The sequence below is a fragment of the Megalobrama amblycephala genome, linkage group LG22 (genome assembly GCF_018812025.1).
Source record: "Megalobrama amblycephala isolate DHTTF-2021 linkage group LG22, ASM1881202v1, whole genome shotgun sequence".
Taxonomy (NCBI): domain Eukaryota; kingdom Metazoa; phylum Chordata; class Actinopteri; order Cypriniformes; family Xenocyprididae; genus Megalobrama; species Megalobrama amblycephala.
The window spans coordinates 1828228-1900316 of NC_063065.1; the positions used below are offsets into that span (position 1 = coordinate 1828228).

At 37.3% G+C, this 72089-nt stretch overlaps 4 protein-coding genes and 1 long non-coding RNA gene across 6 annotated transcripts in view; 2 read left to right on the forward strand and 3 right to left on the reverse strand.

Annotated features, from left to right (window-relative positions):
- LOC125258076 overlaps window positions 1–2916 on the forward strand; it is a 6137-nt gene extending 3221 nt beyond the window's left edge. The window contains exons 5-7 of the mRNA XM_048174898.1: window positions 505–926; window positions 1072–1280; window positions 2549–2916. Coding sequence (XP_048030855.1) covers window positions 505–926; window positions 1072–1280; window positions 2549–2746 — 829 coding nt within the window. The 3' untranslated portion in view covers window positions 2747–2916. The remainder of the gene's footprint in view (window positions 1–504; window positions 927–1071; window positions 1281–2548) is intronic.
- Window positions 2917–28317: 25401 nt separating this feature from the next.
- Window positions 28318–31425, reverse strand: LOC125258086. The gene is made up of 2 exons (XR_007182524.1): window positions 30753–31425; window positions 28318–30172 (listed from the first exon to the last, which is right to left on the reverse strand). It is a non-coding gene; the product is annotated as an uncharacterized LOC125258086 (long non-coding RNA).
- Window positions 31426–48787: 17362 nt separating this feature from the next.
- Window positions 48788–56368, reverse strand: LOC125258079. Its single transcript, XM_048174907.1, has 7 exons — window positions 56229–56368; window positions 54556–54627; window positions 53401–53594; window positions 51980–52134; window positions 50411–50832; window positions 50057–50265; window positions 48788–49235 (listed from the first exon to the last, which is right to left on the reverse strand). The coding sequence occupies exons 2-7, from the start codon at window positions 54569–54571 to the stop codon at window positions 49074–49076; spliced, it is 1158 nt and encodes a 385-aa protein (XP_048030864.1). The 5' UTR covers window positions 54572–54627; window positions 56229–56368; the 3' UTR covers window positions 48788–49073.
- A 4984-nt stretch (window positions 56369–61352) lies between these two features.
- Window positions 61353–67016, reverse strand: LOC125258084 (protein FAM133B-like). Of its 2 annotated transcripts, XM_048174919.1 has the most exons (5): window positions 66482–67016; window positions 66230–66380; window positions 63250–63396; window positions 62158–62397; window positions 61353–62060 (listed from the first exon to the last, which is right to left on the reverse strand). In XM_048174919.1, the coding sequence occupies exons 1-5, from the start codon at window positions 66482–66484 to the stop codon at window positions 61759–61761; spliced, it is 843 nt and encodes a 280-aa protein (XP_048030876.1). In that variant the 5' UTR covers window positions 66485–67016; the 3' UTR covers window positions 61353–61758. The 2 variants fall into 2 exon arrangements, with proteins under 2 accessions (XP_048030876.1, XP_048030877.1); XM_048174920.1 differs by lacking the exon at window positions 66482–67016 and having other exon boundaries at window positions 66230–66469.
- On the forward strand, window positions 66743–68877 carry LOC125258544. The gene is made up of 5 exons (XM_048175530.1): window positions 66743–66871; window positions 67395–67502; window positions 68053–68260; window positions 68588–68737; window positions 68830–68877. The coding sequence occupies exons 1-5, from the start codon at window positions 66780–66782 to the stop codon at window positions 68875–68877; spliced, it is 606 nt and encodes a 201-aa protein (XP_048031487.1). The 5' UTR covers window positions 66743–66779.
- The last annotated feature ends 3212 nt before the right edge of the window (window positions 68878–72089 follow it).

The window sequence follows — 72089 nt, forward strand, 5'->3', positions numbered from 1 at the left end:
GAGAGTCCCATTGAGATTAAAAACCTCTTTTTCAAGGGAGTCCTGGCCAAGAGGCAACAACATTTACACAATTATAAACATACAAAGAAACATTAAAATAACACAGGTTATGAAAAACAGTTGCACATTATTGAGCCGTCAAAGATCAAGTTGCAAAGGCAGTGAATGGAAGGACAGAATGCTGTCAGATTTTATCAAAAAGATCTTCATTTGTGTTTCAAAGATGAATGAAAACCTTTGGACGACATGAGAGTGAGTAATCACATAATTTTCATTTTGGGGTGAACTAACTCCAAACTCACCGACAGACTGGGAAGAGAGGAGCTGCAACAATGAAGAAAAACAATGAGCATTCAAACATGAAAACCTGTTCTAGTAGAGCCCAAAACAATATCAAGACTTTGTAAAAGGGCAGAATAGGTCCTCTTAAAGAAAATTGTTCAGTGTCTGTGTTGTGTTTGTGAAATCCAGACTATATCACTGTACATGCACCCTATTTTTCAGGTATGATAAACAATCCCAAAATGTGAAAACATGCACCAGTGATGTGTATCAAGAACAGAACCAGACTGAAGAAAAACTAATGAAACAGACTGTCGAGATGAAGGCTCTGGAGGATTCTTTGGTCAAGCTTAAAGTGGAGCTGGAAAAAAATGACAGCGATATGGCAGAAATTGACAAAAAAAATGAAAAAAGCACCCAAGAGCTGCAGGATCTGATCAAAAAAAATGAAAAATACAGTCATTTTTTTTTATGGGCCTTGTTCGGTTTTGGTCGACCCTATAATGATGCTGCTATTTGTGCTAAACAAGCCGAACTGGACCGTCTTGTCCATGAAAAGGACAGTCTGCGAAACCAAAGGTGGAACATCAAAATCAAACAGACTGATCTTCAGCTGAAGTTGGCCAACTGCAAAATACAACAGGGTGAGAGTCTCTCTGTGCTTTTAAAATGATTATTACAAATGTTAATGCATCAGTGTGCACATCATGCTGTTTACATGTTCATCACAGCCTGAAGGCTCCCAATGATCTCTCATGAATCAGAATCTGTTGTATGTTGTTTGTTCAGGTGTAATTCCCAGTCCTGTCCACCTGAAGGAAGTCCAGAGATGTCTTGATCAAATCCGACAAATTCTGGTTGATCTTAAAAAGTTCTGGGAGAAAGTGGGTGTTACGCTGGGCACACTGAAAGACAAGACCTTTGCTGGGGATGTACTGATTGAAGAGCTGGAAGACCTGAAGGAGGAGTTTCTGAACTCCATTGAAGATGCAAAACAGGTTAGTTAGATGTTGAGTAAATGCTTCTGGTGAAAGTTGGGTCACACTTTAGATTAGGGTCCAATTCTCACTATTAAATGTTGCTTCAAACTCCTAATTACTGCTTATTAATATTTAGTAAGGTAGCTGAGTTTAGGTATTGGGTAGGATAAAGGGATGTAGAATAAAGGGTTAGTTCACCCAAAAATGAAATTTCTGTCATTAATCACTCACTCTCATGTCGTTCCACACCCATAAGAACTTATTGTTACGAAGGGGACTCACAGGCAGGGATCCAATTGCAGCGTTTTATTAGAAGTAAGAGTGGTCGTACAGGCAGGGTCAATCAGGAGCAAACAGGAACAGCAAGGGACAGGCAGAGTCGTAGTCAGGGTACAGGCAGTAGATAGAGGCAGGCAGATAACACTCACAGGTCGGTATACAAGGCAAAGGTCAGGACAGGCAGTAACGGGTCAATAAACAGGAAACAGGCAGGACTGGTAACAGACAGGCAAACAGGATATAACACTCGGAATTGTAACAGTGTTAAACAAGACTTCACGGTGAGGTGGTGTGTGTGAAAGTCCTTTATAGTCCTGGTAATGAGCTGCAGCTGGGTGTGGTGATTAGTGATAGTGATTGGTGGAGTGAGTGCAGGTGATAGGCAGAGAGGATTATGGCTAATGTAGTCCGGGAAGTGACAGGAACAGACGTGATCGTGACACTTATATTGACTTCAGAATATAAATTAGGATATTTTTGATGAAATCTGAGAGGTTTCTGATCTCCCATTAAACACAGCAATGTCAATCCAAATTTCAAGGTCCAGAAAGGGTCTAAAGACAATGTTATGAAGAGACAAGAATACTTTCTGTCCAAAAACAAAAATAATGACTTTATTCAACAATCTCTTGTCAGTCTCCTAAGAAACAAGAAATTGGAATAAATTGTTAAAATAAAATCGTTATTTTTGTTTTGTTTTTGCACAAAAAAATTATTCTCATTGCTTCAAAAAATTAAGGTTGAACCACTGCAGTCACATGACTGTTTTAGCAATGTATTTAGTACTTTTCTGGACCTTGAAAGTGGTTCAAAGAGCTCTCTGATTTCATCAAAAATATCATAATTTGTGTTCTGAAGATGAACAAAGGTCTTACGGGTGTGGAACGACATGAGGGTGAGTAATTAATGACAGAAAATTCATTTTTGTTTGAATTAACCATTTAAAGTCACCAAGAAATTTTTAGTGAATGTGTTGTGATTAACGCTGCATGTCTTCAATCTTTCAGTACTGGAAGAGATTTGGTGAATGCTGTCAGAGAGCACAGGGCATCTTCAGCGTTCAGTCTAAGGACGCATATAAATTCCTGGAGATCAACCCGTCTTCACTCTCAGAGGCTGAAAGGATTGAGCAGTACACGTCTATCATGAAAAAGCTGAATCAGATCAATCCTGATGGCTCGACCAGAGCCGCCATCACTGCATAACAGACAGAGATCTGATGCTTCTTTCACACTTTAAATACTCTTTATAAGGCATACACACATTAATGCACACAGCTTATATTGGCATTTCTGTAACGCTTTGTAATCTTTACAACTGTTCTTGCACATGTTCAATTACAGTTCAAAAGACATTAAAGACATTAAATATTTCATTGTAGCTTAATCATTCCACAAGTCTTTTTCTAATGTTTCAGTCTACACACCACAAGCACTCATTTATGATAATCATCTTCCTCTTAATATTTTATCAAGCACCAAACTTCATTCAAGCCATTTCTACCAGAAAGACTCGGGAAGCAAAGAAACATTTGAATACAATTTATTCAACAGTTTGAATGTAAATATCAAAGATAAATGATAAAGTTCTTTGGCGTAGGCCCCGTCCATTGTACAATCCGGAGGGTAGCAGATGTTTGCAGATCCTGCCTTACGATGAAGTTCTATGTTCTTGTTATAAACATAGCCTTGGTAATCATAGATTAAACACAAAAGAATACCAGTGATGTGAATAGTGATTTGATGCTAATGGTCAGAAAGACACATTAGTCTGCGATACTAAAAGACTGCATATGTGGACCATGGTCCATAGAGTTAGCGGTTCGCTTGACCCTGAGTGAGTGTAGGGAAATCATAACGAGTGATATTAAATCGTATGAAAACACCACCACCAGTAGTTTGCATTAGTAACATACTAGTATTAAATTATGACAAATAAATGGCATACATTATTAATAAACATGGACTGATAAAGATATGGGGTGAGAGGCTATGTTAATCTGATTTACACAGAAAGACCACAAAGGTCCTGTACCTTGAAAAGTCAATATAGGCCAATTTGAGAAGACCTTGGAGTTACATAAAACAGACTTACCTGGTGGTCATGACAGGTTTTAATTATATGAAGAGCTAAAACAGGTCTTTGTGTAGAACCACGATATGCCATTTGATGCAAAAATGAAAACCATTTAATGTGAGGTAATAAGCCATTTGATGTGATGGCAATGACATGCCCTGTGAAGCTGAGAGTTATGGTGGCCATGATATGTGATAACAAATATAAACAATTAAGGTCCCACTTTATATTAAGTGGCCTTAACTACTATGTACTTACATTTAAATTAATAATTTGATACAATGCACTTATTGTGTACATACATGTTTTTACATTGTACTTATATTTTAAAAACACCTGCATGTAATTACATATGTAATTAATTTCTGTAATTATATTTATAATTACACTGTTGACCCATCCCTTACACCTTACCCCTACCCTTAAACCTACCCATACCACCAAACCTGTCCCTAACCTCACCCGTATCCCACCTCAAAAGCAGCAAAAGTGTTTTGCAATTCAATATGAACCCAATAAGTACATTGTACTTATTTTTTGATGTAAGTATATAGTAGTTAAGGCCACTTAATATAAAGTGGGACCACAATTAATGTTATGGCAACAATATTCCATGTAAAAAAAAAAAAAAGTTATGATGGCCATCAAATGTGAATGCAACGAGAGGCCATTTAATGCAAAGCAATGATAGGCAATTTTATGAGATGTCAACATGATAACAACGATATACCTATAATACTAAGAGTCAAAGGCAATAATAGGCAATTTAGTGTGATAGTGTGATATATTCTATGTAATGCAAAAGTCATGGGGCCATTCCGAGCAAAGCAACAATACGCTATGTTACGCGAAAACCATGATTAGGCCGTTATAAGTAAAGACCACGAAAGGCCCATTATGAAAATCGAATAAAGGTCACAATAAGCCAATGATATAAAGGTACGCATGTGAAGACCGAAGCTGAAGATAAAGTAGAAAACAATGACACCACCACTAGTAGCTAGCAAGCAATAATTGATGTAATGTGATTTTTATGAGTGAATGAGCATTTGAGTCATTTTAAGTAAATAATGAAAAGGTATATATATTTTCTAAAGTAAAGGCTTATTCAATATGCTTAGGCGTGACTCCCGAACTAAGCAGAGAGAACTCTGTCTAACTATCAGAACCTGTTAAGAGAACCCCCAAAGAAATGAACCACTTCGGCATGACATAAGTACAAGAATGCTTAATGCATGGGGCCATTCCGAGCAAAGCAACAATACGCTATGTTACGCGAAAACCATGATTAGGCCGTTATAAGTAAAGACCACGAAAGGCCCATTATGAAAATCGAATAAAGGTCACAATAAGCCAATGATATAAAGGTACGCATGTGAAGACCGAAGCTGAAGATAAAGTAGAAAACAATGACACCACCACTAGTAGCTAGCAAGCAATAATTGATGTAATGTGATTTTTATGAGTGAATGAGCATTTGAGTCATTTTAAGTAAATAATGAAAAGGTATATATATTTTCTAAAGTAAAGGCTTATTCAATATGCTTAGGCGTGACTCCCGAACTAAGCAGAGAGAACTCTGTCTAACTATCAGAACCTGTTAAGAGAACCCCCAAAGAAATGAACCACTTCGGCATGACATAAGTACAAGAATGCTTAATGCATGGGCAGATAAAGATTGAGAAACCTTGTTGTATGATGCCCTTGCAAAAGGGAAGCGCTTTTACTTGACAATGCTGAACCTGGCTGAAGCTAGCAAACCTTTGCAAAAGTATAACACCATGAGCATCGTTGTTCAATACCTTAGTAAAGAGATAAGAGGTATTCAGGAGTGCCCTGCACAGAAGGGGCACAATGAGCACAAGTGAAATGCTTATGACCAGGCGGGTGCGGAGTGACTCTGATGTCTGATGTGTAGTAGGCAGCACAATATATCACTTTGGATATATTGTGATGTGCGCATCCACAAGTCATGGCGCAAGGATAGCATAATTTAAAACCGGAGTTGCACATGTTTAGGTTCTGTCAGTTTACACACTATTCTGTGTGCACACGTAAATGACGAATTGCTTCCACTTCTGCCACACCAGAAACGGTCACTGTAGTTATATCAGCTGGATCATGAAACAGTTGAACATCATAATCATCAACTGAGTAAAACTCACCCAGGTGCATACCTTGTTTAAATGAAATGTCCTGTCCAGTAGGATTCAAAATCTGAGCTTTGGTCAGTCCATTGTGAACCGTGGCCACCGTGTGAGCAACCACTAGGTCGGAAGAATCTGCCACATTGGGTTCCAGATAGCCAACAAAGTCACTCGCCACATGGGCTGCACTGGGTGAACACACTTTTACTGCCACAACTGACTCACTGAGGGGTGGTAAGTTCATAGCGGTGGCCAGCGACACGTTGCAGCACATCGGAATGAAATCTTTGCTGGTAAGAAGAGGAACTGAGATGTCCCACAGTTGTAGCTTAGCATGGCTGAGATCCATCAAAGCATGATTTTTTAACAGAAAATCCCAGCCCAGCAGCACAGTCTGTGTGGTTTCTCTTAGCACATGAAATACATGCTGCCACGACTCAGTACCCAGCTGAAATGTTACAGTGATGGTGCCCAGTGTATCTAGCATTTATCCATTCACAGCACGGGCTGACACATAGTCCTTTTTCAATGGACGATTACGAAGTGTTGGAACTGACATACGGTCTGCACTCATGAGAGATACACTGGAGCCGGAGTCGACTAACGTCCGAACCTTCACACCTTTAATCACCCCTCTCATATATGACACTAGCACATCCCAGACAGCATCCGCAATCACATTAATGTCTTTTGAAATTGAGTCACTATCATCAACATTGTCCATTTCAGGGCTCACAGGCAGCATAGCTGGTGTTTGGGCCGCAACATCAGCTAAAATCCGTTTCCCAGCCCATTGCGGCGCTCCGCTCCGCCAGGAGACACGAAACGCACACCCGCTTTCTGGAGTCATTCTCATTGCTGTTCCATCTGTGTGGACTGGGGCTAGGGCTGCGTTTAGCAGGGGACCGAGCAGAGTATGAGTATTTATAACTACAATCATCCATACCTGATGTGTGCTCATCATGCTGTTGGAACGTTTTTTTCTCAGGCGAACGACCCCTCCGCGCGGCAAAGACACGTGACTGGCATCCATGACCCCCGAAGACACACTGGCACATGCCACTAGGCTGAAAGCGATCTCCACTCCACTCATCCATTGCTCTAGGACTCGCTCTTGCTTTCAGTCTTTGGTTCTCGTCACCCAAGCGCATCAGTTCCATTCTCACGTCTCTCATTTCTTCCGTTAATCTATCCACTGCTCTGTATAGCCCTCCATTATCAGTCACAGAGTGAACAGCAGCCACTGCTCCTCCATCATGTTTACCGTAGGCAGCATTAACAGGCATGTAATCAGTCTTTATTGAGTCTCTGGCATTTTCGCACTGACCTGCGATTATCACTGCCTCCTCCAAATATGTTGCTCCTTGTTTATGACATTTAGCCCTGAGCACAGGATCCAGACCAACCAAGAAATGACGAAACTTTTCTTCTCTTTGGGCCTTGTCGCCATACTTGGGAAAAGCCTCGTCCAACTTTCGCGCGGGGCACGAGGGCGGGCTGATAAGCTGGCTCGGAAGCGACCCATAAACTGCCTCTGCCCGAAAGTCTCTTTCAGTCTTTCCTTCACAGTCTTATAGTCACCCTGAACAGTAGCAGGAAGACCGTCCCACAGAGGAAACGCCGCGCCGGCCAAACGTGTCGGCAGAATCCTCACCAGCCCATAATTAACTGACGCAGCGTCGTCTCCCTCTGTGATCGCTCTGACGGCAACCTTGAACTGCCGCGTCCAGCACAGAAAGCTCTGCTTCTCATCACCGGAGAATGGCGGCGTCAGCTCGATTTTCACGTGTCTGTTGATCTTGTCGTGGTCCCGTCTCGAATAAAAATCATTCTCGTCTTTAAACCACATGATGGCCGCGTCAATGTTGAACCCACGCATGCTAACTTAGCTAAGAACTTTTAACTGCAAACTAACTAGTTAAACACACGCCGTAACACTGAGCCACGTAAAGCAAATAAAACAAAACAAAACCGCTGCCACCAATGTGACCGAGCGTTCGTGCAGGGTTCGCCTAAAATACTTAGAAATAAGTATTAGCCGGTAAAAATTGGCAAACCCCAGAAACCTCTGTAGGGCCTTACAGGAATCTGGACTTGGCAAATCCACCACAGCCTTAACCTTGTCAGGGTCCATGTGTACTCCCTCAGACGAGACAATGTACCCTAGGAAAGAAACAGACTGTGCATGAAAATCGCATTTCTCCGCCTTGACAAAAAGCCCATTCTTTAGCAGTCGCTGAAACACTCGTCTGATGTGTTGAACATGTTTCTGGAGAGAAGAGGAAAAAATCAATATATCGTCCAGGTAGACATATATGAACTGATCAACCATGTCTCTCAAGACATCACTGACGAGTGCCTGGAAGACCGCCGGGGAGTTGGACAGCCCGAAGGGCATGACCAAGTATTCAAAGTGCCCCCTAGGGGTGTTAAAAGCAGTCTTCCATTCATCCCCCTTCCTGATGCTAACCAAATGATAAGCGTTCCGTAAATCCAATTTTGTGAAAATGGATGCTCCTTACAACCTCTCGAAGGCTGAAGACATCAACGGCAGAGGATAGGTATTCTTTACCGTGATGTTATTCAGTCCTCGGTAATCAATACAAGGTCGCAAGGAGCCATCCTTCTTTCCTACAAAAACAACCCCCGCCCCCGCTGGAGAAGAGGAAGAACGGATGAACCCCGCTGCTAGAGAATCAGAAATATATTTCTCCATGGCCTCCCTCTCAGGAACAGAAAGAGAGTACAGCTTGCCTTTAGGCGGAGACTTACCGGGCAGTAAATCTATAGCACAGTCATAGGGACAATGCGGAGGGAGAGAAGCAGCACGGGACTTACTGAACACAAGCTAATTACTTTATAATGATATGAAAATATGTAGGCTACTGTAGTGTACACTGTATAACATACTGTTTTGTTGTCTGTTTTAAATCCGTTTTTGAAGTGTCTCGCTCTGTGCAGCGCGCAGCCTCATGTCACGTGTCAAAACAAATTCTCAGAGGCACCAGTGTTTTTATTGCGCCTCTAGAGGCCGCTCTCATACTTTTCTCAGCCGCTCCAGCAACAGACGCAACCCGGAAAATGATATCAACCGCGGTTCCCTTTCGAAAGGGAACTTGTTCTGCGTTGAAATGCTATGGGGAACTTCACATGTGACCCGGTGTCTGAAAGCAAACTATCCAACAACTCCAATCCCTATTGGCCGGTGACAGCCTATGACGTAATATGGTGCGACCCGGAAGTATAAAGGAGCACCTGCAGAAACAGTCAGTGTCTTTGTCTTTCGGGTCTGTTCTGTCTGATCGCAACTATGTCGACTCCGGTAAGGGATTCTTTAATATGCCTTTCAAGAGAGTGAGTTCATCTGTGTCCCAGCTTTTGACACTTGATATACACATTTCTGGGCGTTTTCGATCTGAAGAGGAGTGCGCATAGACGGTGTTTGTGGGACTCGCTTTTCGGCGGGGTGCAGCTGCCGTGAGAGCGCGTTAAGAAAGGGGCCGCATGCGGACGGCTCGACGAGCGGTTCCTTTCTGTCCATGAACATGCAGCTCCCATAACTTTCCATTCCTTTCTGATCCCCATGTTTGAGATCAGGAGGGCATGGAAAAACCCCTAGCCGTTCAGATTTGTTTCTGAACCCAGACAGACGGGAGGAGGAAGAAGCAAGAGTGAGGTGGGTGATCGATTGTAAACACTGTTGCGTTTGTAATCAATTCCCCAACTATATAGGGCGTTTTTATATCTACCCTCTCCTCTTCTTCTTCTTTCACCTCCTATATTTATACATATGTATATATGTATATACATTTACATATGCATGTATATATTGTATAGACATATATCATGCTCAGATGCTTCTTATGGTCAGACTGATGGCTGAGCCAATAGTGATTATTTCTGTCGGCCTGCTTTTTCAGTTTGATAATGAGAGGATCTTATAAGTCAAGCCAAGTCAAGTCACCTTTATTTATATAGCGCTTTTTACAATGCAGATTGTATCAAAGCAGCTTTACATTGATAACTGGTACATAGTTTTTGCTGCACAGCAGCTCTTCAAGAATAGTGTCAATGCAGGCAGATCAAAGCACTGTTGAATAAATGTCAAGAATACTGTTGAATATCAAATGTCAAGTCAAATGTCAAGTGTCCCCAACTAAGCAAGCCAAAGGCGACAGCGGCAAGGAACCCAAACTCCAACAGGTGACATCAGGTGGCAAACAAGTGGCAAATAGGTGTTAAAATGGATTAAAAAAAAAACCTTAGGAGAAACCAGGCTTAGTCGGGGGGCCAGTTCTCCTCTGGCGAACAGTGCTTTGTTACGATTCAGGTTGCTATCATAAATCTGATAGGATCGCAACATTCAAAGTATTTATTTCAGTTCCATCCAGTTGAGGATCGTATTCATCACGCCGGTATGGACGGTTTGTTGAGGAACTGTGCTACTGGCTGTCGTGTTGATGATGTCTTTAAGTTTAAAAGAACCCTAGATTCCATTCTTTCATGTGAAAAATAAGGAGTCTTCGTCTTTGAGCCACAGGAGAGTCTATATTTTATGTGTTTAAAATAAGACCTTGTTTCCTGTTTAGTTTTCTGAGCGTGTATTCAGTAAAGAATAAGGAGTTTTTGGGCAAACTGAAGTTGATAGGCTGGCTAGAATATATAGTGTGCAGACCACAAAATGGCCGCCTCTTAGCCTGTTGTTAGAGCAGCTTCTCATCTGCTGTTTGCTAGAGTAGTTTGAGTTAGCACTCGTCACTTTTTAATTAATTAATATGTATGTTTAGGTCTTTAGGCTTAATTGGCCACCTGACATTGTTTGCTTGTGAGCTTCACTTTCTTACTCTTATCCATGAGATTTGGAGGTGAACCCCAGGACATTTTGCAATTGCATTGCCATTTTGCATATTACATTTCAAATTGAAATTTGCTATAGGCTACATATGCTTCCATAACATAAATAAAGGTGACTTGACTTGACTAAAGTACTTAAGTGTACTTCATTTCTACAAACCAAATCAATCTGTACCACAGTTTGAATTAACTCACTAGTACACAGCTTAAATACAGGTAGGTACTTCCTAATAACATTACTCACTAAAAAATGTTGGGTTAAAAATAACCCAACATGTAACCCAACTATGGGTTAACATAGCACCAGTTGGGTTAAAAAAATAACCCACAGTTGGAAAGTGCTATATTAACCCATAGTTGAGTTATTTACTAACTATGACTATTAACTTTTATTCATGACATAATTTTAATATATAAAATATACCTTGTTTTCTAGATTGTTTATTTGTATAAAATAATATGTTTTAACAAATATATTTTAAATTACAAATAAAATATTGTGGAGCCATTTAATGTAAATATAATTGTACATATTAAATATTAAAAACCTTCGCAACCATGTAAACTCAAAACATACATAAAATATGCACATATACAGAACACACAAATACAAAATGAACACTAAATGAAAAACTACGAGTACACATAAATTAATAACATTAAATCATTCAATAAATAAACATATCACACGTACAGCAGGCGCTTGAGGTCCGCAGTGAGGTCAGACACAGGTAGGAATAATGGAATAGGGCTTCGGTTCTATTTTGTGGGTCAACACTGTACATTGTATGCATTGATGTGTTGTAAACATACCTTAAGTAATAAAACCACAAATATGTTGGACCTAATGATGATGATCAAAGTTCTTAAGGAGGCAGCAGTGTTGAAGGAACCCCTCTTAATAGTCAACATTTGAAGTGGATCGAAAAAAAAAAAAAATGTATATATGTAACAGGATAAATATCATAGTTCAAGGGTTCTTTAAGTAAATCCTGCTGTAATGTGTTCACGCTTCCTATTGGTTGCGCTGGTGGCGCTATAGCCCCCTGAGTTCAAACAGTCTGCAGCAGAGCTAGAGAGAACTGCTGTGGGTGAGTCGTTTCTGCTGCAGCTCCATATTAATAGTTAAAAATATAAGTTTCATGTTGAATGTAAGACAATGTACGAAGGGGATTGCACACATTGAACACTAGTTGACTTATAGAGTGTGTTTTCTGTTCATATTTTTAAATCGTTGATAGTTTTATTTCCGTTTTTAATGAACTCTATCTTTCCATGTGCGTCATTCCATGTGCTGTGGTGAAATGTCTCGTATAGACGGAGCTGAAGCTACTGTACTCACTACTCTCTCTTTCCTCCACTGCTCTGTGCAGGATAAATAAATACTGAGATCATCCACATTCTGAGTTGCGTGTTATTGAAGGGTGAGACAAGACAGGCCAGAGAGAGAAAAAACAAGAAGGTCACATATATATAAAAAAACTTGGGAGTTCTCTTTGTCCTCAAGGCATCAAGTCATGTGGATCCTGGCTTGTCTCACTGCTCAGGTAATGCATTATATTAGGGCCAACCTTCAAAGAATAAATAAAGTTTAGTTGGCATGCACTGTGACAACATAAGCAATGTAAAATTATGTAAAAGTTACACTGAAGCAGTGTTGTACTGAATTAAAATATAGTCACTGCATTACACCTGCTGTTAAAGGGTTAGTTCACCCCCTTTAGTTCACCAATCATTAAAGGGGTAGGGGGATCTAATCCCAGATAGCAAGGTTACATTGATTCAATGTTGAAATTCCATCAGAATCATCATTTTGGTTGAGATTGAAAATTCAATGCTAAATAATATTGAATCAGTGTTGAAATTTCAATGCTTTTCAGTGTTGAAAAAGACAACATTGAATCAATGTTGATTTTTGGTCAGCTTCATCACTGGTGGAACTTAGACTATGTCAATCTATTTGTCCCTTCATTCAACACTTTATTCACAATCACATTAGCATTCATGCTCCTCATGACCCTTCCCTCTAGTCCCACAAAAAAAAAAAAAAAAAAAAAAAATAAAATAAAATAAAATAAAATAAAATAAAATAAATAAATAAAATCCTGCCAACTGAACTGTGTAGATAAACTCCAACCAGTTGGAAGTCAGTGAGATGAACCAGCTGGACTTTATTATTATAACGTTACACTCTTTCAACTTAAAAACTAAATTCACAACCACTAAAAACATCTCACCTGCACTTTAAGGATCCCGCGTCACACGTTTTTCTGACGTCACAACGCATGAGCGTCTTCAATATTAAATTTCTTAAACTTTCTCTAAAAACATTGTAAAAATATTTAGTGATAACTTTGATAGAACATTATCCCCTAACATACTTATGAAGTGTTTAGCGGGAAGCTTGCCATTGGCTGCTGGATGTGGACTCAAATGTTGCTTAGACTTCAAATGTTGATTAAAAGTGAAAACCCAACCTTTGTTTGACGTCAAGCTCCAACATTATTAAGCAACTCAAAAAACGGCTTAACTTAAACCAGATCGACTTTATTTCTGTAGTGTATAAAAGTTCTTGTTGAGAATGAAAAGAGGTTTAGATGTTGATGTTTTATTTAAAAGAATAGTTAGGCTTGTTGTCACCATTATGGAAATCAGTGTTTGCTTTAGTTGAGCAGTTTGACCTGACATTAAAATGTTAGTTTTTGTTTGGCTGTTATAACTGTGTTTCTTATGTAAAGAACAGCAAAAGTAATTGTGATCAGATGAATTTGACTACTTGTTGATGATAAATATATGATCATCATAGTGATCTGATCAGCTGGTCTCATCCAGAGTCTAATTTATGTTATTAATTTCTTATTTTTGATTGTGCTGATATTTTTTCAGCATGACAGTGTTCTAATCAAATAATCTGTATATTTAAAAAAAAAATGAATCTCAACAATGGTGACATGCTTCATGGCGCAATGCATTCTGGGAGCCATGGGTGAGTTTTGTATGGTGCACCCAGAATGCATTGCAGCATGAAGCACGTCACCATTGTTGAGAATCATACGCTGATTCTTGCTGTTTGAGTGTGTCTCAATGATGAAGGGATTTACAATTTCTGCGTGCATGTTTTTTGTTTTAAATAATTGATATTATCTGATTGAAAAACACTGCTAGATCTAACACTGTAGAATCACAGAGCTGTTATAACAAATAATGTGAAATTAACACCATAGATTAAATTGGGTAAAGTCAAACCACTATGTAATGATAAAAACATTATCATCAACAAATAGCTAACATTATCTGAGCAACTTTTCTTTTGCTGTACTACCATAATAAGCAGTTACCAGAGGTGTAAAGTACTTGAGTAAATTTAATTAGTTACTGTCCTTAAGTATCTTTTTGGCTACTTTGTAGTTGTACTGAGTATTAAAGATATTGGCAACTTTTACTCTCTACTTGCCTACATTTTTGAACAAGTAAATGTACTTTTTACTCCACTACATTTGTGAGGAGTAATGCAATTACAAATGACATTTTTCATGGCAGCTAACTTTTTCTGCAGCAGTTTGTTTCTGATATAAAGAAGTGCAAAATGCACAAGATATAGTACCTTCAATGCCCTTAGAGTAATGGCAAAGTAGCCTTTACTCACCCAAAACTTGTCATCAAGGCTACTTTACTTGAATGTGAGTGCATTAGCAGGTAGTTTCTGATCGCAGGTGTTTGATTTATTAGATGAGGAATTGACTGCAGCTGGTGATGAGGCTCAAACCAGCACATACAGTAGACTTTGACTATTTAATTTGACTGAACATTGTTTTATTTATCCGCTATATTGACAAGACCTTTTTGATGGATATTGGTTTATTTATGGCCTTTTTGTGCACTTGAGCTCAACTGAGACTTGAGAGTTTGTAGACGTTAAAAGGTTGTTGTGTCTACTTTGATTTATTGCGACATTGAGGTGTTCAGTTTTATTTTGATTTTAGAAAATAAACTTGATTTCTCATCTTACAAATCAATTGTTTTTTATTTCCACCGGCATGTCTCTCAGGTGTTGAGGACTAGTGCATCTCTGAGCCTACATTCAACATGAGTAAAATGCTTAAATACTGTTAAAATCAGATACTTTAAGACTTTTAGTCATTTTCGATGTAAGGTATCAGTACTTTTACTCAAGTATGGTTTTCAGATACTCTTTACACCTCTGGCAGTTACAACAACCAAAGAAAATCTAACATTAAAAAGTTAAGTCGAACTACCCAACTAATGCAAACACTGTTCTCCATAATGGTGACATCAAACCAAACTATTACTTTCAAATGACATCAGCATCTAAATCTCTTTTTATCTCAATAAGAACTTTTATACACACATGACAGAAATCAAATCAATCTGGTTTGTAATGTGAAGCTGGTAATGCTGTTTTTGGAGTTGTTTAATGACACTGGAGCTTGACATCAAAACAATTTTGTGTTTAGACATCAACCTGATTTTCATTTTCAATCAAAATTTGATGTCTATGGGTGATGTTGGAGTCCACATCCAGTGCAATAAATGTTATTGTTTATTATGGTAGTACAGCAAAAGGATTTTTTTTTTTTTAATTATACAGATTATTTGATTAAAACCCTGATGGTTGTTATGTTGTAGAAAATGTTGGAGCTTGACGTCAAACAAAGGTTGGGTTTTCACTTTTAATCAACATTTGAGTCCACATCCAGCGGCCAATGGCAAGCTTCCTGCTAAACACTTCATAAGAATGTTAAGGGATAATGTTGCACTTCTGTTATTCCAATTTAATGTACTCACATTGGGTCAACTTAATTTATTAAGGTTGATTCAACTTATTTACTATGGTTGGGCACAGCTTAATTTAATAGTGTCAGCCCAACTAATTTGCAATGTTTTGGAAAATAAATAAAAAGCAATAAATAAATAAATAAATAAATAATAAATTGTTTTCATATACTTTGATTTTTACAATTAATTCTTCTTGTTTAATTTTGTGATTTATATAACTTTTGTGATGTTCTGTGTTAGAAATCCAGATGTGATACTGGATTCATTCTAAATTGCCTAAAACATTGTAAAGCCTAAATTGATCATAAGTCCATTGGTGGCAATGGTTTTACAATCAACATAGGCCTACAATGCTTTTAGGAAATACAATCCAAAACACTACCATAGTGATTATTTTTTTATTAAAGTAGTTTGAAAATTTGTTAGCAGGTCCTCAACCCAAGCACAAGTGCAACACTTCACCACAATGGTAACCCTAAAACTATTAATTAATAGAAACTTCTAAATACCAACATAATCGGTAAACATTAAAAAGTCTTTCCATTTTCTCATCTTCCTAAAGACTGCTTAAAATAACACTTTATTTCAACATTTGCACTCCTAGTTCAGCCCCTTTGCAAAGCATGATGGGAAGTGAAAATCCTGTTTGATTGAGTCCTGGTTGGGTTTACTTGATTGAAACATGTTATTCCAATATGAAAATATCAAGTTAAGTCAAAGAGTAATCGTTTCAAGTCAATTTAACATGAATCAATCACATTTAAACCAGAAACCTGATACAATGGTGTTGAATCAAAATAAGTTTTTTAAATAAACTGAACAGCATCAAAAAACCTTTTTTTTTTAGTGTGGTGATACGCAAGACAAGAGGGCATAATGCTAAGAACAAGCGATGGGCTGTCATATTCAGTTGCTTGAGTACCAGATCAGTTCACTTGTGAGGTCCCTGTCAGCATGAAGGGTTATTTGATGTGTTTTACACAATTACTTACAAAGCACTGAATGGTTTGGCTCCCCAGTGCCTGAGCAAGCTCTTGGTGCATTATGGTCCTTCACGTCTATTGTGATCTTAGAATTTAGGCTAGTTGATGATGCCTAGAGTATCAAAATAAACTGCAGGCGGTAGATCCTTTTCCTATTAGGTCTTCCTAGCATTGTTCGGGAAGCAGACACACTCTGTCAGTTTAGGTCTGGACTAGGAACGCGTCTCTTTGGCCTGGCATACACAAAACACGTTATCAATTTATTCGAGTTTTCAAATCCGTTAAAGGATTGTTGGGCTGCATGGGTTGGGTCGACCGGAATGTACTCATTACATCAGAAGAAGAATGGCATCTACGCTAAAATTAATCTCTCTGTTTATCCTGGGGTTTACCGTAGTCAGCCGGATCCGGGCCGTGTCCAGGTGAGATCGAGGACCTGCGCCTTGACAGAGCACAGCCCTGAAGTATCAGCAGAGATCGAGTCGACTAGATCATCCATTGTGAAGGCCTCATCGACACGACAGCCAGTGGCACAGCTTCTCAACAAACCGTCCATACCGGCATGATGAATACGATCCTCAACTGGAAGGAACTGAAATAAATACTTTGATTGTTGCGATCCTATCAGACTTATGATAGCAATCTGAATCATAACAAAGCACTGTTCGCCAGAGGAGAACTGCCCCCCCCGACTAAGCCTGGTTTCTCCTAAGGTGTTTTTCTCCATTTTAACACCTGTTTGTCACCTGATGTTATTGTATCTTTTCGGAGATTATAATGGCACATGCAGGCAAGGATGACACACACACACTTAACGTGACTGCTCTATTTACTCACATGCATCAGAGACGTAACACCGGAACATTTCTGGAAACACATGTAACAATGTGCATTATGGGAAATGTAGTTAAATAAACAGCGTTAACAAAATACACAACAGATGTCACTTGTTGGAGTTTGGGTTCTTGCCGCTGTCGCCTTTGGCTTGCTTAGTTGGGGACACTTGACATTTGATATTCAACAGTGTTTTGATCTGCCTGCATTGCCACCATTGTATGCGAACTGAGCTGAGCTGGATGATGACATCACTATTTACTCCAGTGCTGATATAGATAAATTAACTAAATTAATAACTATTGATTCTTACATCAGAATGAATCAATACTGAATTTACTTAAGATGGACAATGACACCATTTTTCTTTAAGAGCTGCTGTGCAGCCAAAATTTATGTACCAGTTATCAATGTAAAGCTGCTTTGACACAAACATTGTAAAAAGTGCTATATAAATAAAGGTGACTTGACGATGATATGGGGTGATCTGTTTGTGTTTAATGTTCTGTTATGGCAGATTTGAAAGGGTTTCTGTTGTCTGAGTTTTGTGAGGTTATTGCTGTGCTGCAGAGCAGAGTCTGTGCTTCAGTCCAGCAGAAGACCAACAAACACTGATGTTATGCTGCATGTTGCTTACTTTAAAAGCAGTAACTGTGTAGTTGCTGATGCAGTGATAAGCTGTTTGCTAATTAGTTAACAAGTTAAAATGGTTGCTTTTAATGCTTTTCTTATGATTTATTTCTTAATTTTAAATGTTTTACAAACAATAAGTCACAAGAAAGGATGACACTGACAGAGTTACAATACAGATACCAAAACAAAACAAGGAAAAAAGAAAAGAGAGAAAAAAAAAAAAAATATATATATATATATATATATATATATATATACATATAATTTGTGACGAGAATGAGATAAATGTACACAAGCAGGCGTACAGACAAAGATATACAAGTAAACCTGTATATTTACATCCCAGAGCAAATCTTAAAGATTCCAGAGGTTTACAAACTAAACATCCAGAGAGTATGAATATTAACAAGGAAAGGTAGCCTGGATGCCAGCCGAACTTAGCCCCGCCCACAACATTTTGAGGTCGGGGAGTTCGGTCTGGACTTGATCCGTAGAGGAGTAATTATGCCGAACAGAAACTGTTCGGACCAATCACATTGTCAGGGCGATGATTGACAGATTATCACCAGAAACGTAATCAGCCACGTCATCAAAGAGCGCTTGGGGAGTTTGATTGACAAGCGATCTAACCAATCAGAACGCCGCATCCGCTATTTTGTCCGACAAAGCAGTCAGGAGTTAGAAGATTAACATCGGTGGAGTTAAACTTGAAAAACTGTGCATATTGACGTCTTTCCGCGTTTGAAACAACATTCATTCTCATGTTCATTCATGTTTATTTGATGCTATGGACTAGTAGGAAGAGATGATCGGTTAACGAGCCTCTTGAGCTGAGGCGCTACAGCAATCTGTCACGATCATGGTCACAACTAGGGCTGTAACGATATGCGATATGAAACCGAAATCGCGATACGCAGGTCCACGAACCTGTATCGCGATGTGAGAAGGCAGAATCGCGACACACCCCTTCCAACTCCCAGAGTTATCCTTCCTGTCCAGATCCAATGCTACCACATTTTTAAATTACTATAAAGGGGTGTAACGATTTATCGTAGATGGTGTGTCTCAATCAGCTCTCTAGTTCAGTAAGTGTTTCGGGCACACATTGAATCTTGTAAGCAGGTTTAAACGTTTCTCATGTCAGTCTCTTGCATGGTCGCGTGAGAAAAGTCGTGGCTTTCTTTCACCGCAGTGCACAGCAACAGCTGTGCTCACAGAAAAGCAAAAGACGCTTGCGATGCTTTGCTTTAAGAAGTTCTGTGGGGCCGTTCACATATTGCGTCTTTTCCGCGTGCAAGTCAGTTATTATATTCAAATGTAGCCGCACGGCAGGCGCGCTCATAATGGGATCAACGCGGTCGCGACGCGCATGCAATTCTCAACTTCTCAGAATGCCGCAAGCGCACCGCAGGTCGTGTGACAAGAATCAACCGATCAGCTATGGCCTTTTCGTAACAAAACATCAAAAGCTCAGCCGAACAGCTGATCATAGCTGTACATGGTGGTTTTTATATCTTATCTCCATCAATATATCTCGTAGTAAAACTAATGCAAGGGCTAGAAATCATTTATCCTTTGCAGAAACATCCTGATCCTCTTGGAGAGCTCAGTTCATGGTTGCATAGCAACGACCGACGCCACGGGAGCGCAAGCGCTTTGGAAAGAAGGAGAAGCGGTGCGGCCGCGCCTTCCACCTGTTTTTAGACGCGATATGTGAACGGCCCCTATTCATAATTCTAAGTTCATGTTAAATTTAACATTTTTTTTCAGTGACAGACAGCCCTATTCAACTGTTAATTTGAATACAGAAGGTTTTTATTAAAATGTATATATGTACAACAAGGAAAATTATTGAAATTTGTTCATGTTTTTTAATAAATCTTGTTTGAATTTCAGTTTCATTTTGTTCAAAATATCGTGATACGTATCGTATCGTGAACTCCGTATCGAGATACGTATCGTATCGTGACCTGAGCGTATCGTTACACCCCTAGTCACAACACATTAAAGAGCCACAAAACGGTTTTTATTGTTTGAATTTTTTTATTAACTACACAGTTTGAAAGCTGGGGCTCTGTCTAATATCATAAGTAACCTGTCCTGTCTTGTCTGCCGACGTGTTGTCAGTTTCCGCTTTGCTCCGCGATGTATTTTCCACTCTGTGTGGCGTGACAGCGCCACGGCTTGTCGGACAAAGCAACAGTAACTAAGGGGGGCGAGTCTTGCGAAAGGTCAATTAGTTTACAACAATGATGGCTGTTGAAGAACTGAGATGTGTAGATTCCGCCATCGCGTCCGTTATAGAAGATGTCGACAGCGCATTAATTTTAAAAGAGGAACAGAGGACCGCGATCAAGGCATTTGTCGATGGGAAAGATGTCTTTGCCGTCCTTCCTACGGGATTCGGCAAAAGTTTGATTTATCAGCTGGCCCCGATGGTCGCTAAGAAGAGTTCTGTTGACAACTATGCGTCGCTCAACATACGTCACTTACTCTGTAGCTCTGATTGGTTGTAGGTCTATCCAATTGAGGTCTTTCCTGGATCGGTTGAAATACGCCCCCATAATCAAAGCCCAATGGAGCCGTATCAGACTCATATTCGAACTAGAATTGAGTATGACCACGTCAGGCTAAAGGAAAGGGTTAATCAGACCGAATCCAGCTGAACATGTGCAAGAAAAGGCTTCCAGATTTTACTAAAAGCACTGTTAGGCCCCCATAAAGAGTATCTAATCTTCTCTAGTTTCATGAAAAACAGGGCATCTTTTATCCAACATGTGTGAGATGGTGGCTGAGGGCTCTTCCAATTTAATAAGATTGCACGTCTAACAAGCAATGTGAGAAAAGCGACAAAGTTAGAAAAGTGAGAGGACAGTGGAAGGCCAGCAGGCAACACCCCAAAAAGGCCTATGACAGGTGATGGTGGTATGTCTACAGATGTAATGGCTGAGAGAGAATTAAACACTGACCCCCAGAACGAAGAAAGAGCTGGACAGGTCCAAAACATGTGGGTTAATGTGGCTGGGCCTAAGTGACACCTATCACACTCCGGGTCAATGGTTGGATCAATTTGTGCTAGCTTACATTTTGACCAATGAACTCTATGAACAACTTTACATTGAATAAGGCAATGACGTGCACAAATGGACGAGGAGTGGACCCTGTCCAGCACTTCCTCCCATGTTTCCTGATCTATTTCAATATTAAGGTCTGAAGACCAACTGATACGCAAACTATCAACGGGGAAAGACTGTAAAGAAGCGAAAGTATTGATTAATTTAGAAATTGAGCCTTTAGAACAGACATCAAGACCTAATATGGTATCAATTGCAGATGGAGGCGGAGCATTGGGAAAGTTTGCAAAATTTTTATGAACAAAGTCACGTATTTGTAAAAACCTAAAAAAATGGCTTCTCTGAATGTTATACATAACACTCAGCTGTTCAAATGAGGCAAATGTGCCTTCGATGTAAAGATCAGCAACAGAGTGGACGCCTTGATTCCTCCAATACGCATATGCACCATCCAGGGTAGAAGGGAGAAACAATGGATTAAAATGTATCGGGGAAGACAGGGGCATAACTTGAAAAGAAACTGAGTCCAAATTTTGAGACAGTTTTTCACTATTATATTATCCGAATATTTCAAAGGAGAGAGTGTGATTGGAAAACATAAAAGACCGATCAATGTGGAGGATTTACAAGAGTCACTCTCAATGTTAAACCATGCTGGGGCGCTGTCAAAATTGTTTGACTTAATCCAGTATAGCATGGACCGTATATTCACTGCCCAATAATAAATCTGAAAATTAGGAAGGGAAAGACCACCCAAATGCCTTGGTTTCTGCAAGACACTTTTTCGAATCTTTGGAGTCTTGCCATTCCATATAAATTGAGAAACAGAGCTATCTAGTGTGACAAAAAAGGACTTTGGAATAAAAATAGGGATACATTGAAAAAGAAATAAAAATTTAGGGAGCATGTTCATCTTCACACAGTTAATTCTACCTACTAAAGACAAAGGGAGAAGAGACCAACGGTGAAAATCCTTTTTAAAACAGCTAAGCAATGGTGAAAAATTATGATGAAATAGATCTGCAAAACACTTTGTCACCTGTACGCCTAAATATTTGAAGCTATGTAAAGAGGCCTTGAATGGCATAGAAGATAGAGGAACTACAGATGCAGCATTATTAATGGGCATTAGTTCGCTTTTAGACAAATTAATCTTATAGCCAGAAATTAGACCAAATTCTGACAGCAAGGTAAGCACCGGAAGAATAGAGTTGACCGTGTCAGATACAAAGTCAAGTCAAGTCAAATGTATTTATATAGCGCTTTTTACAATTGGTAATTGTTTCAAAGCAGCTTTACATATTAGAAGCACAGAAAAAAGAGAAGTGGTTAAAAATAAGCTGTACAAGCAAGCGTGGTAATATGTAACATATACAAGATGGTGCTACATTAAGCCAATGTCGGCTGACTCCCAGGGGTGGAAAAAAAAACCCTAGGAGAAAAACCCAGCGTGCTAACACTGGGAAAAAAGTCCTAGGAGGGAAAAAACCCCTTAGAAGATATATATAATATATGTAAATGGATATAGAGATCAAAATCTGAATTATACAATTTTATTATAGAGATTAAAAATAGATTATATATAAATATATGTAAGCGGATACAGAGATTAAAAATCTGAATTATAGATGCAGCCAGAACTGGATCTGTAGGCCCATTGTCTCCTGGGCTACGTTGTAGTCAGGTCCAGACACAGGTTCTCCATCTGATCTGGATACGGCCTGGATCCAGCACCCGGCAAACCTCAGGATAAGCAGAGAGACAGATATTAGCGTAGATGCCATTCTTATTCTGATGTACAGGTATATCTAGTGTTATAGGAAATGTTCTCGGTTCCGGCCGTCCTAATTATTGCAGCGTAACAATCCTTTAACGGATTTGAAAAAATGTTTATGTATTGATAATGTGTTATGTGTATGCAAGAGCAAAGAGATGTGTTTTTAGTCTAGATTTAAACTGACAGAGTGTGTCTTGCTAGGAAGATTGTTCCAGAGTTTAGGTGCTAAATAGGAAAAGGATCTGCCGCCTTCAGTTGATTTTGATATTCTGGGTATTATCAACTGGCCTGAATTCTGAGATCGCAATAGACGTGAAGGACTATAATGCACCAAGAGCTCACTTAGATATTGGGGAGCTAAACCATTTAGAGCTTTATAAGTAAGTAGCAAGATTTTAAAATCTATACGATGTTTAATAGGGAGACAATGTAATGTTGACAGAACTGGGCTAATATGGTCATACTTTCTGGTTCTAGTAAGAACTCTAGCTGCCGCATTTTGGACCAACTGTAGTCTGTTTAAAAGCCGAGCAGAACAACCACCCAGTAGAGCGTTACAGTAATCTAGTTTTGAGGTCATGAATGCATGAACCAACTGTTCCGCATTTGTCATTGAGAGCATATGTCGTAATTTAGATATATTTTTTAGATGGAAGAAGGCGGTTTTACAGATACTAGAAACATGACTTTCAAATGAAAGATTGGTATCAAAGAGCACACAAACAACAAAAGGTCGTCCGCATAAAGGGACATTTTGTGCTCCACTTCCCCCCTGGAAATGCCTGACATTGGACTACCTCTGAGAGCAATGGCTAATGGTTCAATAGCCAAAGCAAACAGCAGCGGGGAGAGCGGGCAACCTTGCCTTGTCCCTCTACCAAGAGGAAAAAACTTTGAGTAATGATTGTTTGTGCGCACACAGGCTAGGGGAGAAGTGTACAGAAGTCTGATCCAAGATAGGAAGGAATCACAAATACCAAATCTCTTTAAAGTATAAAACAAATAATCCCACTCAACTCTATCGAACGCCTTTTCGGCATCCATAGAGATAACCATCTCTGGGATCTTTTTATGGGGAGTAGAGTACAGGATATTCAAGAGGCGTCTGACGTTATGGAATGAATGCCTATTTTTAATAAAACCAGTCTGGTCTGGTGAAATGATAGTTGATAAGAGCGGCTCCATACGACGTACTAGTATCTTAGCTAGCAGTTTCATGTCTGCGCACAGTAAAGAAATCGGGCGATAATTGCTACACTGAGAAGGGTCTTTGTATTTTTTCAAAATCAGGGAAATTAAGGTTTGGGGAAGAATACCAGATTTATAAGACTCGTTAAACATGTTTAATAAAAGGGGACAGTTTATCTGAGAACGTCTTATAGAATTCTATGGGGAACCCATCAGGGCCTGGGACATTTTCCGTTTTGCAGCAGACTCAATGAGGTCTTGATTTCATCTAAAGTAAGGGGATCATTCAGTTTAGAGGCTGATTCAGGGTCAATAGTACACTCTAAAAAAAATTGGTTCTTCAGCGGTTCTTTGCTGTGGTTAAGGTGCTATATCCCACGTAGAAGGCAACGTTCTCAGGACCTTACGCAACGTTCCCTAAAAGTTCTCAAAAGGTGGACCTTCAGGGAACATTCAGGACGTTCTGGGAATGTTTAGGGGACTATTACTATAGGGCGTTCTGTTAAGTTCCCAAATGTTCTCTTTGTAACGTTCTCGCGCAACCATAAAATAACCAAAATACAACGTCCCCCTAAACTCATATCGGGAACGTTATTAAATGACCAACAGAGGACCATGTGGCAACGTTCAGTTAATGTCCCAAATATCCTCATTGTAACATTCTTATGTGACCATAAAATAACCAAATTGGAACGTCCCCCTAAAGTCATATAAGGAACCTTGAACTGCAGCACTTTCACTACCAAAAGAGGATGTTTTATGTCCCAAATGTTCTGTAAAATTTCAGAATTTTCATCACTTTTAGAGAACTTTTAGGCAAAGTTGCACAAGGTCACGATAACGTCGCCTTCTACTTGTGTGTTTTATAGAAAATAATAAAGTTTGAAGTCACGGTTATAGAGGTGAGCATTTGCTTTAGATGGGCACTTTAGATTCTTGCTATTTTAACATCAGATTTTTTCTGCCTGCTTTAACTATGTTTTCAAAACATGTTTGTTATAGCAAAAAAAAAAAAAAAAAAGCAAGTGAAAGTCTGATTAGTTGAATTATATGATGGTGATACAATTATCATGAAGTGTTCTGATTCACCGATCATTACCATAGTTTTAACTATGAGTGTGTTATATGTTAGTTTTGCATTAACTAATGGTTCATTTTTTTTTATGATATAAAATATGTTCTGCTGCATGTTGCTTTATGTAAAGACAGTAACTGTGTAGTTGCTGATGTAGTGATACAGCAGTTACATTAGTTCATGCATGTGCTGTTGTCAGTTAAAAGACTTTGAAGAAAAAACAGTTTTTGTTTGAACAGCCACTTTTATTAGTCAATTTAGCTTTAACTTTCAATTAAATTTTTTGACAAGGGCAGCAGGGACATTCTGAGAACATTTACAAATAAAGTATGGTTCCCTAAACGTTCAGAGAACGTCTTGAATGTTCTGTGAAGGTCCACCAAATAACGTCCTCCAAACCTTAAAAGAACTCCACATTGTGACCGTCTCTGAACGTACTGGGAACGTACTAGACAACGTCCTTAACACCAGTGGGGACGTTCTTAAATGAGAACCACTGCTGGTGCTATATGGCACCTCTTGTTGTTCTACATAGCACCATATGACAAAGGTGCTATATAGCACTTAAAAAGGTTCCCCTATGACAGCGGTTCCCAAACTTTTTTTCCTGCGCACCCCCTTCTATGTCCCAACCGGGTTGGCGCACCCCCAAACCCCACTTCAAAAAACAAAACAAAAAAACGCAACAAAGCTTTGTTTTATCGCCATATAAAGACTCATGTTTAATCATGCACAAATAACCAGAACACGCATGACAATAACAACATCAACAAAGTTTCAATATAATGCAACAACGCTACGCACAAGCTTCCACTTTTAAGAGGACGAGTGACAGACACAGTCTCAGTAACAGAAAGCATGGTTATTTTCAGCCGTGTAAAAGAAACATTGCAGCAATAGGCTAGGCCTATTAAATGACCGTGGAACTAGCATTATCATCATCATAACACAACGGTTATGGAAATTAGTACGACAGTACATTGAATTAAATTGCAATGAAGTTACAAACGATCCACAACATTAAAGAGAATAAGCTCCGAAATAGATAAAATAAATAAAAACGAGGATCAATCTGAAACGTTTTAAGTGCGACAATAAAATTAGCCTACACACGATCCACAACATAATTAAGTAACAAAGAGCATAGCCTGCAGTGCATAAAAGAAGAGCAGTGCGTAGAAGAAGACAGCAGCTGTCTTCTACTTTTCTATCAAAAACTAATAAATTATGGGCGTTGGAAGCAAAAAAAATGTGGGTGGGTCGTCCCCCCAAAATTTTGATTTCCTTGGTGTACAAATGTGCATTTTAAGAAGTTTTAAGGACAACAAATTGGATAACAATAACTTTAAAACCATGTCAACAAATACATACATTCATGCACAGTTTTGAGGCAGCTTTAATCGTATGTTTGGTCATTTCATTACTTAATTTACAACAGAATAACGACGGTGCATGCCCGTAATTGCTTTTGTGCTTTTAAGCTATAATAATCTATGCAGCGCGCGCCGGAGCATTTGCATGAGCAATTCTTGAGTTCGCGCCTCGAGCACAGTAGGCTAACGGCGGGTTGTAGCCTGACAACATCTCATCTGACCGCAGTTCACTGTTGTTCAACTGAAAGTCCCCCGTCCTCACCGCGCTCGTTTGACTTGCGTCTGTGTCTGAGGTGAAGTTGGAATGCGCGTCTGAAAAGTGTCCCTTTTGCTATGGTTGTAAAGAGACATTTCTTTTTAAACGCAGCGTTTTCTTTGTCAATGTTTTAAAAAATATTTTTATTTTTGGTATTTTTTATGCTCTGTTGGTGGTGTGTGGAGTAATATCACCGGGGGAGATATATTTTTTTTATCCCACCGGGGATAAAAATAATTCAGCAGAGGCAGGGATAGATAGATAGATAGATAGATAGATAGATAGATAGATAGATAGATAGATAGATAGATAGATAGATAGATAGATAGATAGATAGATAGATAGATAAGCAAGGTGCATGGCTCCTGCACAAAACTTGCAGGAGACATAAGAAGCAAGTCCGTTTTGTACAAAGTATGGTGATCCCGTCTTTAAAAGTGCATTAAAATAAAAACAAGGAAAATAGTCATTGAACAAGGAAAGAACTAGAAATTTTGGAAACAAGTCAGTTTAATAAAGTTATTTCATCATCGGGCTTTGTGCTTTGAGAGGGCATTGACATATGACACGCTCTGAAAAATGAACAGACAAATGCTTAATTAGAAACGGTAAAAGTGAGTGGGTCCAATATCATTTGTCTTAAAAAGTGGGTGGGTCTTGTCCCATACAATGGTTCCGACGCCTATGAATTATAGTTTTTTATTTAAAATTAAAGCGATTACAAAGGAAATGTTTACTTACCCCCTGGTGGCAGCTCGCGTACCCCTGGGGGTGCGCGCACCACACTTTGGGAATCCCTGCCCTATGATTACGAGCCAAAGAAACATTTTTGGTGCTATATAGCACAATTTTTGTTTAGAGTGTAGGAATGTCAAGTGAATTAAAGAAACTTTCAAGATGAGAATCTTCAGTAGAACTTTCAGAGGTATACAAAGAACTATAGAAATCCCTAAATTGATCATTAATGGTAAGAGAATTGATTGTGGGACAGGAAGATGTAGAAATTTGAGTAATATGATTCAGGACGGAAGATTGGCGTAGTTGGTGTGCAAGCAATTTACCTGGTTTGTCACCAAATTCATAATAGTGGTAACGAGATTTATGAAGAGCTTCAACTGCTTCGCTCATTGCAAGCAGATCAAATTCAGCTTTTGTTGTGAGAATTTTATTAAACAAATCTGGGCTGGGCGAAGCTACCACTCTTGATTGAAGCTCAGCCAAAGACCTAGATAAAGATGATTTCTCCTCCGCAGCCTTTTTCCTCTGAAACGCCGAAAAGGATATAACTTCTCCTCTCAAAAAGGCTTTGCATGCTTCCCATATAGTAACAGCTGAAGTATCAGGGGTGACATTTGTAGATATAAAAAGTTTGATCCGGTCATTAATAACATTTACAAAATCTGCATCGTTAAGTAATAATGAATTTAGAAGCCAGAAAGCCCTGGATGTTGCCGCACGTCATGATTTTGCCAAGTGGTTGTTGTCCTGAGACCAATATTTTTAACGATGACCCTGAGACAACAACAGCCTCATCCAATCAATGTTTATGACATCATCACCGTGTGCCCCCTGCAGAGCCCACCAAGGTGCACAAAATAAAATAAAATAAAAAATAAATTAACGCCTCTGCCAAGTTCGAAAAACTGTAAAACCACGCTTCTGATTAGTGCTCAACTTACAAGGTAAGACTATATATACTTTTTACTTTCTCTTATTAATTTACAGCAGTTAGTTAGGTGATAGTTAGGTGATGATAATAGTGATAATAAAATGATGAACTGTAACTAAAACAATCTGAAAGAACAGTTTTGGGTTTTTTTTTTTTTTTTTTTTTTTTTGTTATTATTGTTATTATTATTTTTTAGTTTGCCTAAGTTACCTATTAAAACGGCTAAAGTTACGGACTGCATCTAAGCATTTTGCGAGCTCTTCATGCCGGCCGGTTTATTAGCGCTAGCACTGGTGCCACCGCAGAGTTTCCTAAAATCTGTTTAATTGGCATGTGCGGTGTCACTGACAGTTTCTGTTGCGTCCACATCAAAACGCAAAAAATGTGGAACAAAACAGCGCTAGTTTGCTCTCCGCACAGACATTTCAGCTCGTAATTTTTAATTCTGTTATGATGTTGTCTTCAGTCCGTCATATGAATATGATGACCTCAAGTCATCACTGATTTCTGTTACATGATGTTGTCTTCAGTCCGTCATATGAATATGATGACCTCAAGTCATCTTCAGTCCGTCATATGAATATGATGACCTCAAGTCATCACTGATTTATTCTGTTAAATGATGTTGTCTTCAGTCTGTCATATGAATATGATGACCTCAAGTCATCACTGATTTATTCTGTTACATGATGTTGTCTTCAGTCCGTCATATGAATATGATGACATCAAGTCATCTTCAGTCCGTCATATGAATATGATGACCTCAAGTCATCACTGATTTATTCTGTTACATGATGTTGTCTTCAGTCTGTCATATGAATATGATGACATCAAGTCATCTTCAGTCCATCATATGAATATGATGACCTCAAGTCATCACTGATTTATTCTGTTACATGATGTTGTCTTCAGTCCGTCATATGAATATGATGACCTCAAGTCATCACTGATTTATTCTGTTACATGATGTTGTCTTCAGTCCGTCATATGAATATGATGACCTCAAGTCATCTTCAGTCCGTCATATGAATATGATGACCTCAAGTCATCACTGATTTCTGTTACATGATGTTGTCTTCAGTCCGTCATATGAATATGATGACCTCAAGTCATCTTCAGTCCGTCATATGAATATGATGACCTCAAGTCATCACTGATTTCTGTTACATGATGTTGTCTTCAGTCCGTCATATGAATATGATGACCTCAAGTCATCTTCAGTCCGTCATATGAATATGATGACCTCAAGTCATCACTGATTTCTGTTACATGATGTTGTCTTCAGTCCGTCATATGAATATGATGACCTCAAGTCATCTTCAGTCCGTCATATGAATATGATGACCTCAAGTCATCTTCAGTCCGTCATATGAATATGATGACCTCAAGTCATCTTCAGTCCGTCATATGAATATGATGACCTCAAGTCATCACTGATTTATTCTGTTACATGATGTTGTCTTCAGTCCGTCATATGAATATGATGACATCAAGTCATCTTCAGTCCGTCATATGAATATGATGACCTCAAGTCATCACTGATTTCTGTTACATGATGTTGTCTTCAGTCCGTCATTTGAATATGATGACCTCAAGTCATCTTCAGTCCGTCATATGAATATGATGACCTCAAGTCATCTTCAGTCTGTCATATGAATATGATGACCTCAAGTCATCACTGATTTATTCTGTTACATGATGTTGTCTTCAGTCCGTCATATGAATATGATGACTTCAAGTCATCACTGATTTCTGTTACATGATGTTGTCTTCAGTCCGTCATTTGAATATGATGACCTCAAGTCATCTTCAGTCCGTCATATGAATATGATGACCTCAAGTCATCTTCAGTCTGTCATATGAATATGATGACCTCAAGTCATCACTGATTTATTCTGTTAAAAAAAAAAAAGTTCTTATTGAGACAAAAAGAGATTTAGATGCTGATGTCATTTGAAAGTAATAGTTTGGTTTGATGTCACCATTATGGAGAACAGTGTTTGCATTAGTCGGGTAGTTCGACTTAACTTTTTAATGTTAGATTTTCTTTGGTCGCTGTCACTGCTTATTATGGTAGTACAGCAAAAGGATTTTTTTTTAATTATACAGATTATTTGATTAAAACCCTGATGGTTGTCATGTTGTAGAAAATAATCAAAAATATGAGCTTAATAACATTGATTAGACTCTGGATGAGACCAGTTGATCAGAACTTTTGTACACTACAGAAATAAAGTCGATCTGGTTTAAGTTAAGCCGTTTTTTGAGTTGCTTAATAATGTTGGAGCTTGACGTCAAACAAAGGTTGGGTTTTCACTTTTAATCAACATTTGAAGTCTAAGCAACATTTGAGTCCACATCCAGCGGCCAATGGCAAGCTTCCCGCTAAACACTTCATAAGAATGTTAGAGGATAATGTTCTATCAAAGTTATCACTAAACATTTTTACAGTGTTTTTAAAGAAAGTTTTCCTACCTTTTACCAGAACGTTATGGGAACAAAAATAAAACCTGCTGCTGAAATCACTCCCAATCAAATCAAAAAATGAAATCATTGCAACACTTCTCATGTGTTTCTCTTGCTTCTTACTCATGTTGTTCCTCTTCTTCTTTTTCGTTCTTTGAATTCTGTGTATATTAAAAGAAAATGCAGCACACCCACACATGACCTCTCCATTTACTCATCTTTTACCGTCACGCCATCCTAGATGTGTACGACTTTCCTTCTTCAGATGAACACAAACAAATAAATAATAAATAAAATAATAAATAATTTCTGCACACAGAAAAAAAAGGCTTTAAAATTGTAACTTTAGGGTTACAACAGCTTGTCGCTGGAGCAGTACCTTTAAAGGGACATTTTTGTACCTTTTTTACTCCCAAAGGTGCTAATATCAGAGGTGTAAAGTCCAGGTTCAGAAAGTAAAAGTCCTCCTCAGTATTTTGTTCCAGTCATCTGGATTTGCTAGCAGTTTTTCAGCCAGGAGAAACACAGCAAAAACTCCGGTGTTAAATGAACTCTCCTGGGAGTATATATGAGACCATACTCAAGAGTGTTAAAGTGTTAAAATAAGAGTATTAAATGAACACTGAAGCGGTGTTAAAGTTATTGAGATAATTAGGTTGTTAATTGAGTGATGATTGACCATTATTGACCATCTTTGGATCATTAGAAAACAAACTACTAAAAAGGCACATAAAAACAGTAATGAGAATAAAGGAAATTACTAAGACAGTTCAGCTCATAATTTACTCATGCAGCAATGCATGATGGGAGCCATGGATGAATTTTGAATGCACCCAGAATGCATTGCAACATGCTTTATTATTCTCACCATTGTTGAGATTCACAGATTGATTCTTGATGTCTGTGTGTTTAAATTATTATTATTTTTTAAATCAGAACTTTAAAAAAAAACAACGACAAAAAAAAAAACTGTATTGATAAAGCTGATCTTCTGCTGTAGAATCACAGTGCTGCTGTAATCAACAACATAAATCTAACTCAGAGATTGGGCTCTAAATGATTCAGATCAAATAAAATAATGAAAATAAAAAAAAATGTGAAAACATAATCCTCTTTATTATTATTGCTTTATTATTCTCACCATTGTTGAGATTCACAGAAGATTCTTGATGTCTGTGTCCCTGATTAAAAGAGACTTTTTTTTTTAATTAAAACTCAAATTAATTCACTTTATTATTGCTATTTGAATATATAAACTAATATTGTGAGCATAATGAAACTGTAAACTTATTTTATTTCTATTGTCTGAGAAAAATTCTTTAAGTAAACTGAACCAAATTTTAAAAAAGCATTAAAAGGGGGCTTCCGGTTATGTCGCCTGCAGAGTATGCGACGCGCTCCCTTTAACTTTTCATTTACGTATTTTCTAACCTCACCGTTTTTGTTCTTTCTGGGCAGCTTATGTTTATTAATAGTTTTTGCACTAAAATCTCACACAGTATGTCAAAAGGAAAAGGTAAGCAGGTGGAAAAAGATCGAGAAGGCACTTCATCACCTGGCACTAGCATCACGCTAGCTGAAATTAGTGCCTTGCGCGAGGAGCTCAGAGCCTCTTTAGTCGCAGACTTTAAAGCCTCATTTGAGAGCCTGGATACCAAGTTAGACAACATTCATTCCACGGTTGCTGCTCACGATCAACGTATCGAATCCCTTGAGTCCGGGCTCACGGAGGTGGACCAACGTCTCGAGCATCTAGAGGCTGCTTGCTCCTCAGCCAGCACAGCATGGTGGGGCCCAGATGGGTGTCACCTGGGCTGCCTAACTGGGGCCCAGACATTTTTGTCCACGGTTTCCATGTAGGCCCCACATGGGTTAGCCCAGATGAACTGAACACTGCTCAGTGTGCACACTACAGGCTGTTAAATGTAACACAGAAACATGCTGGAGTTAATGAGATAATTAGGTGATAATGAGCAGAATCACAGAAGGACAGAGGGGCCTACATGGAAACCGTGGACAACAATGTCTGGGCCCCAGTTAGGCAGCCCAAGTGACCCCCATCTGGGCCCCACCATGCTGTGTTGGCTGGGTCCTTTGAGGAGGAGACCTCTGGCCCTGCCTATGATCCTCAGACCATGACAGGCCTGGCTTCCCCTGGCTGCCGGTCCAGCACGGTATACAGGACTTGAATGCTGCTGAGCGCGCCCTCGCCTCCCTAAACTTCCTGACCACCACCTCGACGGAGGTCCCGAAAAGTTCAAGCGGCGAGACCAGCGCATCGAGGAGAAAACTCTTTTCTTTCTCCCCGATGTCAGCCAGGTTCACCCACAGGTGTCTCTCCATTGCCACCATTGCCGCCATCGATCGACCGATCGCGGCAACATTTTGTTTGTTGGCATGGAGAGCTAGGTCTGTGGTGCGGCGCAGCTCAGCCACCACATCGGGGAAAGACCCTGGCCCTGGTCCAAATCTTTCAATGGCCTGATATGCTTGAAGCACTGCCATACCCAGATAGCATCAATGATCGAAATAATGTTGAATCAATGTTAATGTGTCAACGGTAACGACATTGAATCAATGTCACTTTTGCACCCTCAATTAATGTTGAATCAATGTTAAATTTCAACAAAAAATCAATGGTAATGGCATTGAATCGGGGTTACAATGTGATGTTGGTTCAACATCATGCTTCCACTCTCAGAAGATGAAACACAACTACAACTGACTTAAAGCCACACAGCCTGAAATCAACTGAAGATAAAAGAGGACATTAAATCTCTCAAGATCTCAGCAGAAGTTCCTTTTGAGAATTAACAGGTTTAAATGTTGATGTTTTATTGAAAATGTTTGGTCACCATTTTGGTGGTCAGTGTTTCATTTAGTTGGGCAGTTTGACTCTTGACTTTTTGTGTGAGTTTGTGGTCTTTGTAACAGTGTTTATTAAAACACACCATTTGTTGCAAAGAAACCAGAAACAAAATGAAAGTGTGGTATAGTTTTCATCATCATAAGGCAAAATCATTTACTAATTGTTTTCCAGAGCAAAAGCGCATATTTGTTTTTAAAAGATTATATTCACCAACAATGTTTTCTTGCTACAGATCAGACATTCTGAATCTTGACTTTTAAAGTTTAAATTTTTAAAAACATTTGACACACACAGACATCAAGAATCAGCATATGAATCTCAACAATGGTGACATGCTTCATGCAGCAATGCATGCTGGGAGCCACCATAGTATACAACTCATGACTCCCAGCATGCATTAAACTTTAAAAGTCAAGATTCAGAATGTCTGATCTGTAGCAAGAAAACATTGTTGGTGAATATAACCTATTAAAAACAAATATGCTCTTTTGCTCTGGAAAGCAATTAGTAAATGATTTTGCTTTATGATGATGAAAAAAAACTATAAAAGCTGACCTCGATCATGGTGACATCAAACCAAACTTATTTTCAACAAATCATCAACATCTAAACCTCTGGTAATTCTCAATAAGAGCGTGTGACAGAGATAAAGTCAGTCTGGTTAGTAATAAGTGAAGCTAGTAATGCTGTTTGTGGAGATGTTTAATCAGATCTTCAGTGATTTAATGTATTTTATCTTCAGTTGATTTCATCGAAGGCTGTGGCTGAAGTCGTAGTTCTTGTTGTTCCTCTGTCCTTCAGTGATTCTGCTTGTTATCACCTAATTATCTCATTAACTCCAGCATGTTTCTGTGTTTCATTTAACAGCCTGTAGTGTGCACACTGAGCAGTGTTCAGTTCATCTGGGCTAACCCATGTGGGGCCTCCATGGAAACCGTGGACAAAAATGTCTGGGCCCCAGTTAGACAGCCCAGGTGACACCCATCTGGACCCCACCATGCTGTGTTGGCTGGGAATGACCAGGGCCTGGACCAGAAGTTGTGTTGCATGTTCTGTTAGAAAGGGCCTGATTTTCCTGATGTTGTAAAGTGCAAATCTGCATGACCAAGCTGTCTTTGCAATGTGGTCTTTGAAGGTCAGTTGGTCATCAAGGATTACTCCAAAATTTCTGGCCGAATTTGATGGAGTAATTGAGGATGTACCTAACTGGATGCTGAAATCATGATTTAGAGTCGGATTGGCAGGGATGTCGAGAAGCTCAGTCTTAGCCAGGTTGAGCTGTAGATGATGTTCTTTCATCCATGCCGAGATGTCCGCCAGACAGCTTGAGATTTGTGCAGCTACTGTGGGATCATCTGGTTGGAATGAAAGGAAGAGTTGTGTGTCATCAACATTGCAATGGTAGGAGAAACCATGTGCCTGAATGATGGGAAATAAATAGAGAAGAGAAGGGGTCCAAGCACTGAACCCTGAGGAACCCCTGTGGTCAGTTGATGAGCTTTGGATACCTCCCCTCTCCAGGCAACCCTGAAAGACCTTCCTGAGAGATGGGATTCAAACCAGAGAAGTGGAGTAACTGTGATGCCCAGTGATGAGAGGGTGGACAGAAGGATCTGATGATTCATCATGTCAAAGGCAGCAGATAGATCGAGCAGAATGAGAACTGATCAGCCTTTGCAATCCGCAAGGATTCAGTGACCGACAGAAGGACAGAGGACAGAGTTCAGTAAGGAGACAGCTGTAGGGAAAAAGCTGTTCCTGAACATCATACTAACCTTTAAATAACATTCTACTAACATTAAGGAAACTGAAAATGTTCATGTTCTTAGAACGTTACAAATCAACGTTCCTAGAATGTTGAATTTTAGATCAAAATTAAGTTGAAAGAATGTTTGAACATTATATTATATTATATTATATTATATTATATTATATTATATTATATTATATTATATTATAATAATCTCAATAAATTAGAATACTTCTTAAGATCAATAAAAAAAAACATTTCAAGTGAATTGCTGGCCTTCTGGAAAGTGTGTTCATTTCTATCCACTCAGTACTTGGTTTGGCCTCCTTTTGCATGAATTACTGTATTAATGGCACTGCTCAGGTGTAATGAAGCCCAGGCTTCTTTGATAGCAGCCTTCAGCTCATCTGCATTGTTGGGTCTGGTGTCTCTCATCTTCCTCTCATAGATTCTCTATGGGCCTCAGGTCAGGCGAGTTTGCTGGTCAATCAAGCACAGTAACGCCATGGTCACTGAACCAGCTTTTGGTACCTTTGGCAGTGTGGGCAGGTGCCAAATCCTGCTGGAAAATAAAAATCAACATCTTTGAAAAGCTGATCAGCAGAAGGAAGCATGAAGTGCTCTAAAATTTCTTGCTAAATGGGTGCAGTGACTTTGGTTTTCAAAAACACAGTGGACCAACACCAGCAGATGACAGTGCACCCCAAACCATCACTGACCGTGGACTTCAAGCAATTTGGGCTATGAGCTTCTATTGTCTTCTGGACAACTGTCAGATCAGCAGTCTTCCCCATGATTGTGTAGCCTAGTGAACCAAACTGAGAGACTATTTTGAAGATTCAGGAAACCTTTGCAGGCGTTTTGAGTTGATTAGCTGATTGGCATGTCACTATATTCTAATTTATTGAGACAGTGAATTGGTGGGTTTTTGTTAAATGTGAGCCAAAATCATCACAATTAATAGAACAAAAGACTTAAAGTACTTCAGTCTGTGTGCATTGAATTTATTTAATACATGAGTTCCACAATTTGAGTTGAATTACTGAAGTAAATGAACTTTTCCATGATATTGTAATTTATTGAGATGCACCAGTATATTTTTAATTGACAGCATTTCTGAAGCTACACATTAGTGTGAATGTACAATATCAAATATGCATCATTAATTGAATGCATTTCCAATTTGAGCATATTGTAACATTATTCCTGTTAGCATCTTGAAGTAAATAACAAAAAAAAAAACTTTTACTTGTTTAGTACGGTGGCTGAGAGAGCTCAACGCACTGCAAATGAAGAAAACATCTTCATCAGTTTGACAACACATGCGCTGCAAAAGTCCAGAGCACATGCAAATACAGAAGCACATGCAAAAAGACAAACGCGCTGCAAAAGTTCACAACACACGCTGTAAATAGCACATACCAGGCCCAGCGATCTCAAGCCCCTTCTGTGATGATCTGAGTGATGATGATGAGGCTACTTTTAGAATGAAATGAATAATTTAATTTGCCACGCAATAATTTATAGCACATCATGCATAATCAACACGTTGTAATAAGATTAGCTAACTCCTCATTTAAAAAAAACAAAAACAACTTGTTTAACACCTACATATCTTCTCATTTTTTATGGCCCACAAGAGAAATATTAAGAAATAAATTATGGTTAAATAGTGTTATCAGAACATGTTGAAGTAGAGCTCTCATCGCTGAGTTTTTAGTTTCACTTTCTGCAGTGAATAATTGGCTGGGATTTGAGACATAAAATGTTAAGTAAATTATTAAAAATATATTAATAATTTATTAATAATATTTTTTAACGCAAAATAATAATTTGTCCTGGCGCCGGGACTGGCACAGACCACAATGAAAATGTTATAGGGAACACACTGACGTACCTGTCTGGGACCGCTGGGATTGTTCAATGTTTACTCTTCAGTGGTGTGCACCTGAAAGATGAGTTTTTTTGTTTATCTTAACATCCTGATCATATGTGCATTATGAGCAGGCCTATTTGCAGCGCGTTTGTCTATTTGCATGTGTTGTGACCTTTTGCAGCACATGTGTTGTCAAACTGATGAAGATGTTTTCTTTATTTGCTGGTGTTTTTTTATTTGTATGTGTTATTTGCATGTCTCAGCCAACCGTAGTTTAGTGTTGCTAAACAAATTAACTAAAGCACTCACTATACTTGTTTTGTATTACAGAGCTTGTTTCCAGTGACTCCACATTGTCTCCAGCAGTGATGGGAATAACGCCGTTACTTTTTTCAGTAACGAGTAATCAAATTAATTACTTTTTCTCCCGTTACAACGCCGTTACCGTTACTGACAAAAAATGCCGCGTTACTATAATTGAGCTCACTGAAGCGGTTTTCATCCGAGTATCCTAAGCTCTCTCTCATAGGACCTGCAAAGTGTTTTCTGTGCTGCAGTTAATCATACACAAATGTAATTTTTAAACTGATAATAATGTACGATGCGCTGTGTGTGTGTCTGTCAGAGCATGCGCGCGAAGCCCGAGCTCAAACCAGAATACCCTTTTTGATGCTTGATCGAAAATATGTGAAATGAGTTTTTTTCTAGTCAACTAGTAGTTGTTCATTTAAGCTACTAGTTGACTAATCACATTTATATTAATTTAATTTCTTAAATACTGGAGAGAATAAACCATAATAAGGAGCGTTTACATAATATATATAGCGCTCAAGGGCACGCATAATTGCCATAAAGAACCAGCAAAAGTAATGATTATGAGTGTGACAAAAACAGTAAGGAGACATTTTAATTGTTTATTAATAAAGTAATGTTTTCTGAATCAGTGTCGGCTGCAAAGATGAAGTTGACATTGCTGATTCTCATTGCTGATCATCTGCTCATATGGACGCGCCTAGAGAGATAATGCACATTTCATTCGGATTAGGCTACATAATCAGAGTATCTCTTTCTTTTTGTTTTTAATTACTTCATTTTCGTTAAAGCAGATATTTCAAGCATTCTATAGATATATTTCTCATGTCTGCGAGGCAAGCAGCCTCTGAGTTTCGGTTCATTTAGCCTATGAGACGCGCTCCAGTTCACGCGCCAGTGATCGCCCCCGCGCCTCCATGTCATGATTTTATTGTCTGCTATATTTGCTTGTTATATATTAAATCCAAGCAATTGGTTGATGAAACATTGATTAAAATTAAGATACAATTTTTACAAAACGAAATTCACTTTAAGGCTTTCTACAAAGCAAAACTTAATGAAGTGGTCAAAATCATATCTGACGCACTCCATGTCTCCCGATATATTTGCGCATCTTATGATGCATCTTACTCATGCTGTTCACTTTTCATAATCGAATAAATGGATTTAAAACATAACATAGGACTATTTAAACATAAATATGAAACTACGTTTTCTTTAATGGCTACCAACACAGTACAGAGAAATTTCATGTCGTGAGCAATAGCGGATCATGAGTCATGAGTCGCATTAAGAATAATTTATTCTTAGACTTATGCCGAGTTCAGACTGCACGATTTTCAAAGCAGTCGGGTCACTGTTCTTTTCACACTGCATGACTATCTTGGCCAGCATTCAGTCGCTGCTGTGTTCAAACTGCACGATGGATCGGCGACAGAAGGTTTCACACTGCATGACTTTACAATAGGAAGAATCGCCGACAACTCTGTCTGGCATGCAAACTACATTTCACAACCAAACACACGCGAGACATGACAAGGAAACAACGCGATATCACGCGTGCAAGACCGGAGTTCTCACGTGAGACTGGCCCTGCGTCTCAATCAGCTCCCTAGCTCCCTAGGTCGTGAATCAGTATATAATGAAAGTGAATGTGGCTGATACCCTGATCAGTGCCCTGACTACTGAACTAGGGAGCTGATTGAGACACACGGTGGGATTATTATTAAAAATAGTAGCCCGCAAGAAGCTTGAAATACGAATTGGCGGTGCGCTGATTTGCAGCGAAAACAACAAAAAGAAAAGAATATGGGGGAGGAAATGGTTGGGGAGACGTGGATTGTGTGTTCTGCAACGAGACTTGGAGCTAAATACATAACTTTTCAATGTGCTGCTGTTGCGGATGGTCAAGCAAATGTTTGTGCTTTGTTTCTGTTTCTGTTTCTGTTCTCATTGGCTGTCAGTCATTGCCGATGTAGTTTTCAGTCAGAACACTTTTCACACTGCAGGATTTTGAATTCTCTCAGATCGCGTCTTTGCTCATTCACACTGCGTGATTGTCACTCGCGTGAACGAGCAGCGATTTGCCTGTGATTTTGGCCATTTGTCGGCGATTTCTCAAAACCTGTCGGCGAGCCAAAATCGGGCTAAAATCGTGCAGTCTGAACTCGGCTTTATATGTAATATTGAGGACATTCAATTTATTTGGCATATTTTTTTTTTTTTTTTTAAAGTAACGCAATAGTTACTTTCCCTGGTAATTAGATACTTTTATAATGATGTAACTCAGTTACTAACTCCGTTACTATTTGTGAGAAGTAACTAGTAACTATATCTAATTACTTTTTTAAAGTAACGTGCCCAACATTGGTCTCCAGAGTTCATCCAGGATCTTCTCCCGTCTGCGGAGCGAACGGCTCTCATCTATCATCTCTCTTACCTGTGTTTGAGAAGCTTCCCAGAGATGGAGCATGTGATCAGAGAGGGAGCTCTCGAAACACAACTGCTGTTCGGATCCTCTGAGGCTCTTCTGCTGAAGGTATTCATCCATGTTCATTTTCAAACAGCTTTAATAATCCAGACTTTGGTTCATGATACAAACAGTGAAATGTCCCGTCTTTACAGTGTGCAGGAACCAGCAGAAACCTTGTAAAATTGCTGCTGCCCAGTCTGAAGGTGGCTGCAGAGAAATATGAATTGGAAAACATTATCAATTTAAATAGTTGCATAATGTATAAAAACCCGCTGATGATTAAAATAAAATATTTTGAAATATCTGATGCACATCCAGGTACGATGAACATAACACTGATGTAGCCACATCGACCAGTGACATCATCACTGAAAAGGAGGAGGCCAAGAAGAAGCATCAGGTACTATCTGGTGAGATGAAGGAACTTCAGAAGATTATTGATGATCTTGAAGCAAAACTTCTTAGCATCAGTAAACAGATAGAAGACTATGAGAAGAAGATTGAGGAGAAAAACTTAGAGATTCGTGAATTAATCAGCAACATCACCAGCACCATGAAAGAAAAGCAGACATGTACAGGGAGATGCACGACAGGTTTTGACTTATATTCAATGATTGTTTTTCCATTTGCGGAAAGGATTATTAGTTATATTTTCGAATTGATAAGCTCATCTGAAGAGGAAGTTCAGCTCAGAGCTCTTCGTGCTGATTTATCTGAGATCACTGAAGCACAGAAAAGACTGAAAAAGGAAGAACGGGACATCCAGAACCAGCTGATGGACAACCAGCTGAAGTTGTTCAAATTACAAACTGAAAATGGTGAGACACTTCGGTGTTGTCTTATATTTAAACCTCATGTGGATTTTAACTTTGCTTATCTGTTTACTGCATCACAGGTCAGATGTCCAGCATCACACTCCTTGATGAAGTCCAGCAGAGTATGTCTCGAATCCAAAAAAGTCTGGTTCAGCTTCAGAATTTTCTCAAAATATTGAGAATTAACAGAGGTGTTTTATTGGTCAATAAATTATGCCACCATCGTGGTGGTCAGGGTTTGTTTTAGTTGGGCTTTTGACCTTTTTATGTTTTTAAAATAATTTGTGTTTGAGAAATTGCAATAGTGTTTCACTGAAAATGTATATTAAATACCACTAATATTAAATTGATTTTTATTACTAACTGTATTGAAATAAAGTGTATTTCAGAGCACTTTTTTTTTTTCCTGGGAATCTGTATCTTTTTGTGGTAGTGCACTAAAAATCAATTTAAGCATTAGTGGTATTAAGTATACGTGTTCATTTTAGAGTACAGTGTGCAAAGCTGAGACACTTTCCATTTCAAACTCACTAATTTACCCTGAAATAACAGCTCAACACGTGTATAATGACAGTATCAACTACTCTAGATGGATTCAGCAGTGAACACTCAGTAAAAACAGACTGATGGCAAAGGTGAGATAGTTTAAACTCCTTTATAAAATGTTTTAATTCTGGATTTTGCTTGAAATCACAATTTTCATATGAAGCTTTAATTGCAAGAACAGTTCTAAGGTTCATGTAACCCTATCTTAGTAAATGCTACACGATGTAAGACTACATTTACATATCGCTGGTCTTCATGTCATACTAGTTTAGTACCTTGTTTAGTGTAAACATTTGTGAAAAACACATTTCCAGTGTTGTGTGTATTATTAATTAAGCAGATCTCAGTTTGGGGCTAATTGAAAACACACCATGTGCATTTGATAATATGAAAAAATTCCAGAGTTTTGCTTGTTGTGTTTGGACAAATGGTACATTAATGTTTGTGAATTGTGTAAAGCCAAAAAAATACAAAATAAAAATAAAAAAAATAGTTGTGATTGTTTTTTCCTGATATGTTAAAGTTTTGGTTGGATGTATGAACTATTATGAAAACACATGATAATTTTGTGCATAGTGTTTTGAGAAAATGGTTCACATGATTTGCAATGTGTGTGTAATGAATGAAAACTGTTTAGGACAATTACAAAGTGTTGGAGAAATCGACTGAGAAATCTGTAAGTGTCTATTAGCTGGTCTCTGGTGAGTTTTATACATTTGTAGACATTTTAATGAGGTATTTGTAAAATTAAAAGGAATAATAGTAGTTAATAGTCTCAGTTTAACTGACCCATCCATGAAACAAACAAAACAAGCCCTGAAAACTGATAAAAGAATACATATTATTCAGACACTTAATATTTAATGGAATTAGATGATTATTTAATTGCATCTGATAGATTATAATTTTAAGAAAATATTTAAAATGGGTTTGTAAAAGCTGTTTTTATGCATGTTTGGCAAGAGTTTTTGTTGCATTTACACTGTTTTGACCAGCAGGTGTCACCAGCGTGTCGTGTTTCGAACGTTCCAAGAGCAATTTGGTTCAATTGATTCGAAGCTTTGAAAAGCTTCATTTCTTCCATCACTAGTTTTTGCAGAAAACAAAGTTAGGCTGACCAGTCATTTTAAAGTTTTAAGTTGTTTTTCCTTGCCATCTCCAAATAATTTTCACAACTAGAACATTTTTTATTTTAAAATGCTTTTAACTTGATGATTAATAGCCTATACTAAATTTGCTCATCTTGACACTAGCCGGGTTTAGTCAAACAGTCGGAGACTAGTCATATATTTTCTGCTGTGTAGAAGATATCAAACTGTTAAAATAACCACATGATCTGCAGATTTAAAAAAAAAAAAATAATTGTGGCGCTCTACGTGTTTAGCAGAAATGGCTTGAATGAAGAACGTTTGGTGCTTGATAAAATATTAAGAGGGAGATTGGCGTCGGAACCATTGTATGTGGGTGGGACAAGACCCACCCACTTTTTAAAGGGATAGTTCACCCAAATCTACGGAAGTGATGTCTCGCGCATATACTTCAATGAGTGTCAGACATCACTGCCGCTGTCAGAGCGCGATCAGACATCACTAAAGGAGTCATGAACGGAGTTGGACATAGTGGTGTATTAGAGGTAAAAAATGATATAAATACTGTTCGGTTTCTCACACAAACCGATCGTTTCGTATCTTAGGACATCAATGTGTCGTCACGAGCCGCAGGGTTTAATTTGGATTTGTCTAAGCAAGTTCCCATCTACTGCAATTATTTGACTGACAGACGGCAGCGGTTGCAGCTAAAAATCATCATTTGTGTTCGACTGAAGAAAAAATGTCACCTACATCTTGGATGCGCTGGGGGTAAGCAGATAAACATCAAATTTTCATTTTTGGGTGAACTATCCCTTTAAGACCAATGATATTGGACCCACTCACTTTTACCGTCTCTAATTCAGCATTTGTCTAATCCCCCTAAGGTGATGCTACTCCACAAACCACCAACAGAGCATAAAAAATACCAAAAATAAAAATATTTTTTAAAACATCGCCAAGTAAAACACTGCGTTTATAAAGAAATGTCTCTTTACGACCACAACAAACGGGACACTTTTCAGACGCGCATTCCACCTTCGCCTCAGCGCCAGCCGCAAGTCAAACGAGCGCGGAAAAGGGAGCTTCAGCTGAACAACAGTGAACTGCGGTCAGATGAGATGTTGTCAGGCTATATCAGTAAAGCTCCAATCAGCCGTTAGGCTATAGCCTACTGTGCTCGAGGCTTGAACTCAAGAATTGCTCACGCAAATGCGCCGGCGCGCGCTGCATATTACTTTATTATAGTTTAACTAAAGCGCTAAAGAAACTACGGGCCAGTGGCGTAGCCATGGGGGGGCTGAGGGGGCATAGGCCCCCTCATTATCATGCAGGCCCCCCCAGATTTCTGAGCGATTTTTTATTTTTTATGTTGATTTGTTACACTGATGCATATGCTGCGCGGTAAAATGCAACAGCTGTTTTTAGACTTATTAGTTTGATTATTTCACGTGTTGCGCGTAGCTTCTGCTGTTATTATCTTTGCGCGTGAGAGTTCGTTATTATGCGGTGAGTGACAATGTGAAGCGGCACCCGAGGCTTCCCGTTTCCAGGACGCGCATCTCAATGCAGTGAAATCCGGTGGGTGCTCGGGCTCCTAACTCTCCATTCGTTTTAACCAATAAAAAGTCGTTAGATAATCAAGAACCTCTGAGTGCAGCACACACAGCTTTCTTCTCGTCATTATAGTTAATTTGAGGCAGTTTCCGTGGCGTGGCGTTATTCGCTCTCGCGCAGATATTGCGTGCGTGGCTGTGCGCGCTCAAACTTTGTTATATGTAAATCAAACATGCTTTTTCTTTAGAATTGTCTTCTCTCCTGGATTTAATGTTGCTAAAAGCTATTAACCATCAAACTTACATAACTGACTGTTAAAACAACACCTATAAATTGTAAAGAAATTAAGTAGCCTATCTTTTTATATAATAACTCCATGTACAAATGATATCATTTTCAAACTTAGCCTACTTTAGTCAGCCAGCTATCTAAATATTTTTATTATCTATTTAATATATATTTTTAAAGTTATATATTAAAAGTTAAGCTTATTGTAGCCTAAATGCTTATTGAATTATTATATTTAGCGAACCACTACTGATCATCAAATAGTACAATATCAGCATGAGTGTAATCAAAATGGTTTATGGTCTGGTCTATGTATCCCTGCCTCTGCTGAATTATTTGTATCCCTGGTGGGGATAAAAAAAATATATCCCTCCCGAGTGATGCTACTCCACAAACCACCAACAGAGCATATAAAATACCAAAAATAAAAATCGTTTTTTTAAAACATTGCCAAGTAAAACGCTACGTTTATATAAAACTGTCTCTTTACGACCACAACAAACGGGACACTTTTCAGAGGCGCATTCCGACTTCGCCTCAGCGCCAGACGCAAGTCAAACGAGCACGGAAAAGGTGCAGGTGACGACTAGGGAGCTTCAGTTGAACAACAGTGAACTGCGGTCAGATGAGATGTTGTCAGGCTATGTCGGTAAAACTCAGAAAAAATAACACGACTGTCCAATCAGTCATTATACTGTGCTCGTGGCGCGCACTCAAGAATTGCATGCGCAAATGCGCCGTAAATTCTACTGTCAATCAGCGGATCCTGTGCGGACCCATGTCGGATCCGCGGACGTGCACGCGCCTATACTGCAACGGTTGTATCAATTTGCGGGTCCCAAACGGACCCGCCGCGGAGGTAAGGGTTTTAATCGCGGATGCAGCGCGGAGCCAAAGCGGGGTCCGCGATCCGCCTACGTTACAGATCCGTCACTGCGCGCAAGTGGACTCCGATACGGGTCCGTTCGCGGCAGAGGTGGAAAGTCCAGGAGTCAGAAAGTAAAAGTCCTGCCATATTTCTTTTTCCACCCGTTGAAGCGCTGTTAAAGTTAATGAGATAAATAAGTGTTTAATTGAGTGATGATTGACCATTATTGAAGACACCTGATGATAACAAGCAGCAGAATCACCAAAGGAGAAAATCAAAATTTTTAAGACACCATCACAGAGGTCATGGTTTGCTTTAGTTGGGCTCCTGACCCTTGACTTTTTAATATTAGATTTTGTTTGGGGTGAGTTATAACAGCCAGACAAGCAAAGATAAAAGATGATCAGGTGGTGTTGGTTATGTTTTCACATAATCATTATTTGATCTGAATCACAAAAACTCATTTGGAGCCCAATCTCTGAGTTAGATTTACATTATTGATTACAGCAGCACTGTGATTCTACAGCACAAGATCAGCTTTATCAATAAAATATATAGGATTTTTTAAAAGTTGTTCTGATCAAAAAACAAAAAGTCTTTCTTTTAGGCACACACAGACATCAAGATTCAGCGTATGAATCTCAACGACGGTGACAAGCAACATATTCTGATCAACAGATCAACTCTGAACATTAGAAAACAAGCTACTAAAAAGACATAAAAACAGCAAAATTTAAATAGTGAGAATAAATAAAATTACTAAAACAATTCATCTCATAATTTATTCATGCAGCAATGCATGATGGGAGGCGTGGATGAGTTTTGATTGGTGGCTCCCAGAATGCACTGCAACATGCTTTATTATTCTCACCAATGTTGAGATTCACAGACTGATTCTTGATGTCTGTGTGTTTAAATGAGAGCCTTTTTTTTCTAAGAGCAACTTTTGATGAAACCTTTGAATTATTTTGAAAAAAAACCTGGATCTTCCGCGTTGGAATCACAGTGCTGCTGTAATCAATAATGTCAATCTAACTCAAAGATTGGTCTCTAAATGAGTTCAGTGATTCAGATCAAATAATGATTATGTGAAAACATAACCAACACCACCTGATCATCTTTTAACTTTGCTTGTCTGGTTGGTTTTAATGCAGTTAAAACTGCCCAAATAAATTCTAATATTTAAAAGTCAAGGGTCAAGAGCTCAACTAAATCAAACACTCATCTCCACGTTGGTGGCGTAAAAATTGTGATTTTCTCCTTTGGCGATTCTGCTTGTTATCATCAGGTGTCTTCAATAATGGTCAATCATCACTCAATTAAACACTTATTTATCTCATTAACTTTAACACTGCTTCAGTGGGTGGAAAAAAAAATATTGCAGGACTTTTACTTTCTGAGCCCTGGACTATACACCGCTGCACGATACCTCTGCGGTGGATCCGCCACGGAGTCCTTTTGCTGTGTGGGTATTGTTATCCAATTTGTTGGTCTTAACGTCTTAAAAATGCACCAGGGAAATCTAAATTTTCTCGGGGGAGCATGCCCCCGTACCCCCCTAGAAAACTACATTTTATGACCACGGTAATTATGAAACCCTGCGTACATGTTCTATAAATTCTATCTAACGAAATCCGAGCGAGGTAAACATGTATTTCTACAAATGTGCGCACTTTGAGAGTAAAAGTTTGTATATGTAGTATGCACTGTGATCAAAAATAAATGGGGTCAAACGCGATTGAATGTAAAGGTTTGTGTCTCGTTATTCTATTAATAACTAGCCTACCGATTGATTTTGCATTTCTTTTAGAAATTAAGAATTATTAGTGTCATTGTAGTCATTATTAGTGTCATTCATATATATATATATATATATATATATATATATATATAATATGTAATATATAGCGGCCCCCTCACTTTTAGATGCACCCCAAAAAAATAAAATTCTTTTTTAAAATAAAATAAGAAAATAAAATTCAATTTTCGGAAACTGCTACGGGCATGCGCCATCATTATTCTGAGGTAAATTAAGTCATGGAATTACCAAACATGCGATTAATGCTGCCTCAAAACTGCGTGCATGTACAGTACAGTCCAAAAGTTTGGAACCACTAAGATTTTTAATGTTTTTAAAAGAAGTTTCGTCTGCTCACCAAGGCTACATTTATTTAATTAAAAATACAGTAAAAAAACAGTAATATTGTGAAATATTATTACAATTTAAAATAACTGTGTACTATTTAAATATATTTGACAAAGTAATTTATTCCTGTGATGCAAAGCTGAATTTTCAGCATCATTACTCCAGTCTTCAGTGTCACATGATCCTTCAGAAATCATTCTAATATGCTGATTTGCTGCTCAAACATTTATGATTATTTTCAATGTTGAAAACAGTTGTGTACTTTTTTTTTCAGGATTCCTTGATGAATAGAAAGTTCAAAAGAACAGCATTTATCTGAAATACAAAGCTTCTGTAGCATTATACACTACCGTTCAAAAGTTTGGGGTCAGTAGGAATTTTTATTTTTATTTTTTTGAAAAGAAATTAAAGAAATGAATACTTTTATTCAGCAAGGATGCATTAAATCAATCAGAAGTGGCAGTAAAGACATTTATAATGTTACAAAAGATTAGATTTCAGATAAACACTGTTCTTTTGAACTTTCTATTCATCAAATAATCCTGAAAAAAAATATTGTACACAAATATTTTGTACAATTGTACACATTAAATGTTTCTTGAGCAGCAGATCAGCATATTAGAATGATTTCTGAAGGATCATGTGACACTGAAGACTGGAGTAATGATGCTGAAAATTCAGCTTTGATCACAGGAATAAATTACTTTGTGAAATATATTCAAATAGAAAACAGTTATTTTAAATTGTAATAATATTTCACAATATTACTGTTTTTTACTGTATTTTTAATTAAATAAATGTAGCCTTGGTGAGCAGACGAAACTTCTTTTAAAAACATTAAAAATCTTAGTGGTTCCAAACTTTTGGACTGTACTGTATGTATTTGTTGACATGGTTTTAAAGCTATTGTTATCCAATTTGTTGGCCTTAAAATGTCTTAAAATGCATATATGTACACCAAGGAAATCAAAAATTTTCTTGGGGGAGCATGCCCCCGAACCCTCCTAGCATAATACATTTTGTGACCTCGGTAAATATAAAACCCTGCGTACGGCCCTGCTTATTTTCTATCTAACGAAATCAAAGGTAATTGTGTATTTCTCCGGTTGTGTGCACTTGGGGACTAAACTTTGTATGCACTAATGTGTGAAAATAAATGGGAGCAAAAACGCGATTGAATGTAAAGGTTTGTGTCTCGTTGTTCTATTAAAAAAAAAAAATCAATAACTACCGATTGATTGGCATTTTATCTATCTATCTATCTATCTATCTATCACATATATATATATATATATATAATTGCATAAATAAAATTTGGAGGGAGGACCCACCCACATTTTTTTTGCTTCCGACGCCCATGAAGATCATTATCATAAATGCCCTTGAATGCTACAACCCTGATGCACACTGAAACATTAGAAAAAGACTTTTTGAATGATTAAGCTACAATGAAATGTTTAATGTCTTTAGTCTTTATTGTGTGACATAGACATCAGTCATGTGACCAGACCCACCACAAGATCTATAAACCATAATGAAATGCAAAGCAATTTTAAGAGAGATATTCATAAATTGAGACATAGAATAGGGAAATAATATTCCTAACATACACTCACTAAAGTATATGTATGTTGAACAGTAATTGAAAGAATGATTACAAAGCATTACAAAAATGACAAGATAAGCTCTATGCATTAATGTGTGTATGCCTTATAAAGAGCGTTTAAAGTGTGAAAGAAGCATCAGATCATCTTCAGCTTCGCCATGATAGACTCATACTGCTTATTCCATTCATCCTTTGAAAGTGAAGACGGATTGACCTCCAGGAATTTATATGCAGTCCTAGACTGAATGCTGAAGATGCCCTGTGCTCTCTGACAGCATTCACCAAATCTCTTCCAGTCCTGAAAGATTAAAGACAGCATTAATCACAACACATTCACTAAAAATGTCTTTGTAATTTTAAATGGTTAATTCACCCAAAAATGAATTTTCTGTCATTAATCACCCGTAAGACCTTCGTTCATCTTCAGAACACAAATGAAAATATTTTTGATGAAATCCGAGAGGTATCTGACTCATATAATATAATATAATCAACACTTTCAAGGTCCAGAAAGGTACTAAAGACATCGTTAAAACAGTCATGTGACTGCAGTGGTTCAACCTTAATGTTATGAAGAGACGAGAATACTTTTTGTGTGCAAAAACAAAACAAAAATAATGACTCTATTCAACAGTTTCTTCCAATTTCTTAGGAGACTGACAGGGAAGAGAAGATGTTGTTGATTAGAGTCATTATTTTTGTTTTGTTTTTGCACACAAAAAGTATTCTCGTCTCTTCATAACATTAACGTTGAACCACTGCAGTCACATGACTGTTTTAACGACGTCTTTAGTACCTTTCTGGACCTTGAAATTGCTGTGTTTAATGGGAGATCAGAAACCTCTCAGATTTCATCAAAAATATCTTAATTTATTTTCTGAAGATGAACGATTTGAGTGGAACGACAAGAGGGTGAGTAATTAATGACAGAAATTTCATTTTTTGGGTGAACTAACCCTTTATTCTACATCCCTTAATCCTACTCAATACCTAAACTCAGCTACCTTACTAACTATCAATAAGCAGGAGTTTGAAGCAATATTTAATAGTGAGAATTGGACCCTAATCTAAAGTGTGACCCAACTTTCACCAGAAGCATTTACTCAACCTCTAACTAACCAGTTTTGCGTCTTCAATGGAGTTCAGAAACTCCTCCTTCAGGTCTTCCAGCTCTTCAATCAGTACATCCCCAACAAAGGTCTTCTCTTTCAGTGTCTCCAGCGTAACACCCACTTTCTTCCAGAACTTATTAAGATCAACCAGAATTTGTCGAATTTGATCAAGACACTTCTGGACTTCCTTCAGGTGGACAGGACTGGGAATCTCACCTGAACAAACAACATACAACAGATTATGATTTATGAGAGATCATTGGGAGCCTTCAGGCTGTGGTGAACATGTAAACAGCATGATGTGCACAGAGATGCATTTACATTTATAATAGTCATTTTAAAAGCACAGAGAGACTCTCACCCAGCTGTATTTTGCAATTGGCCAACTTCAGCTGAAGATCAGTCTGTTTGATTTTGATGCTCCACCCTTGGTTTCTCAGACTGTTCTTTTCATAGACGAGACTGTTCAGTTCGGCTTGTTTAGCACGAATAGCATCATCATTATAGCTTCGACAACGTGAGAAAAAGCCCCAGAAAATAGAATAGCCATAACTTCTATTATTTATGATCAGGTAATACAGCTCTTCGGTGCTTTTATCAATTCTTTCCTCAATTGCATTTATATCGCTTTCATTTTTCTTCAGATCCGTTTCAAGCTTGGCCAAAGCATCCTCCAGAGCCTTCATCTCGACAGTGTGTTCCTTTATTTTTTCCTCAGTCGTGTTCTGTTCTTCATACACATCACTGGTGCATGTTTTCACACTTTGGGCTTGATGATCATACCTGAAAAATAGGGTGCATGTACAGTGATATAGTCTGGATTTCACAAGCACAACAACACAGACAATTTTCTCTAAGAAGACCTATTATGCGCTTTTACACAGTCTTGATGTTGTTTTTGGCTTTACTAGAACATCTTTTCATGTTTAAATGTTCATTATTTTTCTTCATTGTTGCAGCTCCTCTCTTCCCAGTCTGTTGTTAAGTTCAGAGTTAGTTCACCCCAAAATGAAAATTCTGCAATTAATTACTCATGTCGATCCAAACTCGTTAGATTTTCATTCATCTTCGGAACACAAATGAAGATCTTTTTGATAAAATCAGACAGCATTCTGTCCTTCCATTCACTGCCTTTGCAACTTGATCTTTGACGCTTCAAAAAGTTCATTAATAGAAGAGGCTTGATCACTTTTTATGATGAACAGATTTAATTTAGGCTTTTACTCACATGTAAACATTGATCGGCTCAACCTACACAGTAAAATCCACAGAGTTAAATCAACTCTGCTCAGAGTACATATGGTCCCTCTCTGAATAGTGTTAAAATAACACTGAAGCAGAGTTAAAGTTAATGAGATAATTAAGCAATTATTTAAGGGATGATTAAACATTGGTGATGAACACCTGCTGTTAACAAGCAGAATAACTGAAGAAAAGAGAAACACAAGAACTACAACTGACTTCAGCCAAAACCATTGAAATCAACTGAAGGTAAAAGACATTAAATCTCTCAAGATATGATTTACTTATTACTAACCCTATTGACTTAATAAAAGAGGTTTAAATGTTGGTGTTTTATTGGTCAATAACTTATGCCACCATCGTGGTGGTCAGGGTTTGTTTTAGTTGGGCTCTTGACCTTTTTATGTTTTTAAAATAATTTGTGTTTGAGCAATTGCAATAGTGTTTCGCAGCAAACACTTGTGCATTGCCGAATCAAAAGACTAAAGGAGCAGTTATTCTGCTTGTTAACAGCAGGTGTTCATCATTAATGTTCAATCATCCCTGAATTAATTGTTTAATTATCTCATTAACTTTAACTCTGCTTCAGTGTTATTTTAACCAAATGTTCTCTGAGCAGAGTTGATTTAACTCTGTGGATTTTACTTTGGGTTGTTTGTTGTGAAATGCAGATCTTCAGTGTTTTCACCTCATCACCATGTCATCCACGGCTATAATGATGTCCTTGATCCATTTTCTGGCTTTCTCCAGGTACGCCACAGCCAGTTTGGGTTTGTTCTTCTCAACAGCTTTTATCAGTATTGGGAACAGCGAGGTGACCAGGTTGGAACTCGTGCCGGCACACTACGAGAAAACAAGGATAATTAATCCACAAGGATAAGTTTCATACAAGCGGCAACATTACGGCAAACTGCAATTCATTGACTGGCCGGTAGAGTAGAGACAGACTCTAAAAGGGAGTCAATCCCGTAGACCTCCATGTTAATAAACTTTACAGCAGAAAAAGATGTTTACAGCCTGGTATATTAATCCTTAAAGTTCTGCATAATTAAGGGAGTGGATATTTGAGTGACAGGTGAAATGTCACTGCTGTCACTAAAAGCCGTTTGCCTGCTGTCTGTTAGCCGTCACGTCACCTCAGCTAATTCCAGCCGCTGAACTTGGCATCTCTGCCGTGTTTGTACTTTTTTCAGGATTATTTCTGACAATTATCAAATAATATGGCTTTCTGTGCAGTTAATGGAGAATATGCATCTCAAGACACCACAAAATCCAACAGCACTGCTTGGATATTATAACTTAACTGCTGTACTATTTTGAAAAATATATTTTGGACGCGGGCTTGTTTGTTTGTGAAAGTCTAATGTATACAATTGTTTTACAACATAAACACTGCTTAGATTGCATAATTTCTTGAAGACAGATGATTGAGAGCAGATCGTTCAGAAGAAATATGATGCAAACAATGGACAATATGGATTGGATTCATCTCATGATCACTATTTCATTACAAAGTTATGATGTCCCGTTTTGATTTTGCGTGTTGTCATTTGCACACCCGACACAAATTACAATATTACTGTTGCAGAAGCATATAAATTGTAAAACAGACACAGTAGATTGACAGTAAACCCTTAGAACTTTCAAATGATGTATAATTTGTTATCTTTATTAATATTTTAGATAGTATCTAAGATAGATAGATTGCTCCTTGAGCTAACTTGATCACGTCAAGCTATGTGGGTGTGGTTTCAGCAACCAGGCACCTCAGCTCCACCCACATCCCGCCTCTTTGCCCATTTTTGGTTATCCAGGAGTGACACGCTGATAAGATGGAGATGGCTGGCTCCACCCATTTTGGGCTTCAAAAATGCTCTCCAGAAAAAACCTACGGGTGTCGTCACGGACGCTATGGCCATGTTTTCATAAAAGAACCATAAAAAACATTTGTTGGCCCAGTGCACTAGTATATATGAAAGATTATTTCCACCTCAGAATAAAAATGTATGTACTTGCAATTTTATAAATACAATTCTGACACTTTTTTTCTCAGTTTCACAATTTTGTTTTTTGTTTATGATGATAATTCACATGATGAATTTGTCTCACCTTCAGCAGAACAGCCTCAGAGGATCCGAACAGCATTTGTGTTTCAATAGCTTGGTCTCTGATCTTACGCTCCAGCTTTGGGAAGCCTCCCAGACACAAGAATGACAGATGATAGAGGAGAGCCGTTCGCTCTGCAGATGGAAGAAGCTCCTGGATGAACTCTGGACTCAACTGAGAATCACTGACGGCAAGTGCTGTGACACCAAACCAAACATTAGTGATGTTCAACAACCTCTAGGGTTCAATCATGGGAGAAATGTGTCATAAAGTTTTTTTATATATGTGCCAGACTTGGTTCCTCTCAGAGTTTCTTGCTCATATAAAATTAAAGAGGTGTGTGAGTTCGCAAGTATGATGTCAGATACTTTAATATGCTCTGGCCCCCTCCCTGTCCACCAGGGTGATGAGATATGTAAGAAGCCAGGCGTTGGATAGCCAGCTTTACCACTGGTGGTGAGTCAGAACCGCTAACTAAAAGAAGCTAGTCTGTGGAGTTTGAGGAGTGAGTAAACATGCCCTTCAGTGAAACTGCAGATGATGTTGAGAGTTACATCAGCTGATGACCATGATTTAATTATATTAACCAAGGTTTTTTGGTTTTATTTAGTAAAACCATGGTTCATTTTTGTAAGTGCCATTCAGACCTCTACCACCAAGCACAAAAGTGAAACTCCGCCTATCATCATGATGTATTGTTTCACCCCTACCACCTATATCAACCAAAAACACATAAATAACACATACTTTCAACATTTACTTTCCTTCTACATTCTGATGCAAAGCAGTTTGGCAATTCTGCTGTAACTCATTCAGTTGGAGTTCACATAACTTTAAGTGCAATGCACTATCAGTAATATTTTGAGAATTTTAGTAGGGTGAACTTGTTTCACTTAGTAAATTTGACTTTGTTTTTACATTGATGGCTTCATATCACAGTATGCATGCTGTCTGTTGCATTTAGACATGCTGGTTGCCCTTGCTGTATCTAAGATCAAATTTGAGGTCTTGAGTAGCATGGATAGAACAAAATGTTCTGTGAGAAATCATTACAGCTTCTTCAAGACGTGCTACCTTGCAGGAAAATTATAAAATGTGTACTACACAGAACTGTTATTTCAGGATAAATGAATACGTTTGAAATGGAAAGTGTCTCACCTGTGGAATTGGCCATGTTTTTTTGTTTTTTTAATTGAGCGTAGACTGGTAATGCGTCCAACTGTAAGGTCTCTAAAAAAATATGACACAAGATGTAATGCAAGTAGAATCAACAATTAAAATTGTTTACAACTTAAAGGGATTGTTAACCGAAAAATGAAAATTCTGTCATCATTTACTCACCCTAAAGTTGTTCCAAACCTGTACACATTTCTTTGTTCTGCTGGACACAAAGGAAGATATTTTGTAACCAGTTTGTAATCAGGCCACTTTGGGGCACAATTGACTTCCATAGTAGGAAAAAAAATACTATGGAAGTCAATGGTGCCCCAGAACTGTTCAGTTTCCCACATTCTTCAAAATATCTTCCTTTGTGTTCAACAGAACAAAGAAATGTATACAGGTTTGGAACAACCAGAGGGTGAGTAAATGATTTCAGAATTTTCATTTTTGGATGAACTATCCCTTTAAGGGTGGATTTACAATCCTCTTCTCTTATGTTATAAAGTCAGTAGGTAATCAGATAAATAGTCTTTTTAATTTTGTACATCTGTTCAGATAATGTTACTGATAATGTCTTATTTCCAAACTTTCAGTTTTAGCTAAGATCATCGCAGAACCATCACTGGTTGTGATCAATTATCCTATTGGTGTCTTGGACAGAAAATAAGGCAGCATTGCGCTTCCTTATTTGTGGATCTGCCAAAGGCATTCAGTGGATCACAAATAGCTGCTGAACAAACTTTTTGGTTTTTGTTAATCAGGTTTTCTTGAGATAACTTCAGGTGTTCCCCAGGGTTCCATTTTGGGAACTGTTTCTGTTTTGAGTTAAAAAATGACATTCAAGCTACACTACAGCTGTATGCAGATGGCTCTATTATTTATTCATATGCTCCCTCTATAGTACAGGCAGTGAAAAAATTTCAGATTGCATTTGAGAAAAAGAAGTGTGCTTAATTGTATTGCAAGTGTACTTTCTGTGTACTTCAAATCTGAGTGTACTTGCAGATAATATAATATACTTAAAATTAAAGGCCACTTAAGTGTACTTAAAGAGAGCACACTTTAATAACAATATTAACACTAAAGTGCACTTTTTTAAAAATGTACTTTGTAATAATGTCTAATTCATTTTTACTCAAAAATACATTTTAATAAATCACTGTGTTTTTGTAGCACTTTAAGGAAGTACACTTATTTTGATGTGTTGACTAATACACTAAAACACATGTCAAATAATTGATTTTAATTTCAGCTTAAGTGTGTTGTCCAAAATTACATGTGTTAATGTATTTTAAATGTGTTTAATCTTTAATACGGTGTGCCTTAATGCACTTGAAATGTATTTTTCTTCTAAACTTCAATACACTTACTTATACAGTACAAATTATTGTTGAAATTTTCATCACCAGCTCCTGCTCTATGAACTCAGTGCCAGTTTTCTGCATAATATTTGACATAAAGTGTCATTTATGAGAGGACTACTGTACTTTATAGTAATGTACTGTACTTTACATCTGTGTACAGAATACTTTCAATGTCATCATGTTGTTCAAATGGTTACCACACTTTAATACTAATATACTAATACTTAATTTTTGTAATGCTAGCTGGTGTAGCCACTACAAAGTATATTTAAAGTAAATTGTAAATAAAAAGTATAATGCACTTACGGTATATTCTGTGTTCTCCTGAAAGACTTCAGCTTTCTTACGCTTACAGACAGCGGTATTTATGCCTCAAACCAGATATCACGTGATGATGTGAAGAATCAGGGATGGATTATGACTTGCAAAGTCCCTGGTGCCAAATTTCCTATTTCCCAAATTTAACTATTTGTAAATCATGAGAAAATTGCTATTTGCTAAGGATCCGGGATGTGTGAGGGAGTCGCATCATACCCAGGAAACACATTTACGTTGTGGCAACATCTGTGGCACGTTGCATTTCTACTATGGCAACAACGCTGTTGTCACAGTGTTATGGGCACATAATTGCAAGACCCCACACGGTTGTAGCAAGGTATTTGCGAAACACTGAGCAACTGCGACACAACGTTCTGACAACCTATTTCCCATTCTGCGTGTGATATTTTGAGGTTAATTTTTAATCATTTAACATTAGATCACTATATAATACTTTTTATATATTGTTTATACTTTTTTTATCCACAGTTTTTATTATACAGACAACATGAAAAACAAGCAATCATAAAAGAGAAAACATTGCACTTTTTTCCTTTTTACACATTTCTTTCCCACATATAACTAAATGAGGAATGAGACAAGGAAAATAATAAGAATAAATAAATAAAAGTAGCCCCCCCCCAGGAGGATTAGAAAATATCAACAGTCTTTGTATACAATTATACTAATAAGATGCATATATAAAAAAGAGGGAAAAAAAGAAAAGGAAAAACAAGTGTAATCAACTATACAAATAGTATGTGAAGATGATAAAGTGTAAATTGGAAATAGTATAAAGAAGCATATACATATATTTTCTGGTAATAGAGGGAAACTGGGGAAGTTGGTTTTGGCAAAATTACGGAGTTGAAAATACCTGAACAAACCTGAAGAATGTAAGTTAAATTTGGAAATAAGATTTGTAAATGTAGCAAAAGAGTTATCAATAAAAAGATCTGAAAAACAAACAATGCCTTTATCTCGCCATCTTTTAAAGGTGTGATCAATACCTGGTGGCAAAAACAAGTGATTATTGCAAATAGGACTTGAAACGGATAGTGACTCCAAATGAAAATGTTGTCGGAATTGTTTCCAAATTTTTAATGACGATAACACAATGGGATTTTTAATATAACTAGAGGGACGCAGAGACAAAGGAGCAAAGACTAGTGCAGGGAGGGAAGAAGAAAGGCAAGAAGTAGCTTCTAGAGTACACCACTTGACCTCTGGCGCATTACACCATAAGAAAATCTTAGAAATATTAGCAGATCAGTAATAAAAATGAAAATTTGGCAGGGCTAGACCTCCGTCACATTTGTTTTGCTGAAGGATAGATCTATTAACCTTAGAAATCTTACCTGCCCAAATTAATGAAGAGATTATTTCATCTAAGCATTTAAAAAAAAGCTTTAGGTAGAAGACTGAAAAAGAAATAAAAATCGTGGCAAAACATTCATTTTAATGGTCTCCACTCTTCCTACAAGAGAAAGGGGCAGGCTGTCCCATCGTTTTAAATCAAGCTTAATTTGATCAACCAAATTTGTGAAGTTATTCTTAAAGAGAGTACTGAAAGGGTGTGAAATGTTTACACCTAAATATCGAAACCCTGCAGGGGAGAAATGAAAGGGAAGGGCGCTTTTAGAAATTTTCTTAGCCATATCATTTATGGGGAAACATTCGCTTTTCGTAAAGTTTAATTTGTAACCTGAAAAAGAGACAAAGGTGTCAAGCAAGTGCATGATCTCATTCACACAGCCAACTGGATCTTGAACATACAACAACAAGTCATATATAGAGATATATAGAGAAACCCGATGTTCCGTGCCACCCCTATGAATCCCACATATAGACGGAGATGTTTTTAAGGCGATGGCTAAAGCAAAGAGCAGAGGAGACAGAGGGCAACCCTGCCGTGTCCCGCGGGAGAGGGGAAAGAATGATGAACTATCAGCATTAGTTTTAACACTTGCAGAGGGAGCAGAGTATGAGGTGAATCCATGAAATAATATTATTCCCAAAACCAAAATGTTTTAATACAGTAAATAAATAATTCCATTCGACACAGTCAAATGCTTTTTCAGCATCAAGGGAAATAATAATTTCAGACTTAGTAGAAAGAGATGGACTAAAAAGAATGTTTAGAATATTAGATGACATCTGACATCCCCTAATAAACCCAGTCTGATCCTCAGATATAATATCGGGAAGACGCACTTTGCCAGCACCTTTGCTAGAATTTGTACATCAGCATTAAATAAACTGATAGGTCTATAGCTACTGCATAAAGTTGGGTCTTTTTTTTTTTTTTTTTTTTAATAGAAGGGAGATAGATGCTTGATTCAATGAGGCTGGGAGAAAACCATGGGGCTAACTGCACTGAGAATTTCTTATAAAAATCTAAGGGGAAGCCATCAGGCCCTGGAAAAATGAAAATACTTTATCAGAAGGATGGAAAAAACACCAGGGGTCTACACAGCCTATTTGGTTTGTCAGTGAAATTAAAGACCTGGACATAGTGGAAGATGATGTAGATTTAGTCACAGATTTATCAAGATTATCATCGATAACACAGTTGAGGTCCTCTCCAAAAATAAGGTGATGGGTATGATTTGGATTTGGGATTTTTGAGAAAAGCATGGACATAAAAGTAGGGTTGTCCCAATTCGGGGCATATACATTAACTAAAACTACAGGGGTATGGAAAAGAACACCTCTGACAATTACAAAGCGTCCTTCATCACTTAATTATCTCATTAACTCTGACACTGCTTCAATGGTACTTTAACTCAGTAGTGCGCAAACAGATGAACACTAAGCAGTGTTATATATTGCCTGGGCATACTATTAGATAAATATTACCTATTTCATTTAGATATGACTTACAAATATGAATCACATTAAGTTTATTAGTTTGTTTATGTAAAAACCATGTAATCCAAATGGATGGAAATGTTATATGTAATTCAATTACATAAAACTTATGTTTAGCCTGAAATATTTTTTTGAGTGTAATTCAACTTTATTAAAACTCTGCATATGATATTTTAATCTATCCTTCAAAAGGTATGCATTTATAAAAGCATGTAGTATATGTGATAGCATATTAGATATATTTAGTTCAATAAATAAAAAATAATCAGTAAAGGCAGTTCAGAACATTTATTAAACAAAACAGGGCTCTGTACAGTGCTGACAGGTGAGCATAATCGAAGGCTGGGTGTAAAGTTTGTTAACCAGAATGAGTCCAGGAAAGATCAACAAAACCAGAGGAGAGATGCAAGTGCAGAAACCACCAGAGAGGGTTTGCACTGCTGGCAAGCAGACATTAGAAATTAGTCTTCTCAAAAGGTCCTGTGCACATGATCTCAAAATGGTAAAATGCTGATTATTTTTCATAAAAGACTCTATTTATCTTACCTTCAAATTGATGAGGCACCCTATGTCCTTCACTCTTGTCATCCCTGTTTGGTGTGTTGTAGAAATCTAAAAGGAATATTTCATGTTAATAACAATTTTTTTCATCTAATGGTTATGCACTACTAGCTGTCTGGTGGATCCAAAATGCTCAATATTCATATTCATGCATTTTATTCATATTTCATGTTAATCATTTTATTATTTATGGCTTATGATTTATCAACATTATCTTTGATTTCATACATTCATGTACTACTCCATATATTAATCCTCATCATATTTTACTCTTTATTGTACTCATTTATGGTTATTCTTCTTTTATCTTTAAGAGTATGTATGCTTGCTCTATTCAACCGTTCTTTAAAGTGTTTCAGTGTTCAGGTCATGTCGACACGTTTGTGGTTAGATATTGGACGTCTGCCAAGTACTGCAGAAGCAATGATGTTTTCAGAATTTGGTGTAACACTTTACAATAATGTTTCATTAGACAACATTGGTTAACTAAATCAGTTAAAATGAAGCAACATCACTTTGTAACTTTAGTTCAAAACAGTTAGCGTTGACACATCAACATTGTTTCTATGATTACATGCTATCTGCCGAAATCCTGCATTACAACATATTCTGATGTGTTATTGATGAACTATGATCTCCAGAACATGCTCCTGAGGTAATTTCATGTGCCAACAAAGCATACTGGAGGTGTCATTACTTTATTATTTCATTACTTCTCACAGTTACCTGGCGGGCATGTAATATTTCAACAATAACACATCAGAATATGTTGTAAAGCATGATTTCATTAGAGAATGAGTTTCTCCAGCCCTCTTTGTGCTCGTTCTTTTGAGAACCTTTGAAATAATAAAGTAATGAGAGTCCAGTATGGTCTGTTGGCACATATAGTTGCCTGTGAGGGCATGTTCTGGGGATTATATTTCATTAATAATACATCAGAATATGTTGTAATGCAGGATTTTATCAGACACTGAATTTATATATAACTTTACATGCTCGTTTTTTAAGAACGTTTGAAATAATAAAGTAATGAGACGTCCAGTGTGGTCTGTCGGCACATACAGTAGTACACTGGGTAACACTTTATTTTGATAGTCCATCTGTTGACACTCTACTAGTTATCAGTACTCATATAGTAGCATGTCGACAGTGCATCAGTTGACATTCAAAAACATTGTTTCAACAGACAAGTAACATACATTCAACTAACTGCCTGTAGATTATAAGGCACATTTTAATTTCTAATCTATAGATTTTACAAAAAGTGCATGCTGACTGTCAGTATTTATTTCGCAACAGGTTGTTAACTAGTAGTCAGCTGACTTTCTGTAGATTGTGTTACCATCCTCTAAGTTGTCTACCAACTACTCAAAATCAATCTATCAGTTGACAGTCTACAGTCATATCAACGTATGATCAAGAGCATATTATATCATCCTTACTTAAGGGTCTCAAATGCATCAAATCAATAATTATTTTACCATTTCATTTTTATCAAGATCACTAGTTTATTATCTGTTGATAGTCAACTAAACATTGGTTGTGCATCTGTTGCTTGTCAACTAGTCTAAAGTTTACGTTCAGAAGATCATTAGTAGACATTCTTAACTAAGCATTTGTAGATATATTTTAGGACTATCCAATTAAAGTGAAAAACAGTTGATAACAGTTGAAAGTCTATAAGCTATTAACAGAAAACATACAGCCATCCATTAATTATATGCAAGATATTTACCATTTAAAATGAGAAGTTAATATACCAGACTATGAACTACAATAGAACAAACACTACAGACAGGATATTAGAGAAAGTTGTTTTATTAACAATATATTTATACAAACCCATTGTTCACTAGGGCATCAGATCTGAACAGTCTATTATGTTGTATCAAACTTTACTTGAATTAACATTACAAAAACAAAAAACAAAACAACAAAATAAAATAAACATGCTGCACTGGCAGCACAACAACAAGTCTCCACCATGTCATTGTAGGGGCAAAGCAACTTGAACTTTAAATTATGAAAAACAAAACGTATCCACTTACAATCTACTCAAACTTAGCTAGCATCCTGTTTCCTACATTCAGTCTTTCTTTGCAGAAAAAGGGATGAGCTGTTTGTTATTTTTCATTTCAATGATCTTTTCTGCCAGTTCACCAGCTATTTTTTTTTGACAAAGTTGTGCTAGTTTTAAAAGTGTGTATTTACCCTTGAACTGGTTTAGGACACTTTTGTCTGCTATGTAAATTTCTGCAATTGCTGCCGTGTCTTTCACAGCATTTCTTGAAACGTGAGCTTTCTTGAAGGCTGCGGTCATCCTGAAGCCTTTTTGCACAAGTTTGAGGACACGTAGATATCTTTTCACCACATCTGAAATTGAGGCAACTGAAAAGAAAACAAGAAAAACAAACAGAACAGTTAATCTTTTGACATGTTGATTTCATGTCATTCAAAAGAGAGATGATAATCTCTCTCGACATACCTCGCTCTCCTTTTCCGCCTGACTTCTTCATCTTTTTGTTCTCCTTCTTTCTTTTTTTACTTCTCTTCTTGCCATTCTTCTTTTTATACTTCTTTTTCTTCTTTTCCTCAACCGAAGAGTCAGAGGTAGAGCTGGAGCTGGAGTCGTCAGAGCTTGAATCAGTGCTAGTATCAGTGCTGGAGTCCAGCATCATGGCCTGTGGCTCCTCATCTCCAGTAGCCATTATCTCCATGTTCCCATCTGTCAAATGATAAAACAAACACAAATAATGTTTAGAGCGTAACTTCACTAGAACTGGGAATCAAAAATCAAGTCCAATTCCAGAATCGGATACTTAAGGTCAGGAATCAGGTAGTTTTTGTAAAATTCAAGTTCAATTCCACCATCTATTCCTGGGTGTGCAAGATTTTTTATTTTATTTTTTTTAGGTGTCAAAAGTGGCATTGTTAAAAACGTATCTGTCTTTGAATCATTCATTCGAGAGATTCATTAAAAAAACACTGATTCATCCAATAATAAAACAAGTAAATCTTGAGTGAGTCATTGAATCATTCCATATATAAATTCCATGAGATTTTGTTTAGTTGTCTAATATGTTTCTTCAGAATTGTGAGAGAAACTTCAGAAACTACAACCTTCATTTAAAAAAAAAAAAGTCAATTTATCCAGAATTATGCAGCTCTATTTTGCACACAAACAGCTCTTAAATGAGTCCAGTTTTTATGTAGCTGGCTGATATTCAACGATACCCAACACTAAAGACCCTCAGCTCTGCACTTATACCCACTGCATAACATTATAGAATGTTTATAATTATTGATTATTAATGTGGTGGAGATTACACTGTGTCTAAAGAGACATTGCAGAATTACAAATAATGTGTACAAAGTCACTTAGGTTTGATATATACGAAAAGAAAAAAATACAGTAGTGTTCTATTTTCAAGCTGCATTGTGTAGAACTTTACTATAACTATTATAATACTGAAGGCAACCCTTTTTTGTTTCAATTAAACATTATGGACAAAAATCAGCGCCATGTAGTTTTAAATTTAATTATTTTCACATAAACATGTTTATTTTTTATACATACCTTGTTCTTGTGCAGACTTCTCTTCAAGTTGCTTCTTGAGTAAGCCATTTTCCTCCTCCAGCTCATCCACCCGAGACTGGAGCATCTCAGCCTTCTTCTTCCAGAGAATATGTTGTTTAACAGGCTTGAGACTGTCCATCTTAGCAGCTGCAAAACATGACATGAAAAATTTGTAATACATCAAAAGTACAGGTGTTCGATTCCAGGTTTTTTGGAGTCGACTCCGACTCCTGACTCCCACTGTAGGAGTCGATGGAATTGACTCCATTTACTGTACATCAAAACAGGGTCATAAATAAGCCAAGATGGCAGTCCTTACACACTTAATTTATTTTTCCCCGACGCGAAGCCTTAAAATCCCCTCATTAAAACAACACACGTTTTGGGAGACTGTCCAAATTAGTCCAATTTAGAGATGACTTGATGAGTAGCCTATCAATGTTGCTAATTGCCGATACCTAATTTTAGAAAAGTCACGAAAAACATCTGTGGTCGAATATTATGTCAGAATGAAATAAACGAGAAAGCAGTGATTCTTTAATAAATTCATCTCATTATAATGGTCGGGGGATGGAGCTAAACGCACATGATCATTGTCTTAAAAGTGCTTGGACATGAGAGTTGAAAGATACTAAATACATAAAAAATGCATACGATAATGTACACTTATTAATGTGTTTATTGTTGATGTGATTTTTTTATTATTTTTATGTATGGTTAGTTTAATGAACACGGTTAACTATGGAAAATCAAATCTATTTATTGCAATAATATAAGCTACCATCAATAAGCCTACTAAAGCTGACGTAGAGGTATAATTACAAACTCACTATGACTGTTATCTATTTCTAAAGTAAGCTATATGTATGTGACAAAGTTTCTGCGACAGCTCTATGACACGATTTGTCAGTGTCCGAATTCCTTGCTTCATTTCGTTCACTCCTTGCTTAGTGCACTTAACCATAGACATTATGCACTTCACTGCCATGCATTATGTTATGGAAGCATATTTGTAGCAATATTCAGTTTGAAATGTAATATGCAAAATGGCAATGCAAAATGTAAAATGGCAATGCATTTCTGTATTTAAATTTACATTTTCCATACCATATATGCAATGTTTGAAGCAAAATGATAATTCAAATTCAATAATATAATTTACATTTGCCATTTCCTACACTACGTTTAACTTATAATTTAAACATATATTTTAATGCTTTATAAGTTGCAAAATTAAAATGAATATGTATTACAGAAATGATTATATATGTTTAACACGTTCAAGCAAAAATTGTAGCAAAATGATCATTTAAATGTTATTCTGCATTCTTGCATTTACACTCACAGTGCGATTGCATTTTCATTAAATCTCCCACAATGAATGTAGCAAAAATCAATGTGGATTTGAAAATGCATTTCGAGCCGATCAAGTCCCCGCCCCGCCCTGTCAATCACTGCATTAAGGCGGGGCCAGGTGTTAGAAACATGGCGACAGCAGAGCTATGAAGACCGAGGCATAAACTGGCAGATGAAGCTGAGCAAGAACAGAGAAATGTCAATGTTCCTGCAGATTATGTGCTTCTGTCAGTCATAGAACCAGAACGTTATTAGAAACATAGATATTTATGGTTATGGCGTCTCGCAGAGAACGCGCCTGATGCTCGTGAGGTGAGCGCGCTCGCGCAGCTCGAAGTGCTGAAACAGACGTGTCGAGTGAGCGGTGCTTTACAACAGGTTCCTTTACTCATAGAAATAATCCTATACAAGATGTCCGAGATTACTGCTTGCTCTATCAGTATGGTTGTCTGTTTTTCTCTTTTTATCATTCTGATTATTGTTCATGCATCATTTAATTAATAAAACGATGTGTAGTCTATCTGGATGCTAATGAGTGTTATTTTGTAATATTATTATTAATAATTTTGTAATTCTATAGTCTTTGACCTGGCCCCGCCTTAATGCAATGATTGACAGGGCTGGGCGGGGACTTGATCGGCTCGAAATGCATTTTCAAATCCACATTGATTTTTGCTACATTCATCGCGGGGCATTTAATGAAAATGCAATCGCACTGTGAGTGCAAATGCAAGAATGCAGAATAACATTTAAATTATCATTTTGCTACAATTTTTGCTTGAACGTGTTAAACATATATAATCATTTCTGTAATACATTTTCATTTTAATTTTGCAACTTATAAAGTATTAAAATATATGTTTAAATTATATGTTAAACATAGTGTAGGAAATGGCAAATGTAAATTATATTATTGAATTTGAATTATCATTTTGCTCCAAACATTGCATATATGGAATGGAAAATGTAAAAAATGCATTGCCATTTTGCATATTACATTTCAAATTGAATATTGCTAAAAATATGCTTCCATAGCATAATGCATGGCAGTGAAGTGCATAATGTCTATGGTTAAGTGCACTAAGCAAGGAGTGAACGAAATGAAGCAAGGAATTCGGACACTGACAAATCGTGTCATAGAGCTGTCGCAGAAACTTTGTCACATATTATTAAACTTTGCTTCCATATTATGTAGGCTATGGATTCGAGAATCAGTAAACAAATGAGCGATTCCGGACACAGCAACAGAGTCGACACCGAGAGTGGATTCCTGTGCTGGAGTCGACCCCGACTCTGGGGCTATTCAGAGTCGAGGAATCGATTCTTTTGGAGTCGACTCCCCATCATTAATCAGAAGACCTTCAAGCACAGAGTCAAAAGTCAATAGCTAACGTTATACCTTTTGTCTGGCGTGTTTAGACCAACAAATTAGAGAAAAAATAAGGAATAACGTTACATTAATCAGTGAATTGAATCACTTTCAATTCTGTCGGACGCGTACTCCCGTGACGCATCGTCTGACGCGAATTTGTGTTCATTCGCGTCTTTTAATTGACTTTATTATTGCGTCACGCGAAATATCAGACTCATGTAAACTACTTTTACATTTATAAACACAACTTACCACTTTTGTTTGTGGAATCTTCTCCTTCGCCCTCGGTATTTCCCCTCCGTGCCTTTGCCCGGGTAAAATGCATGGTACCCAGCGCACTGCTCCCATTGCCAGATGGGGGGCGCTGCACTGAATGCTCTGGATCAAACATGTTATGTCGATGCTGAAAATACAATTGATAACGATTATGGTTTACATACAAGTAATAACAACCAATTTAAAAAAGAAATAAGAACAATGTTTCTCAAGGGAGTTAACTCTTACCATCTGAACAACCAAATTTTCAGGGAGTGCGAGCCAATCCGATTGTTGAAGTGATCGATCACGTGACAACTCTGCCAACACTCAACCGTGGTAGGTGTATCTGATAACATATTTAGCCAATGAAATGAAAGTGCGCCAGTTTTTAATTTTTGGGTTGTCTTGGTCGTTAAATTGACAAACAGTTAGCCTACTAGCTCGATCTGGCGGCTTTATGAATTCACTGGAAAGAAAACTTTTGACAAAAGTTTATGCTAGAGAAACAAAAAAATCATGTTTAAAATTAATAAAATGGTTGCAAATGATTGGCTTGCTGAAACGCAAAATGAAATGCAAGAACTGCGGGCATAAAATGAACATGGTTGCCTCCCAGACCAAGGATTACGTCATCTGGTAAGAATAAATTCTTGTAAACAATGGTTCCATATTTTGTTTTGCAATAGACACAACCTTGTAGATATGATTTTCTCCCTATTATTACAAGAATGCATTTTGATCCAAAAATAAGAGTGTCTGTGTATTTCGTGTTTGTTTATAATTAGAAGCCCAACATTATATATATATATATATATATATATATATATATATATATATATATATATATTTTTTTTTTTTTTTTTTTTTTTTTTTTTTTTTCCTTATAACCATTGTTATGTTGGTATTTTTCTATGATTACCATTCCTATTTTGCATTAAAGTGTATCAAATATGTGGTATTTAATTCGGTGTAATTCGGTTCTTATAGTTTCTCTATGGGCTGCCCGTCAACAGTGTGTGTGTGTGTGTGTGTGTGTAGGTGTGTGTGTGTGTGTGTGTGTGTGTGTGTGTGTATGTGTGTATGTGTGTGTTTGTGTTAAAAAAACATTTTAAAACATTTCTGTGATTATCATACAATTTCATGTTTTAAAAAATCCCAGGGAGTGTCGACGTAAAAGATGTGGACGGTTGAAAAGAAGTGTTAGGTCAAAGTCACTCTTCTCACAATCACACTGCACTCTATTCACATGGATGAAGTACATACATAGGTAAGCAATGCAAGTTTATTACATAAGTACAATATTTTGCATTTTACACTGTGTGTAGTGCTTGAGTGCATAGAACACAATTGCACTATAGCACACGTTATCATAGTTTATGTTGGCATGGATTAAAAAATATATTGTGGTCAATAGCGTTGCATATTCTATTGCAAAAGCATGTCCTGTAATATGTCACCATGTTTTGATATTTTGCTTCTTATAATGAACATAAATATATTTTGACCATAATTTTAAGTATGTCAATTTCTTTTTCAAAGATTTTGGCTTCTCACAGAAGATTATGATGGTGACTTTGATGTGGCACTGTGTTGCAATGAGCATCAATTCTAGTTACTGTACTATACTGTACTTTTTAGTTAGCTATGGTTGAATTTCAGAAGTAATGTCAAGAGTCAAAAAACTAGTGTCCAAAATAAAATATACAAATTATGCTTTTTTTTATTATTAATATGCTTTGCTATTATGATTTATTTATGTGAAAATATACAGTTTTTATTTAATGGTCATCATTTTTGTTAATGTTGATCCTTTGTAGATTCGCACAGGGTTTACATCTACGGCAAGTAGACATGCTTCAAGATGGCATTGCAAAGAGCACAGCAACACTTTCTATGATGTCAAAGAAACTCAGAAGAATTTGTGTAAAAAGCCTGGAAAAGCACAGAAAGAAAAAGAGGCAAAAAGTTGGTGGAGTTAATGTCATAGTTCACATTGATGAGAGCAAGTTCTGCCATAAACGCAAGGTAATGTAATCTAAATGCAATGCACTTGATGAAATGTGTTACATATTGTAGAACCAGAAAGAGCTGTGCATCGTAGTTTAGGATAGATATAAGTAGTGAGGGTGGACATCACTTTCCCCAAAGCTGCCAATCAGTTAATACAAATTTGGTTTACTTTTTCTTATTTTCTTTTATTGTATGCATATTTATTGTATTATATGGAATTTTAAAAAGTTTTGTATGGAAAAAGTATTATCATGTAATTACTCCTAACTAGTAATATACTTTTACATGGTCAAGAGATTATTTTGATTATTTTCTAACACTGTTCATACTTTTTTTTTGTAGTATGCAAGAGGACGCTTTGGTAACACCTGGAAGAGAAAGCGAACATGGGTTTTTGGTATACTTGAAATCAAAGCTGCAAGCAGACGTCCAATTCTTCGCCTTGTGAAAAAAAGAAACAAGGAAACCCTTGTTCCAATCATCAAAAAACACGTAAAAAGAGAAAGTCTTGTAGTGAGTGATGAGTGGAGAGCATACACCAGCCTTTCTCAGGAGGGCTACAAGCATGTGAGAGTCAACCACAGCCAGAATTATGTAGATCCTCAAACAGGACTACACACTCAAAACATTGAGAGAGCGTGGCAGACATATAAGAGGGAAATCTGGCGTATGCGGGGGAATCGGTCTGAGAAGGCCTTAAAAAAACAGCTCTGCTTCATTGAGTGGACTTACTGGTTAGCCAGAAGACATAAACATGGTGTACTTGGAAGACTTCTCAAGGACATAAGGAATGTAAGTAACCACAGATCAGTTTAAGACCCCTTTACTATCATGAAAGGCAGAATTAATTAATTTTTATTTTCATATTTTTTGTTATTTTATTTATTTATTATTTTTTTTTATTATTTTATTTTGCTTTGGTGTTGTTGGCCTATTACAATAAATTTGAATTTAAGTTTTTTTTTGTTTTTTTTTTTGGTTCATCCAATAACACTGCATAGTAAAGACTTTCATTAAATGTAGTGGTGGCAGTGCAGTGCAGCATGTTAGTTAGTTTGTTGTTTTATTTCATTTTTGCCACACATAATCACAGTTCAGATCTGATAGCCTTATGATAAGCCTTTCCTTCTTTTTGTATGTGAAATCAAATCTATGAGATTTTGTACACATTATTTGTAGTTCTGCAATGTCTCTTTAGACACAATATAATCTTCACCACATTAATAATTAATAATTAACAAAAATTAACATTCTATAAAGTTTTGCAGTGGATAAAAGTGCAGAGCTGAGGGTGAAGTTACGCTCTAAACATTATTTGTGTTTGTTTTATCATTTGACAGATGGGAAGATGAGGTGCCACAGGCCATGATGCTGGACTCCAGCACTGATACTAGCACTGATGACTGAAAAATATTAAAAAATAACAAACAGCTCATCCCCTTTTCTGCAAAGAAAGACTGAATGTAGGAAACAGGATGCTAGCTAAGTTTGAGTAGATTGTAAGTGGATACGTTTTGTTTTTCATAATTTAAAGTTCAAGTTGCTTTGCCCCTACAATGACATGGTGGAGACTTGTTGTAGTGCTGCCAGTGCAGCATGTTTATTTTATTTTGTTGTTTTGTTTTTTGTTTTTGTAATGTTAATTCAAGTAAAGTTTGATACAACATAATAGACTGTTCAGATCTGATGCCCTAGTGAACAATGGGTTTGTATAAATATATTGTTAATAAAACAACTTTCTCTAATATCCTGTCTGTAGTGTTTGTTCTATTGTAGTTCATAGTCTGGTATATTAACTTCTCATTTTAAATGGTAAATATCTTGCATATAATTAATGGATGGCTGTATGTTTTCTGTTAATAGCTTATAGACTTTCAACTGTTATCAACTGTTTTTCACTTTAATTGGATAGTCCTAAAATATATCTACAAATGCTTAGTTAAGAATGTCTACTAATGATCTTCTGAACGTAAACTTTAGACTAGTTGACAAGCAACAGATGCACAACCAATGTTTAGTTGACTATCAACAGATAATAAACTAGTGATCTTGATAAAAATGAAATGGTAAAATAATTATTGATTTGATGCATTTGAGACCCTTAAGTAAGGATGATATAATATGCTCTTGATCATACGTTGATATGACTGTAGACTGTCAACTGATAGATTGATTTTGAGTAGTTGGTAGACAACTTAGAGGATGGTAACACAATCTACAGAAAGTCAGCTGACTACTAGTTAACAACCTGTTGCGAAATAAATACTGACAGTCAGCATGCACTTTTTGTAAAATCTATAGATTAGAAATTAAAATGTGCCTTATAATCTACAGGCAGTTAGTTGAATGTATGTTACTTGTCTGTTGAAACAATGTTTTTGAATGTCAACTGATGCACTGTCGACATGCTACTATATGAGTACTGATAACTAGTAGAGTGTCAACAGATGGACTATCAAAATAAAGTGTTACCATTATTTTTAGCATAGTAATGTGTACCACTGATTTTTATAGACATATTCTAGCTTGAGTTAATACAAGAATAGGCATAATCCATCAGATAACACTTAAGTGAAAGAAAACTAATAGTTCCGTGTTGAAATTAACTTTTGTTTTATTGTAATACAAACACTGAAAGGTAAACACAAATGTAGGCACACATGGATCAGACCAATCACAGAAATATATTGTATATCATGTTCATTGCTGACATCTGTGATTGCTGGATGGAAAATAAGAACTGCGTCTGTCTTAAACTAGCAAAGACACTTGCGTTTGGCTTTGCGCTGCGTCGGTGCAAGATAGAGCCCTAAACCTCAACATTTAATGTTCCCTGAACTGCTAAAATTCAACTAAAAAGACTCAAACCAAGGATATACACTGTGACTCCTGGTCACATCACAGCAAAATGCCCAGTGTTAAATTAACACCCAAAGTGAACATATGAGTCCATCTTGCCGGGTGTTAAAAAGTAACACTGAAGCAGTGTTAAAGTTAATGAGATAATTGATTGATGATTGAGTGATGATTGACAATTAGTGGAGACACCTGATGTTAATAAGCAGAATCAGTGAAGAAACAACAAGAGAAAAAGAGAGAGACACAACAACTACAACTGACTTCCAGCCATTAAACACTATTACACTTATTATTAACCAGTTTGATTTGATTTCTAAAACTCATCCATGGCTCCCATCATGCATTGCTGCATGAATAAATTATGCAGCTGAATTGTCCTCTAATTTTCGTAGATTGTTTGTGTTTGCTTTATTTCTCTGTTGTTTTGTTGTGACAGTAGCTTGTTTGTGATGTTCAGAGTTGATCTGTTTGTCAGTATTTTGTATTTATTTATCGTCACCGTTCTTGAGAATCATATGCTGACTCTTGATGTCTGTGTGTGTTTAAACACTGAAGCTTCAGTGCATAATGTGTTATTCTTAAAAAAAAAAATTAAATTAAAAAATTAAAATTAAAAAAAGTCATCCTGCTGTTGAATCTCAAATTGTGAAATCACAGGACTACAATCATTAATACTAAAGCTACACATCAAGCATATGGTCAGAAATTTAGACTCTAAACAACATCAGGCCATCGCATGATGATACAATCATCATCAAACTATATTGTGACTGGATCATATTTTCACATTTTGCCATAACAAATGTGTCAGGGTTTGCTTTAGTTGAGCTCTTGACCCTTGACTTTTTAATATTAGAATTTGTTTGGGTAGTTTTAACTGCATTAAAACCAACCAGACAAGCAAAGTTAAAAGATGATCAGGTGGTGTTGGTTATGTTTTCACATAATCAGAATTTGATCTGAATCACTGAACTCATTTAGAGCC

Bases quoted from the DNA above. Each gene is read 5' to 3' on its own strand.
- LOC125258084 (XM_048174919.1), bottom strand. The intron at 63,397-66,229 runs GTAAGTTGTGTT...CATGTTTTGCAG, and splicing joins AGATTCCACAAACAAAAGTG to CTGCTAAGATGGACAGTCTC. The intron at 62,061-62,157 runs GTATGTCGAGAG...TTTTCTTTTCAG, and splicing joins AGGCGGAAAAGGAGAGCGAG to TTGCCTCAATTTCAGATGTG.
- LOC125258079 (XM_048174907.1), bottom strand. The intron at 50,833-51,979 runs GTGAAAACACTG...CCTATTTTTCAG, and splicing joins GTGGATGACATGGTGATGAG to GTATGATCATCAAGCCCAAA. The intron at 50,266-50,410 runs GTGAGAGTCTCT...TTGTTTGTTCAG, and splicing joins CAATTGCAAAATACAGCTGG to GTGAGATTCCCAGTCCTGTC.
- LOC125258544 (XM_048175530.1), top strand. From the start codon at position 66,780: ATGATTGGCTTGCTGAAACGCAAAATGAAATGCAAGAACTGCGGGCAT. The intron at 66,872-67,394 runs GTAAGAATAAAT...AAAAAATCCCAG, and splicing joins ACCAAGGATTACGTCATCTG to GGAGTGTCGACGTAAAAGAT. The intron at 67,503-68,052 runs GTAAGCAATGCA...GATCCTTTGTAG, and splicing joins TGGATGAAGTACATACATAG to ATTCGCACAGGGTTTACATC.